Consider the following 71,643-nt stretch of genomic DNA (forward strand, 5'->3'; position numbering starts at 1 on the left):
GTGGCAATGAACTATGAGGCTTTTCTTTACAAGCAGACAGTAGGGCTGGTATGGTTTATTTTTTTCTTACTACACAGTGAGTTGAAGCTCATCATTACTAATGGGTTAAAAGACTCTGTGTATTTGGAGAACTTGAAGTATGTCATGACACTTCAGGTCTGTGTCCTTTCTGGTTATTCTAAATCTGTTCCACACAGTCAGGCTCCTCTCCCTGGGATTATCCTAGTTGGGGTTCACGGTTGATTGTATTGTGTAAGCACAGTGCACCAGATAAATCTCACCCAGAGGGAAAAAAACCCAAACCCACATGCAAGGTTCTAAAGTGTAGAATTTGCTATTGCTGTTCTGTCAGAAAGGGCACAAAGACAAGGTTTCTGGGGCAATGAGCTTGGTTTATCACCGGGACCCACTGCAACAGTGGCAGAGCAGTTTGCCCATTGTCTGATACTCCTCTTCTGAAGCAAAGCAAGTAAGACTTTTCTAGCTCATCCATAATTCTGAAAGGAGGGGCAGTCTCGAGGATGAAAGTGAGTAGAATTTTGCTTCCATGCTACACATTTTGCTGTGGATAAAGTCTATTTGCACGCATGTTCCTGCAAAACATACATGTCTTTCCATAGCAATTTTACATATATCTGGCAGTATGAAGATGATGAGTGCCTCAGGAAACAAACAAAAAGAAAAAAAGAAAAAAAAAAACTTAACACAAAAAACGAACAACATATGGATAAGTAATGTATTGCTAGAACACAGACCACCAGCTTTGAGACCATTTCATTATCAAAGCCACATTCTCCCAGTGAAGTTCCCACTGTGCAAAATTATTTTCAAGGAAAGCTCTGTGCAGCCTCAGCAAACTTTTATCATTTTAGAAATTACACTTGTGTCTGCTTTGCAAATGAAAGAAAGCAGGAACCAAAGTCTCAGACATTTTGCTTACCTGGTACTTTATGGCTAGTTTTGCCCTTTTTCCTGCATTTTCAGTTGGGCAATCAGTTTCTTGGGCAGTTTTGTGGCTTTTTCAAGATGTGATATCATGTGTTGCTATTTATAACTGCTCAGGGTTGTGAAAGCAGAGGATTTATCAGAGAACACAGAGGCTGATGTAAACTATTTGCAGATCACAGTGTTGGGTAGAAGGACAGGGGAAATGCTCTTTCTACTGCAATGTGTAGATTTTCAGACCTGCAGAGGACACAGAGCATTGTGAAAGGAGACAGTAAGAGCATGGAATGAAAAGAGCTACATGTGCAATGCAGGGTATGGATCACATCACCTATTCAAAGTCACGGCATCTATAAATAGATGAGAACTTGAAGCTGAGGTAAACAGCCACCGGCAGCTATTGTGTGGACATAGGTCAGATTTTAAGAACTAGGGAGAACTCAGATCTGTTTAGCTGTGGTTTAGTTGTTCACCTCTGCCCTGCAGCAGGGAGAGGCAATGGGTGATCTCCTGAGGTCCTTTCCTGCCCTTAATTCTGTGGTTCCAAAAACTACATGTAAATAGTTTGCATTGAACTCAAAAAGCCATCAGGAGAAAGGTAATGGCTGTGACAAGACCATTCATAGATCAAGTACTTGTTTTGATTAGCATAACTTCAGCAAAGCTAAAATAAAGTCAACAATGCAGAGCTCTATTTGAAAGAAAATCTCAGTCTCACAATTATTTCCTGTATTAGTGAATGATAACGGAATAAACATGGAAATGGATGCATAAAAGACAGAAAATAGATACTTAAGTGAAATACTGCGGTTTTATCAGCTTAGCTACTTGCCATACAAATATGAACATGGACTATAAAAGCAGCACTCCCAATTCCTACATTGCTTGGGTGCTCAGGCTCTACAACATGAGTGTGTTGTGGCGTAGTTATTACCTACTACTGCTTATGTATCTTTGCAGAAAACAGAAGCCTTGTTTGACTAACATGTGAGTAGAAGCACTGGCTACTGTAATGTCCATACAGGGAATGGTGTACGACATCACACGCATTTCTTCTGATTTGCTAACCTTTACAAGTCACTTAATAAACATTAAGATGACTTGCACCCAGTGCTATGCCCCACAGCATACCTTACAGCAAGTGGACAACACAGAAAATATATCTGCGAAATAAGGTGTCTTATGATATAAGGCAGACTTCCAATGGTGAAGAGGCCTTGACTGGACTAGTACCTGCATGGAAAATCCATTAAGGCTCCTGTATATAGGAATGTTTAACTAATCTGAATGACTCTCTGAAGTGCAGTGGTTGTACGGTATTTATCTTCCTGCATGGATACTCTTTCTCAGAATGGAAGTACGCTAATATAATTTATTCTCTTAGGTATAGATTCAAACAGGGATTTAAGAGTGTATAGCCTGAATTATCACAAGGCCTGTGTCCCAAGTGTAAGGAGCATTACCTGCTAGACAGGGATATCTTTCATTTGACACTTGGGACTGAAAAGATTTAGACTCCTTATAATTTGGACAAGTTGTTTTATGAGTACTTGCCCTGGCTAAGTTCCAAGTAGTAATAAGAATGGACTTAAGGAAGAGGGAAAGGCGACTTTGAAGACGTGAAGGATGTCCTCTTTTGAAGACTGTAGATATCCTGAATTTAATTGTCTGCTTAAATGTAGGTTTCCTTTGTCACCTTGACACATCAGAGTTTCTGTCTCCTTTCCTTGGAATTTAAAGAAAAGAGAAGGATTGGTGCCTGGGGGTTGGGGAATGAGTGTACTTTTCAGAGAGCAATCCTACAAAGGCATCTTCAAGATTGCAAGAGTGTTTAGAGGTTCTGTTGGGGGATACAAATAAGAACCTGAGGGAGCTGAGAGGCTGGGCTGTGTGAGACATGGCAGTGAAGAGATTATAGTGGAAGTGGAAAGAAAAAAATGACTAATGGAGCAGTGCTGTATTAGGGATGAAAAAGAAAAAGTCTGTGGAGAAGAGACTATGTAAGTCAACAGGTGACTGCTTGAGGTCCTAAATGATATTAGAGTTCTTCCAGTGGGTGTGCTGGATCTGTCTCTCCCTCTGCCTTTTGTAGTTCTGGAACTAATTTTATAGATTAAATAAAATACTTTGTCGACTCAGTGTGTCTGGCACTGAATTTGTAAACCCATCCTTTCTATTTCAGTCAGGCATGACTGGGTGAACAACCTCTATAAGTAAAAGAAATGACAAGAATAATTCTTCCTTGAAATAAGGTCAATGCTATCCTCATGTGACTTGAGCTGTGTGGAAGGAACAAAGACCTACATCAACCTGGTGCTATTAGCAACAGTGGGTGCAGATGTATTTTGCTATAAGTCTCAGCTAATAATCAAAGAGTCATTATGGTTATCTCAGTTTTTACAAGAACCACAGTATTCTTCACAGAAAAGTATTTCAGCATCAAATTCACCTTGGGGTGAAAGAAATTTCGTCATTACAAACCAACTTTTATGTAATACCCAAAGCTCTGCATTCATAGTGCACATTTACTAAAAAAGTTTCTGGTATTCATATTATGCTTGGTTGTTGTCATCATATAGCTTAAACATTTCTTGTCACGTTAGAATGCAGTGTATGGAATTTTTGTTTGTTTTTCTGTTCCTCTATGCACTTCTGACTTCCCATTTCATTATATAACATAACTGATTTAAACTACTATTGTCAGCTACCTTTGCTATACATGAGATATTTTAAATGTAAAGAAAATGGTAATGGTTGGTGCAGGCTGCTGCTGTTTTCAGATGGCATCAAAAAGGATTTTTTTTTTTAATATACAATCTTAATCTAGCTTAATTTAGTGTGGAAATCTTATTTTGTCCTTACCACAAAAAGAAATAGACAATTCTGTAGATTATTTTTTCTACAGACTGATAGAATAGCACCAGTGACCATAAAATAGCAAAATGTAGTATGTCATGCTAATAGAAAATGACAGTATCTTCAGCAAAATGAACTTGCATAGATTTTTCTTTGATTATGTTATACTTCAGTTTATCTGTCAATAGGGGTCTACGTTCTGCACCACGTCTACCCAAATCTACTTAGAGAAATGATAAGAGGTGTTTTTACAGTGGAAAATCGACGTTATTTTCTTCTCATCTGTAACCAGTGAGGGTGACAGAGCACTGGAACAGGCTGCCCGGGGAGGTTGTGGAGTCTCCTTCTCTGGAGGTATTCAAAGTCCGCCTGGACGCCTTCCTGTGTAACCTCATCTGGGTGTTCCTGCTCCGGCAGGGGGGATTGAACTAGATGATCTTTTGAGGTCCCTTCCAATCCCTAACATTCTGTGATTCTGTGAACCATTCTCAGCATAAATTAAATAGCACTGATAGGAAAACTTGTCTTTCTCATGTATACTGATTCTTCAGTTTTATGCAAAATATTAAATCCCTGCTATACAACTTCTAAAAACATACCAGCAGCTTAAAAAACAGGATTTTAAAAACAGCTTGTGGAAAGCTTATGATCTACTATCAAATCACCATGAAAATTCTGTCTGTGATACAGTCCTTTTTGTTTGGCATGGAGAAATGTTATGTAAGAGGTTTTTTATCAATTGATGTTTTGCTTCAACTGTTTCAAAATCTGCAGTTATGAATGGTACCTCTTAGCCCCATTCTTAGTCCTGGCTGAGTGCTCAGTGCAGGACTTTAGATACGGGAGCAAAATCCCTTCTTGGTTCACTGCCCAGTCCAGATGAGGTGTCGATCTGGATGCCAGCCCTGGGACCTACAGGGGCTGCCCTTGGCTGCAGGGGCTGTGGCAGGAGCCGAGGACAGCGATGGAGCAGGTGCACAAGGAGCATGCTCTCCATTGCCCAAAGCAATGTTGGGTGATTCGCAAAAGCCAAATCACAGATAACCCGTGGGAATTGCAAAGTCTGCCTAAATTTTCATATTACAAACCTTTTAGGACACACACCTTGGAAAGGGCTGTGAACAGCTTGCTGGTGGTTGTGCAGCAGCGGAGGCGGGTGCTGTGTGCACAGAACGCTGCACTGCAGCTACCTCCATCCACAGGATGCAGCTGCCCCCTCTCTTCTCCACTAAAGAGCTGGGGTAAAGCAAGAAGGGCAGATCTGCATTAGCCTCAGTGGCTTCAGTATCTAAGTGGTTCGGCTGACACTGTTGACTTGGTTTTTGTACCGAGGAGAGTATTGCCAGGTAGTAGACAGCAGGAGGGAAGAGGATACTATGGATAGCAATCTGTCTGGAGGTCAGAGGACACTGCTATTTTTGAAAGTGCTACCCTTTGCACCAGTGTTCATTAACATATTCAAAGGTTAAGCTAAGTACATAGAATCATAGAATTGTTTTGGTTGGAAAAGACATTTAAGATCTTCAGTCCAGCCGTTAACCTAACGTTGCTATGTCCATGTCTCTAAGAACCTCATCTAAGCGTCTTTTAAACACCTCCAGGGATGCTGACTCCACAACTTCCCTGGGCAGCCGGTTCGAACACCTGACAACCCTTTCCGTGAAGTTTTTACTAATGTCCAATCTAAACCTTCCCTGGCGCAACTTGAGGCCGTTTCTTGTCCTATTGCTTGTTACTTGGGAGAAGTCACCAACACCCTCCATGCTACAACCTCCTTTCACATAGCTGTAGACAGCGAGCAGGTCTCCTCTCAGCCTCCCTTCCTCCAGGCTAAACAGCCCCAGTTCCCTCAGCTACTACTCATAAGACTTGTGCTCCAGACCCTTCACCAGCTTTGTTGCCCTTCTTTGAAAATATAAGGCATCATGAGGCCTTGCAATAGAGATCAGAAAATAACATTCTATGCTCTAGGTTTAGCGAAACTTTTCAGATTACCCAAGGGAAGGCATCCAAAGTATCAGCTGGGCTGGCAAAGGTGTGGAGTAATTGGTTCTACTGTATTATGGGAACTACTTTCTATAACTCCCAGATTATCTTTACATCACCATATTTGGCTATCCTGGTGACTTTACCAAGGTTGGGTAAAACAAAGAGGTATGGGTTTATATCTTTTACTGATTTTACAATATTGATAAACTGTTTTCATTATTGGAATCTGGCACAGGTCATAGAAGGCTGTATTTAAGTAATCTTTTTTCTTTATTATTGATTTAACTGGTTTTGCCCTAGTTGCATAAATGCACCTAAAAATAATTATTTTAATCTTCTGTTTCCCAGTGGTGGCCAGCTATTTCCAGTGACAGTATTTTTTTTTTAAGTCTAGCAGATTACACAACTTTGGTTTTACTTCACAGTCTTTCTAGGCATAGCTGTAGCCATTAACAGCAGATTTCATCTCTTGTATTGTAAAGGCACAGAATTCTGGCCAAACTCATCAATCATTTTAGTGATGTGGGAATATGACCAAAAGGCAATTTCTTATCCATTGGAAATAAGTCAGAAGATTTAAAAGGATGGAACAAAGGCAGAGAGCCATTAATGTGGGTTGGAAAGTAAATTCTAGATATAACAATTTATAAAACTAAATCAAAGTGGGACATATTTGATTTTAGGCAACTACAGTGATCTAGATCTTTGCACCTTTTGATTTATAGAAGCCATTTTACATAAGCTGATTCCTTTCCTTTGAAGATGTGAGAATTAAATATACACGTAAGCTCTGTTTTTCTGAAGAACTCAGTGAACGTACTTTTCCTTAAATCTGGTGGTCTTTTTTAACACTGCTCCTTCTTCTGGTTACAGATAATATTTTAGTGATCAGAGAATTAGAAATGAAAAACTGAGTTAATGCCTTTTTCTTTCATACCCAAGCTACTGCTCTGCTAAACAAATTGTTCTGCAGTTTCCAGAGTCCAGCCTCCAGGGTCCAAAGCAGGGCAGTCAAAAATGGAACTTGCACACCCTAACTGTATTTAAACTATTTTTCCAGAAAAGAAACCAAGCCTGATCTCTGAATTTAACCTCACATCTAAACAATACAGCATACTGAAGCCATTAGCTCTTTAGCGCTAAACTTAGCGATGAGGAATTCCCTCGATGGTTTTTGCATTCCAGGGCTGCTACTGCACAAGATTCATGGGGAAGTGAGGAAGAATCAAGATGCTTAACAAACATATGTGTGTATATATATATATATAAAAATTACATTATTCCTCAAACCGCCTGGTGAACTGGCATTCTCTTCTAACATCACTAATTAGGTCTTGAAAAATTCTGTGCTGTCACAGATGTTACTGCAGAGGAAACCACACTGGTAAGCAAGGAGGAAATAGTAACAGAACATTTGTTAATTGAACAGAATATAAGGCTTAACCCTTTTGGTGTTAGAACAGGGTCTGATGTTCTATGTTAAACATTTCCATCCATTTCAAGGTGTTAGTACTTTTGCCCTGGAAAGAGGTTTGGCAGAGACTGGCTGGGCATTTTGTATAGGCTTCATTTAATTCCATCCCCAAGGCCAAATGCCACCATATCAAAAGGTGGATCTTTGATTAGAAGAAGAACACCAGATCACAGGTTCTTTGGAGTGATCTGACTTCAGACTCCTCTGATAAAACTCAGAGCAAAGTCTAGCTCCATAGACCAGAGTGCAAAAAAATCTACAATACAAGTAAAAAATAGTCATGCAATATAATTTTCAAAAATAAATGCAATCAAAGCTGGTTGCTGCCACAGGTTTGTTTTACTGTTTAATGACCCACTCAGTATTGTCTATTCACAGAATCACAGAATGGTCAAAGTTGGAAGGGACTGCTGGAGATCATCTAGTCCAACCCCCTGCTCAAGCAGGGACACCTAGAGCCGGTTGCCCAGGACCATGTCCAGACAGGACGCCACAACTTCTCTGGGCAACCTGTGCCAGTGCTCGGTCACCATCACAGTGAAAAAGTGTTTCCTGCTGTTCAGATGGAGCTTCCAGTGTTTCAGTTTGTGTCCATTGCCTCTGGTCCTGTCATTGGGCACCACTGAAAAGAGTCTGTCTCTGTCCTCTTTGTAGCTCCCCTTCAGCTATTTGGACACACTGGCAAGGTCCCGCTGAGCCTTATCTTCTTCAGTCTAAACAGCCCCAGCTCTCTCAACCTTTCCTTATAGGAAAGATGCTCCAGTCCCTTCATCATCTTGTGGCCCTTTGTTGGACTGTCTCCAGGATGTCCATGTCTCTCTTGTACTGGGGAGCCCAAAACTGGATGCACTCCAGATGTGGCCTCATCAGTGCTGAGTAAAGGGGAAGGATCGCCTCCCATTGCCTTTCTTTTCTGTTTTATTCCTTAAACTAGGAACAAGGACATTATATTTTCCAATATCTTTACTCTGATTTGATGAAAGATATTTACTCTTATTAAAAAACAAAACAAAACCATGTTTTCTTGTCAAACTCCTGGGGAGAAAAATGGCTTTATAGCTGTAGATTAAATCTGGAGCAGCCCATTGGAATTATCTTCTTTGCCCACAGGTGTAGCAGAATCCACTGAACTTTCACGGTGGCACTTTGTAGTTTAGTCCCTAGCTTGGTTCAAGACAGAGGACATCGGAAAGTTCTAACACTCATTTATGTACTTCAAATGGTGAAAAATTAGTTTCTGCTTTTGGTAAATTATTCTGTTTGCTGTGCCCCTTATTGACAATCTGAAATTGAAGCTTTGGCTTCTAGCCATTGGATTGTTTTGTATGTTTCTATACCAAATTAAAGACTTTTCTCCCTGTGAAGTAATGCAGTCTCCTCAGGCTCCCTGTAAAGCAAGTTTTCTGCCATTCCCATCATTCACTTTAGGAACCTTTCATTTTTATTCTTTTTTTTTAAATTTTCTTTTGAAATATGGACGCTGGGCTGTACTATTTGAGTCATGGTCTGTCTGCTGTTCTGTGTGGTGGCATCAGATATACCTGTATTAGCACAAGCCACATACTAATGTTTCCATCTTTCTGAATCTACACAGAAGTTAGGTGGTTGATTTTGCTAAAATGTTATTGGTGAGGTGGCTGACTCTGAGCACCCCTGTTGTGTCCCAGCTCTTCTCTCTGCATGGCAGTGTGGAAGAGCACCATACATGGATAATCAACCTCCTCCATCTTCCTTGCTGCAGCCGTGCCTCATTAGCACCTTCAGCACTGTGACCATGCTGTACATTGGGCTGCTGCAAGCAGCTTGGGCTTCCCCGGAGCAGACAGGGCAGGACCTCCCAGACAAAACCATGGCACTGGCCCCAGGCGCCAGCCAGGGTCCAGGGCAGGCTGGGGAGCACTGGGGACAGGGATATGGCCAGACTGAGATGTCAGCCCATGGATGGGGGCCAGGATCAAGCCCAGTGAGGGGAGCCAGGGTCAAATAGCCCTGAGATGGTCAAGCTCAGGTGAGAGGCAAATGGTAAAGGCTTGGCTCAAAGCAGCTCCCAGGAGAAGTGGGGTCAGCCCTTGTTGAGGCTCCCAGCAGCACAGCCTGGCAGCTTCTTCCCACAGCCACCAAAGAGACCCTGAACCCCACAGCCTGACTGGGAGCAGGAATGCTCTTGGGGCCCTGGCAGAATACCAGCTCTTATCATAATAGTAGGAGCTGGGGTTCAAATACTGACTTTTGCTTTGTTTAAGCTATTAATTTATTTGGCTGTCTCATTCCTGAGCCTATCATCGCCTGTATGGATGAGGACTTGAGTAATTAAGCCCTTTCCCCTTGTTAGGTCAGGATTTACCCTGCTGCAGTGAGAAGGATGCTGGAAGTGCCTGTGGCCAAGGGTAGAGAACATGGGTGAGAGGAAGAAAGTGTAACTGCTTGTGAGTGCTGTGTTTGCAGGGCAGATGTACAGTCTGGTGAATCTGGTTGTTATATTGGCCAGCAATGAAACTAAAACCTCAGGGTGTGTCATGTCCTTGGAGCTGTAAATTTTCAGTGAGAAAATGTACAGGGAGACTATAGTCCCCATATGTGCTCATTCCAAGTTCCTAATTGATCCTGGGTGTTATTTTTTGTCATCCTTACCCACCTGCTGGGGACATAACTGGGAGATAATAGCTCTCATGTTGTTGCAGGTCACTGGGAAAGCCTCAGTGCCATCAGCCTGGGCTGGAGAAGAGCATTAGGCAACTCAGGAAACAATTGACAAAGCTGTTAGTAAGGACATCTCCCTTTCCCAATCACGTAGTTGATAATCATGATGCAATCAAGCTGTCCCTGCCTGTCTTTTCTAGGCTGACGAAATGCGGTGCTCTCTTCCTGCTAAAGAAGGCAACAAGGGACATGTCATCACAGAGGGTGTGCAGTAAGTCTGCAGAAACCTGACAGGCAAGTGGAAGTGTCTCATAATGTGGCTTAAGCTCAACCAGAAAACTACACTAGGCTACCTCTCCTACTTAGTTTTTGGTACATAAAATCTGTGAAGTTCACTTTTAGCATGTGAGTGCACCACCATTTTGGTGGGGATGGGGAATGCAGTCCTAACCTTTTTTGAGAGCAGGGGATCGTGATGTAGTATTTCCTTGAGTGATTGTAAGGCTGCACCCCGCTGCTTATCTCTACTACTTCTATTGTTCATCTCCTGTCTATTGTTATGGTTATCACTTACAATAAAAGGACATTGATTTACAAAACACTTGAACTTTATTAACAAGGTATTGTTGTGAGATGATGAAGTCAATTGAGAGTTCCATAGGAGGAAGAGGTGACTTGATGGAGTGTGATATATGGGCCGGTGGCGATGGCTTGCATGCCTTCAGCTCCATCTCTCTGGGGCTATATTTCCTGTGATTGCCAGTGGACTCCTTACTATTGTTTCCAGTAGTTCTGTCTGGTGTTTCATTGTCTGGATTGCATCCAGCTGCATGTCTTTCAGTACTTCTTTGCCATTCCCACAAGGATGGCCATACTAGAGTGGAAGCAAAAGTCCAGTTACTTACCATCCGCTTTGTGGCAGCAGTAGATGTTTCAGAAAAGTGCGTAATGATAAGACACTTCTGGAGGGATGCTTTCCCAGGTTATGCCATCCCAACTTGCCACAGTCGACCCCGTAGGATCTCCTGCTTCTGTTGGTGTTTTGTTTGCTTCTGGACATAAGCTCACAAAATACACACTCACCACTCTTTTTTTTTTCCCTGTGGTTCAAACATCCACCAGAAATTTTGCAGAGGTGTAGAAAGATATTGCAGAATTTTGCTCCTTGAAGCCACAGGTGAACTAAGAAAACAAATAACAGGTAATTGTTCCTAATCCTTTTATTTCCCCACTTAAAACCATATATTTAAACCTTAATTAAAGTCTTAAAACAAATAGTCCATTTAAAGCCTTGGGTGCTGAGTATTTTTCTCCCTACTGTGCAAGATCAGCATCTTGTAAAATTTCTCCTGGGAATACTAAAGTAAAGGGATAGGGAAGGGTAAGCAGAGGAAGTATTTAATGAAGGATGTTAAACTATTCCAGACAGAATCCTTCAGGGAATATCTTTCAAGAGGAATACCTAGATGGCAGGAGACAAGCTGGGAAAATATGCAACCAATATATTTTACAGCCTTCTGAGAAGTGCTAGTGGAATTACACGAGTGTTTTCCTTTCTTGCCACATTTGGTTTCTTCCTCTGTGCTATGCTGGCAAAGTGTTAAGCATCCTGTCAAATACTGCCTTTAAATACATGAGTGCTACAGTTTGCTATGGCTATAAACTGTGGGACAGAGTGTGGCTACCTCCAGGGAGTTTTTACAGACCCCTGCCAAGCTCTGGCTCCCTCCCCTCCTCTGCCTCTCCAGAGCAGGCTCATCACCACTTCTCTGCACTGGGAGGTCAGAGGGGACCCTCAGTGGCCCTGGCAAACTCCCTCCTCACAGTGCAGTGTACGTGTTGCCGCTGCTTCCCATCCCCTAAACAAATCCTGCCATTATGCATCCTTCTTCTATCACACGGCAAGATAGGCAGAGCGTAACCTGAAATCTGCATGGCAAAATCCTCTACTCAAGCCCGTGTCTGATCAAAAACGGTGGGTTTCTGATACACACATAAGGCAAGTTTAAATAACTGTGGGTGAGTTTGTAGCAGAAAAACAAAACAAAACAAACCCTTGTTGTAGTTCAAACACATATACATTAGCTGGGAAATGTAATTTGACTTCTGTAAGCTATCTAGATGTCTTTTCCCTTAGTTCCTTATATGTGTGTATCACATTTTATACCACACATTCATTCATGTAACATAATCAATGAGTGTGTTTTGTGGGCACCTATCATATAATTTCCTCCTCTAATTTTCTATATGATGGTATTACAGTAAATTAGTTTTGTCATACAAATACTGCGTAATACACTTCATATGATTTAAATATGTTTCATTAATGGATTCAATCATGTACTTTAAAAAGTTCACTGAAGTGAAAATGCTGCCACCTCCAAGCACTGTCTTTTGCTCTTGCATTCAGCCTAAGCTTTTGGTAATAATAAAGGTGCCTTTTGGGCTTATGTGAGGATAGAGGTGGCCGCTCACTGGAAATTACTGAACTGTTTTAAAAGAGGATTTTCGTGAGTTTGAGGAACCTTATGATCATTTTTCTGGGAAACTGTTTTGGTGCTTTTTTTTAAAAAAAATTTTTTTTTTCGGTAGTGGGGAATCAGAAAAAAAAAGCCTTGTTAGAGAGCAAATGGAAGATAATTTGGAAGCATGTGAATGAGCTGGAGGAAAGACAAGATCCCCACATTTTCACTCATACCTGTCTTCATGGGCTGGGAAAGTAGTGGCCAGAGATGCTCATTCAAAATTTAAGTACAGTAAACATTGCTTTGAATTCAAGGTTATTGTTCATGAATTTGACAGAGATTAATGTGCATACCAAACATCTAGCTGAGTTTCCTTTCGTTTGGAGTAATAAAAGTTTGGGCATCTGAGTGGGATTTTGGACTCTATCTCTGTGTTAGGGTTGGACCTGGACCTATGCCGGGCTTTCAGACAATTCATTGTATTTGTTCTTCGCGTCTCCATCCAAGACCATCCATAGTTTCCTTTCTGCACCTTACTGTGCACATGGTTCATATTTATTGACAGAGAACAGAAGTGGGAGTGTAGCAGCTTGTAATACAAAAAAACCTGTTAATGTCATTGGGACTTTGAATTATGGGCAGCAGCATTCGAAAAGTTTACCAGACACTTGCCTGTTGAATGTGAGAAGACCCGCATTCAGCTGGCTGTAACAGTGCAAGTCACCATTTCCACTGCTCTGATGTAGCCACCAGGAAGAATTTGCCACATTAGAAAGGAGAATGACAAATTATCAGCAGGATGTGTCAGTGTCAGTTAGATATGGGCATGATGCATGCATGTCTCTACTAGAGCAAAGTAAATTCTCACAGTGTAATTCCTGCACTTAAACCAATGCTTCTGTCATAATTGCATCACTTTCTCAGCCACAATCCTGTAAAGCAAATTTATTTTCCCTGCCCTTTAAGGTCTTTTGAAAATCATTGTGGTACATGGATCCTAAAGCACAGAATAATACACAGTTTATTTGTTATACACCTAAATATACCTGGATACAGAGACCTGGATCTTATCTATGGTCTTTGATTCTTAGTGCATGAGTTTACTTTCATCTGCACTAAAATGTGTGTTGTTGATATGAGACAGGTTAATGGGATGATCCACTTTTCTCTGTAAAATCAGCCTGTGCTTATCATTGATGCTGTAACTACTCCTGGTCACATATTTAATAATACAAAGACATTCAGACAGCTTGTTACTGAAAAGGCAGCTTACTTATAACATGATCTTTAAAATGTCGATTTATCTTTTCTGTCTTTCATGGAAAAGGCTCAGGAGTTTTTAACAGAAAAATAAAGAAAAAAATCAACATGAATCAATCTCCTCTATGATCAATATATTGTAATCCGTTGAGATTCTGGCCTCTAGAAAAGAAATAACTCTGCCAGAAGAAATAGGCATATTTTTCATTGTTGAGACTTTACTGAGGTCACATGGAAAACTTCAATGGACTTTTCATCAGGCAGTTTGTTCTAACATTGAAAAGACAGAGTAGTTCCTGGGATATTACATGGCCTTAAGGATGGACTCCTGGGCCCCCAGGATAGACTTGTACATAAAGCAAGCAAAAAAAAATCAGCATAATCAGCCTCTCAAATTACAATGCATTGTGGCACAGATCTCTTCAGGTGATTCCTCACCCCAAGCCAGAAGGCATAATCATGTAATAATTCCTAGTTAGGTGAGGGTGCAGTGATTTGCTAAAATTTTTGCAAAACATTAACAAGTTTTTCTTCCTTAGGAAAGAGAGAAAAGGAACAATATTAAGGCTGGTTTTGGTGTGGTTTTGTTTGTTTGTTTGTTTGTGGTTTTGGGGGGGGTTGTTTTGGTTTTTTTCCTTATTCAGGTCATAATGTCAGACCATTCAGAGCACAGCTGTACAGATAAGAGCCCAGATGAAGTTTCCATTCACCACCACACAAGCGACAGACAAGCTCAGTCATGGGTGTTCTTGGAGTGTTTTCCTCTTCCTTCTACATGCCCAGAAAACCAAAACAAAACAGATACTCTTCTCTGGAAATTATTAAAGAATGAATCATGTAGAGGTTCACTTACCATAGTCATAAAGCCTTGAACATGTGCCTAGGTGTTCCATTCTCTGGATATGGCAATTACCTGGTATCTGCTCAAATTATCTTAACTCAAGGTAAGTCTTTTCTGAAGATATTAGCTGCTCCCATCTGGTTTGGGCAGCCACATCCCAAGGAGTGGTGTTGCTCTGTGATCTCCAGGCTTGACTCCCCTTGTGGTTGCTCTTGAACCTCCACTGGGTTTTTGGCAGTAGATAACTACTTAGTCTCTGATTTGTAGATCCCCAGAAAGGCAATGAAGGAACTGCAAAGTGGGATTGATATGTTTATTAAGTAAGAATTATATTTTGAACTGAGCCTAATTACTGGAATTTCTGTGCAGGAGAGGCAGCTCAAAACATCCCTCATGGAAAAAAAGTTTATGTTGTGGGACAAAAATGTCCCTCTTCAAAAGCAGGTTATGGTCACCACGTCTAGAGTTTTTATTTGGACATATCAGCATCCTGACATTTTTATAGTCAGACAGTGAAAGACAGAACGCAAATCCTCTATGAACACATGATGGGAAATATGAATGAAGGTAAATTAATCAGAACCTTGCTTTGGCCACAAGATGAGTTGTAGGAGCAAATCACAGAATCATAGAATCATGAATGCCTTAAAAGGATATGAATGAAATAATAAATAAAATCAGCATTTTAAATAAATTGTGACCTCCTTTGGTTATAATGTTTTGCATTCTTTTTGCTTTTATAACAAATTAGGAAAGACAGTCATTCCACAAGTTCTTTCTCCATTAAAAAGTCCTTATCTAGCAGTTAAATCACCATATTGTGCCTGCAACACACAGATTCCTTCTCAATTTTCCCATAGGCCATAGTAAACCACGATGAAAAAAACAATTTCAGCACTTATGAGAAAAGATACTAACAGTATATTTGTTTCCACAGTACTTCAAGATCCTCTTAAGAGTCCGCTTTTTCTACACACTACACAAAGTCTTGGACTTTCTTTTCTGCATTGCCTTCTGAAAGGTTCGCCAAGGAAAGATACTACAGGCTGGGTGGAAATAGCAAAGCATGTTTGGAAAAGCAGATTTTAATTACAAGTGGTGTTTTTTGCTGAGGAGCACGTGGCTTCTGAAAGGTGACACTGTTCGGTCAGCAAAGAGAGTGAGAACCCAAGTGAGAGATGGTAAAGCCATGTCTGTCCTATTCAGACACAAGGACAAGGACTTTGAGGTTTAAGAGGAATCGTGTAGCATTTGCCCAACATGACCTGAGAACTGTGCAAGTGTGATTGAGAGCTACTGTGGATTCTGCTGTTAATTTTTGATAAGCACCTAATAACGTTGATTTTTGTTGGTACTGTGTGGCCAGATACCTTGCTATCAGCTCTTCAGGTAGAAAAATATTAAAAGAATAAAAAAGTTGCTTATCAGAAAATCAAATGTGCGAACAAGAGTTAGTCACCACCAAGACTGAGTGTCAGGATCTTAATAAAACTTTATTTACAAAAGAAAGCAAGTAATATTTTTAATTGAGCAAAGCATGTGTCCTGCCATGAGGGTGTTTGGAACCGTGTACAGGACGAACTGACTGCAGTTTTGTTTTAAGCCTGGCACTGCAACTATTTATATGTGTTATTATTAATTTTATAGGTTGATATAAATATATATTTTACATTTTGTGCAGACAAAGTAATATTCAGGCAGTACTTGCTCAGAGCAACATCTGGCAGACATCTTACTAAATAAATGAATTCTATTAGAAACTTTAATGATTAGTTTAAGAGATGAAAACAAATATTTGATATAAGTTTTATTAGCAAGCCATTCAGAAGATAATTTAGGGAACAGTACTTTCATGCTTCTGCATTAGGAGGAAAAATTGCTTTAATTAGATGTGGTAAGTGATCAATTCTGCATGCGATGATTAAGAGGACAGCTCTAGCAGTTGTATATACAATAAGATGTCCAAGTTCATGAACAACTGTTCCTCATCATCAGACTCAGAGTATAGAAAAAGCTTACATTTCTATTCATTTTGTGTCACAGAAACCCTAATCCAAAATGTTTTATTGTGATCTTTATGCAAAAATGTCAACTCTATTTTTAATAAAATAATAAAAAATAGCAAAGTATATACCATATTCTCTTTAACAAAAGAAGTATTTAGCATAGACATAGGCGTTTAGGTAGGCAGAGGTACCGCATTATTTATGGCCTGGCTATACACAACATATATAATCAGTACTTGTTAGATAATTTTTGACAAAATAATTATATTGGTACAACTACTGGTGTGGATATAATTACAACAATATGAATGTGCCTTACAATTTATAGGATTTATTCTCTGATTTAAAAAAAAAAGTGTATATACTAGTATGAAGCACCTTTGTGGGTATACAAATGCACCAATACTTGTAGGATAGAAAAGAAAGGGCAGAAATACACTGCTTTAATTATCTTAAGTAATGTAGAGGAAGACATTTTGACTTGTCACTCAGGCAACTTAAAAAAATCCTGTTTTCTGTTTGTTTAACTTGGGTCATACTGTAATCTAACGACAAGGTGGAAGACCATAATTCTTGAGGGATGAGGCATATGAGTTAAAATGTGTACTCACTGAGCGCCTCAAAAATTTTCAAGTAGTAGGTAGAGACTTCCGAAATAAAAAGGCAAGGAGATGAAATAAGATTAAGCAATATCTCCACTCACTCATATTGAAGACAATATTTTTGTAGCCATACTGATCAGAAAGATTTAAGATGAACTATAATTTTAATTTTCTTCCCTTATAAGGTCTTTTACTGTTCTCCGTTCCAGCAACTTAAACAAACAAAACCAAAACCACCAAAAAAAACCCTAGAAAAAACACCCTCCAACAACAAAGCAACCCAGACAACTCTATTATCGTATTGGCATTTCAGCATGACAGTAACTGCTGAAAGCCAAGTGTAATTTTCACTGCCAGGTAGAGATTTCCAGAAATTAAATTTGCCTGTGTTGACAATTGCACAGTAGAGGCTTTAATTATAAATTCCAGATAATAAGCTATTGCTCATACATTGACTAATAGACTGGAAAAGTAGAAAATCTGATCTCTCAAATCGTCCAACCCAAAGATCCTTTTTCTTTTCTTTTTGTTTTTTTTTGAGAAAGAAGATTTTTGTTTACATCGTATTCTTATTTATTGTTTTCCTTGGAAGCTGCGGGAGAACTAGAAGTGTGAAAACTCAACAACTGGAAACCAGCAGGGAAGGTATTTTAAACATGCTGTTTCTGCCTTTCCTCTTCTTCATCCATATTGATGTTAAATGATCACTTAATGTCTTTGAGAAACAAAAGGCATAGGAAAGATTTAAAAGCCTGGTCTTTTCAGTAAAAATCTCTTTAATGATGAAAACGTTGATTTCTGATCTGTCAAAAATTACATTTCTGAGGGCTCTCTGACTTGAAAACCTTGGCAGTGTAGCTAACTCAGCTACAGCTCCAGTCTTCTGATTGGTGGATTATCGCTTTCCTGGGCAGATTCTCTATTTTGTTACAACACATCATTTTGGGCAGACTTAATTCTCTGTCATTGAGATTGATTGTTGAATCCCAGAAACACTGAGATACATTTGGTAGCAAAGGATATGGTTTCTGGAGGGGAGTATCTATTTTAAAAGGCAATCAGTTTTAAGGTAATCAGAATGTTATTTACGGTAATTTTCTGTTTCCTTTCAAATGTACGTACTTGCCCTAGATGTAGTTCTTAAATTATCACTTAAAATCAAAAACGTAAGACAAGCCTCCCTGAAAAATGGAAATATATATATATGGTAGTCTGTACAGACTCCTAAAACTGTGTTAGCAGTTTAAAAATCACTGAAGTTTTGTTTTGCAACAATACTATACTATCAAAGTTTACTGCTTAGATACAATTTCCCTTGTTTGTGCTATTCACTTACCACATTGAACTTCTCTGTTTATATAACAAAAGTCTCAATAGTTGCCTTTTTATCTTCATAGCCGTACTGACTTCCAAGTTCTTGATATTATGACCGTCGATATCCATAAAATTAATGGCCAACTGCTGCATTGTCAGACCCTGTGTTAATTGCATTTACTTTGACAGCTCCACTTGCCGTCTGCTCTCTTGCTAACTCCCTGCAGGACAGTTTTGAACACCCCACGGCTCCTCAGACATCTGAGAGCACACCACACACATCCATTCCTCCAGCAGAGATGCACAATGACCAGTAAAAGCTGCAAGCTTAAGGTTTGGCATACTTCACGGACTGCTGGAACAAGATAGGGGCACTTAATCCCATTGGGAAGCTGGGAATTTCGCTTCCCGAAGGACCATTTTTACACCTAGAAAGCTTTAGAAAGTAAGAAAACACTCACTTGTCACTGATGCTAGCTGAGCTCCCTTAGCGCTAACGACATTTATAGCATTGTTTTTTCCCAAGGTAGGATTTGGAAGTTACTTACTGGTGCATCAGTTAGGACGTGGTGTTCACAGCCTACTACAAACAAAGCAACCTTCAGCAGATGTTAAGCTGAGGCAAAGCCTACCCTGAAGTTTTATCACATGTTAACTGACTCTGAACCCTAGTGCAGGCCAGATGACTGTCGCAGTGAAGGAAAGATGCCAGTGAAGGTCGAGCTGTCAAATCCTTCACCCCTGCCCAAAGAGGTCAGGCCTGATGGTTCCTGTCCTTCTGGTGCATCTCATGGGACCTGACCTGAGACATTTCCACTCCCCGACCTGGCAGATGATAGCTCTTTCTTTATTGTTTTGCTCAGCATTGCTCTTCTGTCACCTTTGCAAATGGGATCGGCCGTGGAGGAGTCCAAAGTGTGACAAAGCAAGTACAGAAGGGAGTGTGGGGGGAAAAGGCACTCAACGAGCTGCTAGATCAGCTCAAGCTGTGACATGTCCCTTTGCCCTCATGCCTGCTTTCAGTAAGATTTAATATTAAGGGTGCTGACAAAGGAGCTCCAGCAAATCTCGCTGTTGGAGGCAGAGGAGACACCACACCAAAGCACGGTGGCTGGCGTTGCTGCCAGCACAGCAGGCAGAGGAATGGCGCTGGTGCCAGTGCTGCAGCTGTGAAAATAAGGCTCCAATGAAGGTGGGTTTTTACGGCTCTGGGCATTGCACTTTGGAAGCTGCTGAGGCAAAAACACATGTTGCCTTCTGTCAGCCCTGGGGAAGGGAGGTTGAAACCTCCAGCAGAGGGGTGGGAAGGGCAGGTTGGGTTAGTGACCTCCTAAGCAGTCATGGCAAGATTGGCTAGCACTGGTGTGTCATCCCCTACAAACACTGCCTGCTCCTCGGCGAAAGGGGTTGGTGTAACCATTCCAACATTGGCAGAAAAAAACCTTCCTTCTGTAGGCAGGGCTTCAGTTAGTGTCTAGCTAGAATGTGAGACATCAGCTCTACAAATCACGTTGTGAGGTATTAAAAACACTACTTTTCAGTTTCTCACTGAAAGAAAGAATACTCTTCCCCTCTTCCCTTTCTCTCTCTGGGGTCTTTGCAATTCAGCTCTTGCCACTGAAGTGGTCTGGCTTTCTGAAGGGACGAATATAAAAACAAGACTCAAAGTATTTAAAACTCTCTGCCCTAGAAAAGTGTGAAGCAGTTCATCTGTAAACTCTGCTGTCAAGAAAAAAAATGCATTAGTGTGTAACAAGGTATCCAGGGTTTACTGACGCCAGTTATTCTAATTCTGTAAAACAAATCTCCTTAAAGTCGTTCTACCAGCATGATAAAGTCCTGTTTTAGTCTACTGAATACTAATAATATGTACCATGGAGGTGGATGTAGGCAACAGATACGCAGGACTGAAAAGTTTTAAAAATGAGATTCTAGAACGGAAAATAAGAAAATATAGAATTAATTTTAGAAGGAAAAATAAAAGTTTCTACAGTGTAAGGATAAACAGAGCTTTACATTGCAGAGGGATAGCTCATATATAATTGAATGATGTAGGATTTTTAATTAAACTGTGGTGACGCCTTTCATACCTGTGCTACACAGTACTGTAAACAACCTTTGTGCATGTCCAAAGGTGCAGGTGATAACGTGAGTTGCCTTACTTCACACCTTCATGCCTTTATTTGTGACCTGTGCAACACTGTGAGATTGTATAATGTACCATAGCTTTGTTTGGGGAGTTCTAGAGTGGTCACAAGAAGTGCTTGGAAAAGTTCAATGTCTTGTCCTGCTCTGGCTCTGCAATTGCTCTAGGTGGTTCTTGTGCAGGACAGTATCTGTGGAGGACTGCCTTGCCTCTTGTGTTGGCAAGTTCATGGCTTAGCTTGGGAGCTACCGCGGTCACAGCTCAGCACCTCTCCATTCAGCTTTGGTACCCATAAGGGGAATGGGAGAGCTCTTGCAGAGTGCCCATGGGCAACTTGTCAAAGTGGCAGTATTATACTTGGTAAAAAGGCCAGATGTTCAGTCTACAAATACTTGATTCTGGCACCAGACAGTGCACACACATGTATGTATAAACAAGAATATCTCCCAAAAAATCAAATAAATTTGGCACATCACGGCTTTTACATGACAGAAGTCTGTGAACAGTACAACAACGCAGCAATGACATTTCCTAATGTAGCCAAATTTCATAACATTGACATTTTGCTGTCGAATTAATCTCGCATCCCTTGCTGATTATTGTAGCTGCTCTTAGTTTACCATGCTTGACTGACTTTTCAGATAAGCACTAAGGGATTAATAAGATTCAGAGTTGTATCATTAATTGTAACCTCACTTTAATGTGAAGTGCGTACCTAAATCAAATAAAGTCCTTTGACAATCCATATCTCGGTGCATATGAATTTATCTGATGTGAAAGTACCGCTTGGCTCTCGACAGAGCTGTCAGGGAGGAGACCCGTGCTTAGTGTCATGCACTGGGGGGTAGATACTGCTGGATTCAAGGAGAACAAACGTGGGATACGTGACCCGCTCCTGCATGTGTCAGGGCCTGGAGTCTGCAGCTCAAGCAGCATCAGCAGCACGGACCGCTCGTAATCCTGGCAGGATTCGCGACTTGAAGGGAAAGAAAATAACCAGCGCGGATTTTGCCATATTTGGGGGTGAAATGTACCGGGTTCCAGCCGAAACGTATGTAACCCCCGTGCCGTGACCTGCCGCAGCGCGGGACCCGCCGCACGGCCGGGCCGGGCTCCGCGGCTGCTGGCGTGGGGCTCCGCCGCTGCTGGCGTGGGGCTCCGCGGCTGCTGGCGTGGGGCTCCGCCGGTGCGGGAGGGCGTCCCGCGGGGCCCGTCCCCCGCGGACAGGCAGCCCCAGGCACCCGCCTCCTGACGGGATGCCGGGCGGCGGCGAGGGAGGTGACACGTACTGCGGGGCTGCGCGGGACGCGGTGGCACGGCGCGCGTGGGACGGGACAGGTGGTCGCCGTGCGGGAGGGACGCCCTCGTCAACACGGGCGGCTGCGGGGTGGCAAAATTAGAGGGGAAGGTGATGTCGGTAACTTCAGTGACACCGGGTTAGGCACGGACGCCTTGTCCCGCAAGGTTTCCAGCCCGGCGCGGCCGCAGGCGGCGTCTCTCCGTAACGTGTCTTTGCTTTAGTCTTGGTTTCTGTGGAGACTTCGTTAGTTTGTTTGTTTGTTTAGCAAATCCTGGGCACGTTGCGTGTTGTGCGCGGAGCGGGAGTAGTTATTTACTTTTTGCTTTTCATGAGGCATTCGCTTGTCATGAGGCATTGAATGCAGACTGTTCAGTCGGGGACAGACTGAAGAGCGGCAGCGGGATAGTGTTTCGTGGCCGGCCGGTGCAGGGTCAGCGTTACGGAAAATGGTGGCGCCGGGGAAAGGCGCGTTTTCGTTTGGAAGAGAGGAACAAAGTTTGTCACGGTTTGACTCGAGCTGTCTCGGCGTGACACGAAGCCGCCGACAGCCCGGGAGGTGTTTCCTGCCAGCAGAGCCAAGCAACCTGGCGGGCCCTTTGGGCTAAATAATTCAGGGAAACACTGTTTTATTATATAAACCATTTCTAAAGAGTGCATTCCTCGCACAGAAAAGCTGTACCTGCCGCCTAATGAAATACCGTCGCCTGGTGCTGAAACTGCCACAGCGGGAGGCGAATGTACGAGGCGGCAGGGGAACTCCGGGGAGGCGTTTGCAAACTTCACTTGGACCAGTCCAAGAGCCCCGGGCCGGCGGAGCAGGGCGAGGCGGGGTGCCGGTACCCCCGGGCCGGCGGGGCAGGGGGGCCGCGGCGCCGCGACATGCGAGGGGAGAATTCCTCAATGGCGCTGGCCACGCCCACTCCCCGAGCGGTGGGACTTGCGGGCGTGCAGGCCACACCCCCTGCGCGCACGTGTAGCAGCCCCCGCCGCTTGTTCCCCGAGGGCTGGCCACGCCCCGCTGCAGTGGATTGGCCGCTTGTGCTGTCGCGGGCGGGGAGTGGGCGGAGCGAGCGGCGCCGCGCCGTGCCGGGCGGGCTCCACCCACGTGCGGCGGCGCCGCGCGAGCGGGCGGCGGGGCGAGCACACATCCCGCACGTAGCCGGCGTATTAATCAGCGCGGGGCCATCTGCTGCCGCGGCCACGGAGCGGGCGGGGGCTGCCGGGCGCGGTTCGCTCACTGCCCGGGGTGTCCCGCACGCTGCTTGGGTGGCGGCGGCGGCGGCAGCAGCAGCAGCAGCGCGGGGCTCCGGCAGCACCGCCGCCCTGGGCCGCGGAGCGCAGCGCAGCCCGCCGCGGCGAAAGTTTTGCCTCGCCTCGCCTGGCCCCGCGCCGCGGCGGAGCCCCTGCCCGGCTCGGCCTGGAGCCGGCGGGCATCTCACCCCGACGCGGGCGCCGGCAGGGCAGCGGAGCGCCCGTCCCCGCCGCGCCATGCCGCTGGGGCACATCATGAGGCTCGACCTGGAGAGGATCGCCTTGGAGTACGTCGTGCCCTGCTTGCACGACATCGGCTTCTGCTACCTGGACAACTTCCTGGGGGAGGTGGTGGGGGACTGCGTGCTGGAGCGGGTGAAGCGGATGCACCGCGACGGGGAGCTGACCGACGGGCAGCTGGCGGGACCCAGCCGCGGCGTCGCCAAGCGGCACCTCCGCGGCGACCAGATCAAGTGGATCGGGGGCACGGAGGAGGGCTGCGAGGCCATCAACTTCCTCCTCACGCTGATAGACCGGCTGGTGATGTACTGCGGGAGCCGGCTCGGCAAGTACTACGTGAAGGAGCGATCCAAGGTAAGGGGGCTGCGGGGCACCGGCTCCCGGCCGGACCGACCCGCCTCGCAGCTGCCGGTGGGACCTGGCGGAAAGTTTCCACTGGCGCCTGCTCGTGTCGCGTCTTCGCAGCCCGCGGGTGTCAGTGGCTCGGGCGGCCCCGCCGGGCTGTGCCCGCAGCACCGCTCCGCCGTGCGCTGCCCAGGGGCCGCTCGCCAGCCCTTGCCGGCTCCGGGTGCGGAGGTCTTGCAAAACACGCGGCAGCGGGGCTGCCCGCTTCTCTCTCGCCCCGCCGGTGCCGGCAGCGCTCCGGGGCTCGGTGCCTCGGGCTGGGTCTTCGCCGGGCTCCTCGGTCGCCGGACCCTGGCAAGGCCCTTGCCTGTAGCCCCGTGTGCCACCGGGGATCACTTCGCAGCGGTCCCGGGGGCTGCAGGCGGCACCTCACTTCACGGCGGCGGGTCCGGAGCCCGGCTGCGCCCTGCGGCTGGCTGCCGCTCCCCCAGCTGCGGGGAGCGGGGCCCGCCAACGCCGGGCGTGCCCCGCCAAGAAAGTCTAACCGTGACCGTGACTTTCCTTTGGAGGATCGTTTCAAGTGGAGGGAAAAGCTCCCTTCCCCTCACTGCGCGCACACTCGGCTCGGATCCGATTATTTGATTGTTTGCGCCCATGTGATAGTGTTGTTCGAGGTAGTTTCGATGGTCCAACTCATGTCAGCGTCCCACAGCTGAAGAGGTTATGGTGACTGCATTGCATATGTGGCACAAAGTAAGGGATGCTCAGTTTGAACACAGAGAACTTTGATTTTTTTAAGAGTTGTTTTTTTCTAGGCTTTCTTGCTCAGAAATGGAGAAATCGTTCGTGTTGTAGGACGCTTGTAGGTTTCTTTCCCAATAAAGTTTATTTGCACTTGAGATGTCATTACTTCAGTTTGAGATAACTTGGCTTTTCTTTCCTTGTCTGTTTTGCTTGGAACTAGTTTGCTTCGTTGTCCTGAATGATGAAAAAGTCCCTATTTCTTTATTTCTGACTTGAATTCTGTAATATATAGCACATTTTCAAAACATACACTTCTTTTAGAGATATGCCAGAAACAGAAATGATGAAACTTTAAAAAAATTTTTAAAAGTGAGAAGTTAGGCATTTCTTTTGGTCCTAACTTGCACTGAACTAAGGGGATGTGAGTGGTACTGAGATTTTTTTTTTTCCACAGAAAATGAAGAAAACAGTATGGTGATGTTTGCCAGTTGGTTGGAAATACTTTAAAACCTGTGCATGGACCCCCCTGCACACTTCAACACAGTGCTAGAAATAATAAAAGGTTGAAACATTACTCCTGTGCTTAGCTTCACTGAGCTACTGATCCTCAGTTCAGTTAAAGCTTGGGTAGATTTGGTTTAAAATGTGAGTAGACTGGATTTCACTTATTCTTGGTGGGAGCCTGGTGTTAGGAGGTATATATAAATAACCATTCTGCTTTGGTATGCCTTTAAGGTCATCCTAGTTCTTTCTCTGGGTGACTTCTGTTTGCCTGATTACTACTGAAAGCGTATTGCTGGCCACCTGGAGGGAAAAAAACCACGGGGTCTTACATTAAAGTTGGACTGCAGTGAGGTTGTTAGGCATTTTTATAAGGTATTTGTAGAAAGAGTCAACTGGATGCCTGAAGGCTGTTGGCATTGGTTGGGGAGAAGAGTCTTTTGGGGAGTGACCTTGGGTTTTAGAGATGATTTTAAAATGGAGTTGTGGTGTTCTTGTAGCCATTGTTGTACAGACAGGACAGAACTTGTTTTATAAATAGATACCAATCTGCTCGCTATAAAGAGCGACTTTTGTCCCTTGTGCTTTTGTGTGGAAGGTGTCAGACTCCAAACAATGCAAGGGTCCAGGACTGAAAGGGACTCAACATTGTTTGTAAAACTAAATGTGGAGCAATTTCCATCAGAAATTAATAGCAACCAATCCCTTATTATAATAATAAGTACCATGGATATGTGAGGCCCTGGAATAGCAGCTGCCATCTGTAACTGAGATGTGGGATGCCTTCAGCAGGAAGATTATTTCTGTGACTAACCAACTGACTGCTACAGTGCGTGCAGGTTCCCACGTCTCCTATAGACGTTTCCTTTCCACTATTAAACCTGCCTATTTTGCTTATTTTCTGAAGTCTTGTGAATGCATACACAATCTCAGATTTAAATTCAGTGTATTTTTATTTTGTCTGCTAGATTACACACATAAATGGATGCCCAGAAAACTTCCATGGCTTAACATATGGAGCAATGTGGGGTGTTTCTGAGCAGCTGGATTAGAACTTCTTAGCTGGACATGTATTGTTATAATTTATTGTTTTGGGATATAGGTATTATATGGGGTGAAGAGTCCAGAGCAATTTGTTTAAGGTGTAAGCCTTTGGCTACGTGGTAACTCCACTTGTCATGGAAATGAATTGCATGTAATATCAGCCTCATCATTCCCTAGATGTTTATGCTTTTAAAACAATAGGGTGACTTTAATCTTCAGCCCAAGTGTTGGAAGAGGGGGAGAGGTTTGCTTAGTAAATGAACGTCTGTCAGCTTACTGTCTGCTTAGTGTGATGTACTTCATGGTTGTTTTTGTAGCTACACAAACATAAGAAAAGGATGATTTTTGTCCAATAAAGGAAGCTTTCCTTATAGCTACATGAGAGAATGAGTGAAATTAGGATTTTGCCATTTCCAAATGAATTTCAACAGCAGTATAAGAAGCTTAAGATTGCATCAAAGGGAGTGGACAGAAGTAAAATTTTACAAGGGTATGGGATACCCTTAAGAGCTATTGGTTGACATTTGGGGGCTGATAATGAAATGTAACCTTTCATCTTTGCAGACCAGTGATCCAAATCTATCTTTGGAATAACTTGTATTTAAAAATAATAGCTGACATGGTTAAATTATCAAAATAACCAGGTAACATTCTTCTGAAGGACTCTTCCGTTGACAGACCCAATGCACTGCTTGTTGGCTTCTGCATTCTCCTCAACAAGAGTTTCCACTTTCTAGTAAAATGTTGTGATTCCCCTTTTGTAGTAGGTAAATGGCTAAGAATCTCAGCAATGCATCGTTGACCCAGGTTGAGTCCTCTCCTTCGTGTGAGAAGATTTATGTCCCTGTGCAGAGGGATACTCTGGCCTGAGGACAGAGGTCAGTCTGGTTTTGAGAACCTGTCTTCATTCTTCTGGAGCTCTGATGCTTGGCGGAGAAAAGCTAGTGAGTGGTTTGGGCTGGGAAGAGAGGCCACAGCTTGGTCTCCACAGTCGGTCAGGTCAGGTGGTGTTCCGTGGACTGGGGCTGAAAGGGTGATGTGCTGCAGCTTCCGACTCCTTCAGTCCCAAAGTCCCTTCCTCAGGTTAACTGAGGTTTGTGGGGGCTTGAGGGGATGGTGAAGATGATGCTGTCTGTAAAAGGCTTGGACCCACTGGCAAATTAATATTGCTTAGGTGCAGATGTGGCACAGGGGCCTGGCATATATTGTAAAATTTTCCAGGGGTGCAATTATGATACAAAGTTTTGTAGGCAGTGAAATGTCTGTCCTGTAGAAAAACAATCCCTGTATTATGAATTAGTAAAGCAACAACATTAAAAAAACCTTCCCAAAACAAAGGCAGAAAAATACTTAAGAAGCCATTTGAGAAATTTCTTTGTCAAGACATAAAGGATTTTTTTTTTTAAGGTAGAAGCTGCAGATGTGCCAGATGCTGTGCAGTTTGGGATATCCATGCCTTTGGCAGCCTCAAATGCTGCAGAGGCTGGGGGAACCCTGGGCTCTGGAAGCCCCTCCTGCGGGGAGGCAGGGGGTGAAGTCTGGCAAGAATGAGGTCATCTGGCCGGCATGCAGAGATGTGAAACCTGCGGTCGTGCCGGGATGCCTGGGTAGCTCATCTGCTGCCGAGGGGCCGTGGCTATTCCCCCTTTCCTGTTTTGCCTTCTCTGGAGAAGAGCAGCTCTCCCTGTGGTCTGGCAGGGTCCCAGAGTGATGCCGTCACCACCTGCTGCCCTGGGCCACCTTGGCTGTGTCAGCACGTGATGTGCTGCCAGCAGCTGCGTTGGTCCTCATGGGTGAGGGGTGGAAGGTACGTTCAGCTGGCATGGGTGCACTCTGTGTGGACTCTGCACCCCGGTCCTGACAGCAGCGTGTCCTGCTGTGAGTCACTGGTACCTTCGAGCTTGTCTTGAGCTTGCTGGACACCAGTGAGCCCTGCTGCTTAGAAAATAAGAAGTCATAATCCTAAGAGCTGACCTGTGTTTTTAGCTCAGAACACAACTGCTTGCATTTAGTGTCAAGTGTTTGGCCTTAAGTTAAAAAAACCAGTGTTTTCAATATGATATTAGTTAGTTTATAAGTCCTTGTGGAATGTAAACTGTCTTGGAAAACTTACTTCAAAATCTCTGTGGTGACCTTCCACTTTTTTAATGGTGTGTTTTCTGCATCCTTTGCTTGTAGGCACAACACCTGCCTGCTCACCCCACCATGGTGAGCCCTCTGAGTGTTGCAGGAGAAGCTCTTTGGTGGCACTTCATGGTGGGTGTTTGCTGAAAACCAGGGCAGGTCGTTCTGCCTGCCACACGATGGGGTGTTCTTTTGTAGGTTTTGAAACATGGTCTGTCTAGCAGGTTGTTACCAAGATTTCTGTTCCTGAGGATTGAAGGAATGCATGAAATTTCACAAGCTTGTCTTGAATGGTTTTACCAAGTCCATCCTAGCTCAGATAAGGAGGTGAGATATTTTTGCGTTTTTTGCATTTGTATATGAAGAAAAGTTCTGTTCTATAGCATTCTTTTTGTTTGCAATTAAAACACGTGCCATGCCACATTTTCTGATTTGAGGTGTAGATGTAAGGAACAGGATAACAGAAAACTGGCTATAGAGCTGAAGAGCAATACTGCCTATAGAAATATACTGGTTTATTATATGTTACCAAGGATTTTTTATACTTATGTAGCAGCATGGCTTGCAATTCGTTTACAGTGGGAGGTCTGATGAATATCACCATCCAGAAGAAATATGCATAATTTCTCGTTCTTCTAATCAAATGCACATGTTCTGATATAATGGGTAAGTTCAAATCTGTTCTTCTGGCTGGCTGCCGGCAGAGTCCAGAACCACTGGAACTGTAAATACAACAGGCAAGTTGTTTTATGATATCAGGCTGAGGAATTCAGCATTGGCACAGATCCTAGAGTGGTTGCTTTGGCTTCTTGTCAAAGATGATGTTTGTATCAGTGTTTGTTAAGCAAGATTAGTTAGCCTGGTTAATTATACACAGGAATATATAATTTTTACTTGACAATCAGGGCGTTAAATGAGTATAAACCTTGGCATATTAGCTCTTGTTTTAGTTCTCCATCAAATTATTCTCAATGACTTTTTGAAACTTTCAAATATACTTCTCGGAAAGAGGCACTCAGAAATCTTTCAGATTGCTTCTTCACTCAGCAGGGACAGGGTATTGGAGAAATGGGGTCAATATCTTACAGACAGCAATGTACACATCTGTTAGTGAGTTCAGAAGCGTGGGTAGCCTCTATGGAATGGTGTTTGAGCTCATACTTGGGTGTTGAAGTTACAAGCAGCTTGCATTCAGTAGCTGCTATGTATCATCACCCTTAAGAACTTGACTGTAGTATATGGGTAGACTTATTCCATGGTAGGCAGTGGGAAAAATGTGCTATATTCAATGTGTGTTACACCAGAGCCTTTGGCAGCCAGGTGGCTGCTGTTGGTCCTCCTTTCCCTCTCTTCTGGGAGAAGTCTGCAACAATACGGTGATCTTTCTTATGCTGTGTTAGGAGCCTCTCCGTGTGCTTCACAGTTGTAGTCACAGAGGAGGGTAGCAGGTGGCTCATCCTGTAAGAGAAGGGAAATAAGTCTGAGTTCTTGGGTGATATAAAGAGCAGAGTGGTCTGTTTATCCTGAGTTTGTGCATGTGTTTGTGGCATTAGGGCAGGTTACTTGACTTTTTTTACACTGTCTGTGGTCTTGTAGCCAGGTAGAGCTTAATGAGTCTTATTGGACTCTGGAGTTACAAGATGATGGCAAAACAGTGACATTTCCCACAGTCTGTCCCATGCTGATACTGCATTTTCCTCAGTACCTGCTTATCCACTGCCATGACTGCACTGGTACCAGGCCTTGCCAGCACCACTACGTCAGCTCTGAAAACCAGAGGCGCGCAGTGGTAGCCCAGCTGGTGTGCCTGCCTACCTCCCTGTCACCTGCAAGCCCTAAGTAAATATGTACCTCTCAGTTTGTTTTTGTATAAGGGCTCGTTGCTCATTAAATGTCAGTGTAAACCTTCCCCAGCTGTGTGGGGAGGGACACTGTAATACAGGTGGCATTTATACCTCTGGGGACGGGTGGTGTTTGTCCTTTGGACTGGTAGGGGTGCGTACAGCATCACATGGCCCAATATCCTTGGGAGAGCCAGTGGGGAAACGGCAAGATTCAGGGTTCAGTGCTTCCTCCCGCTGAGCTTGCATTTTGGGAGGGAGGAGAGCTGGTCCTTGCTGTTAATATTTGTTACACAGCCTTTTCCCAAGGTAATTATTAATGAATAATTCAGTTCATTACAGCTCACTGCTAATAACAGTATATGTTTAAATGGAGATGCACTGATGCTCATAACACTGATGCAGGACAGCATGTATACAGTAAAAGTGAACTTCTTTCTTTGCATTAAGGATTCCAGCTGCCTGTGTTAATCCTGGTGTCTTTATTTGATTTCAGAATAAACTCTTCTTTCTTTGACTTCCAAATTTATCTGGACAGTGGCTCAATGTAATACAGCCTCACCCTCTATGTTGCCTCCTGAGCAATTTGCTTGATTTAGTACTTGGAAGCTTCTCTCTCCTCTTTCTCCTGCGCTGCACAGATTTCCTCCCCCTGCCCCAGACCTCCCGCCTCCTGGGGCTGGTTGGGATATTCAACAGCGTCTGTACTCCCTCAGCAATTCTTTTCCATATGTGGAGGGGGTTGGATAGAGGGAGAAGATAAGATCACAGTGACCCAAACATGAGTACATTTTAAACCAGAGGAAATCTTTGTGTTTGCTGGACAGACCTGACACGCTTGCAAGAGATGAATATTTTTATCAAATGTTTCAAGATTACTCTTACAAAGTCAAAATACTGCTTTTTGTTTGTTTGGGGTGTGTGTAGGTATTAACTTTTTAAAAAGTTTTCCCTTGCTTCTGTTTCAAGTGTATTGCCTTCTCCTGTTGTGTAATAGGTCAGGGGCAAGTGGTCCTTTGGCACCAGCAGGCCACATAATGCTCATCCATCTTTCAGTGGATGGCTTGTGAGAATGAGAGGGTCAGGAAGGGAAGCCTGTGAGTAAGTGTTGCTGGTTTTAGATTTATGGAGAAGGAGGATGTGTGCATACCAACTCAAGGGAATTTGAAGCCTGAGGTTGGATTTATCATGACTGTAATCCTTCTGTCACAAAGCCGAAGACTGAAACAATGTTGTTAGAAAGCTGCCAGCAACACAAGATTCCCTAAGCTTCTGGGAAAAGGTTTTATTGGATTAGTAGAAGAGCTCTCAGGTAGAGGTGTTTTGGGAACTGCTGCTGGTACCTGTGCCTTGGGCAGCTGCTGGCCCCTGTGGTGGGCTCCTGGATGAGTAACTGATGCATTGGCACAGAATGCGGCTTGACAAAACATTTTGATTCATGACAATTTGTTTTAGACCTTTTATTGCTTTGAAAAAAAAAAAGAGGACAGGGAGTTGGTTAGAAAAGCAGGACGGTCTCTCTAGCTGTTTAGGCAGTGAGGTGGAGGAACAAAACAGATGAAGGGGGCTCATGCCAAGTGGACTATCTCCTACTGTGTAAACTATTCACAGGCATGTCATCCCATCAGCACACCACTCCTGACCATTCCTGTGAGTGATTTGGAGAGAGCTGTAAGCCCCATTTCCCCTCCATCACTCACTCAACATATGCATCTACTATCTCTCAGTGACAGAAAGGAGCTTTTCCCTATGGTCATTTTTCTCTTGTCACTGTGTTTTGATAAGATTAGTAGACAAAGAAACTTAGTGCCACCATGCAAAGCACTTCATAGAAAGCCATTGATTAAGCAAGCCATTTGTTGCTCTGATTTTTCACAAATAAATTAATGCAAGACATTTTGCTGACCATAAAGGTTCCATGGAGGCTTACTAAATGTTCATGCTACCAGCCTAAATGTTCATGCTACCAGCCACGCAGTTTAAAATGAATGGTATAAATGGCAGGAGTACAGCATAGCACTGCCTGGAAATGGTGCGTTCAAAGCTTTGTCAGCTGGAAATGGCAGAGTTGGCATGGCTTTTGCCAGACGCCAGAGAATTGCATCCTACTTTGTAGCAAAAAAAGTTAACCAACCATTTTGAGTGTGGTACGGATCTAGTTTTTATGAATCCTTTGGTCACAACACTCTTTTCTGTGCTTTCTTTTTGGATTTGAAAATACAAACAAGAAATACATTTGCATTTTTCTTGTCTGTAAGTCATAATAATAATAATTAATCATTGCTTAAGTTTTCTTGCACTATGATTTTTTTTTTAATAGAAATTGATAAGGCAAATGTTTTTAAAGTTTTGGACCCAGTTCAGCAATTCACTTAAGTACTTCGGCTCTTTCAAATCAATGGGACTGAAGCACATCCTTTCTTGCTTGGCTTAGACTATGCTAAAATATGTTTAGAAAACATCAGGAAAAGTTGCAGTGATTTCTTGTGCTGTCCCCAGTCTTTGTCTACATTTTGTCATAGATTTGAAATATGGGCCATCTTTTGTGTGGTGTCTTGGGAGGGAGCAAGGAGCCTTACTTGATGGAAGTTACAGATAGCGATTATGATTTTTATCTGACCTTTGTGATTGACTGTCTTGCAGCAAGCCTGTCTTATACCATTAACAGCAGTTGTTCCAGTAATGCATGGAGGGGGGTAGGTGCTGGTCAGTGCAGGCTGGGGAACACCACCCTGAAGGGGAATAGCCTGGGGTGCCAGGCTCTGTTGGATAGCAGGTTCCAAGGTGGTGGATCCTGGAATGGAGCCTCCTGACTGCCCCGAGGCTCCAGGGAGTAAGTCTCTTGTACACAGCTCCTCGCAGACTCAGAGAAATTTAGAAGAGGAGCTATTTAAAAAAAAAAAAAAAAAAAAAAAAAAAAGATGGGGAGGGGGCAGATATCAATTAGTCTTCAGCTTGCCTGTTCCTAGTTTGTTAATAGTCCTTGAGTGTTGTACTTGCTGCTGAAGACTGTATGCGTAACTGCACCTTCCCTTTCTGATTTCCCATAGGGAATCTGGTAGAAGTGGTTTGAGAAGTGGAAAAAGAAGCAGCTTCACTGTAAATGCTGTAACATGTCCTGCGTTAAGGCATATAAACCATGGTATGTGACTAGATGTGCACAAAGAGAGCAGGGTCCCCCAGGATGTATTGATAACTCTGTTCCTTACAGTGTTCACCAAAGTTTCTGCTTCCCTAATTGAACTTGTCCTCTGTCTTCCGATGTCTGTGGAGCCTGTGCCTGGTGTCTCTGAAGCAGGCCAACAGGAAGGGTCACTGCCTGGTTAACAGTTTTACAGACTTCCTCTTCACGGAGGAGCAATAAGAGGATTTGCAAATGACAGTCCTCCTTGCCAAGTTTACTGTAATTCAACATCTGATGGTGGCCAAAGGCTGAAGTGTCAAGGTTGTGCATTTTACCATTATGTTTCTCGGTGCATAACTTGACATCTGGTGACCTTAGGGCTCAGTGCCAATCTGACACTCAAAGTGAAAATTTCTTGGCAAGGATGAAGATTTAGTTGACTTGCTCTTTGTTTCTTTATACTTATCTAAGATGTCTGCAGCTGAAACAAATACTTTTTTTTTTCTTTCTTAGTTTACTTTTGTCTTTTGCTGGCACTTGATTAAAAACCTGTTTCGCTGCTTACATAGAAGCTATTGCTGCTAATTATAAGCTGTATTAGTACAATATGTTGGCTACTGTTAAGAAAAGCACCAATTGTCCCAGTGGTGACCATAGCTATGGGCAGGCATAGGACCTGCTTCACCCCCACCTCTAAATACGCATATATATCCCTGTAGCTCTGACTTGCCACCACATATTTGTACTGCCTTCTCCCGCCGCATTTCCTGCGCAGAGGAGCACTTGAACCCCACACCTCAGGTTTCTTACCCCCACCCACAGCCTGTCATGGCTGGGCAGCCACCATCTGTCATGTCCACCCCAGGGAACAGGAGGGACAAGGACAAGTGCTGCTTCCTTTGCCTGCCCAACCATCCATCAACCTGGGAGAGCAGCCCCCATCCAACCTCCAGCTTGGCTCACCTCTGGCCACCCCGGTGGTGGCTCTGAGTACATGCTGCTCTTGTCAGATTGGCTGCCAGAGAGGAAAGGTTTTGGAGAGGAAGAGGAAAAAGGAGGGAGCAGAGCCAGAAAGACCACTCCAGGCCTTCTGCATCCTCAGGAAACATCCTGAACCCACACCAGAGAGACCACCTCCCTGCTCAACAGTTGCTGTGCTTCCTGCAGAAACTACCTTAAATGCTGAAGAACATTTTAAGACCCAGTCCTGAACTGGGTCTTGAGGAACCTCCCGAGGGCCGCAGTTTCAGCGAGGTGCAGTGGGAATGTCTGGGTAAGGTTCCAGAGGGGACTGCAGTGGCGCAGGGCGGCAGATGCGAGTGGGGCTGGAGGGGCAGTTGGAGTCCAGGACATCCTTCGGGCATGGTGGTGGCCCTGTGCATGGCCACTGCCCTGGCCGGTGGGCTGAAGCTGGTGGCAGTGGCCGAGATGCAGCCAGGCTGTAGGGTTGGTCTCTTCTGTCAGGTGGTGGCAGCATAAATCCGTGGGAGAGTCTTGACCAGTGGGGGGAAAAAAAAAAAAAAAGGAAGTGGGAATCGAGCAGCCAGTGCTCAAATCCGGCATCTGATATTTCCTTGCAGCTGGGTTTAGGACCAGGCTTCCTCGTCTGAGCTGAGAGCTTTTGTGAATAGCTTTAAGATGTGCAAATGTAAGGCTGGAGTTCAATTCATTGTGTGCGTGCATGTCTGTGTTTATGCATGCTTTCTTTGTTCGGAGTTGCCTAGTTTCTGTCTACACACATCTTACTGGTGTAAGTACCGACTGTGTAGATGGTGGGGAGGGCAGGCACTACAACACTTGGAAGGATTTTTTTTTTTTTTTACTATTATTCTATTGCCTGACCTTAGAACAGGTATATAGTTACATTATTACAAAATTGCTTTAAATTTGAGTAGCTTGTTTCCCCTCCTGCATGGAAGGATGCTGTGTCCCTGTAAACTCATTTGTCTGCTTTAATTGCACTACACTAGAGAGATTGTACACGTGTAGTCAGAGCAGTACAACTTTATGTGCATGCAAAGCCTTAGAGGTAAAGACTACACATGCTGTTTAAGCATAGCAGAATTTATTTCCTATGGGAATTTATTATAGGTAATTTTAATGAGTTTTACCCATAAACATTAATTTACACAAAATCCTATGCAGGCATGAATGCGCTGTTAGCTAGGCAACGTCCTCTGAAAAGGCGATGGGGGAGTAAAAAGACAATGGGTGAGTAAAAAGATGGGTGGGGGGCAAGTGAGATGGCTTTCTTCCTAAGTTAACATAGGAGATAACTGGTCTCATCAATTAGCCTTAATTTGGTGCTACTGCTGTGATAACTAACACTTGAGAGCCCTCTCTCTGTTTATATAGCGCAGTAATGCACTATATAATGCACAGCCTTAGAAGCCCAGACAGCTCAGACGGTTTTGGGAGGACCCTGGAGGCGTATTTGGGGTACCCGCCAAGTGTGACAGTGCTAGTGAAAACCCTGCTTTCCTCTCTGGCAGCAGAGAGAGACTTACACTGAGCCAAAGGGGACAATGAAAAACATCTCCCCGGTGTGGTGCTGCCTCTGCCGCGGTGGGAGCGTGTGAGGACATGAGAGGTGTCCTGCGCGGTGGTGGTGGCCCCAAGGAGGGACCTTGCTGCATCTGCTCGAGGTGGTGGCTTGGCATCTCCTGCCTGCAGGCGCCCCCCCGCCAGCGTCCAAAGTGAAATGCTGATGGGCAGCATGAGGGGTGCTGTGGACCATGTGTGAGCTGATAAAAGTCTTGTGGGCAGCGCTGCTCAGTCACTCTGGGCCCACAGGCTAAAGATAAGAGTAACAGTAAAAAAAGGATGTTGGCCAGCTCAGGCAACTCAGACACCAGCAAAACAGTTTGTCTCTGCTGTGGCCGTCTTTCCTGACCTTTATTAATGCACCCATAAGACCATCAAAATACATAGAGTTCTTTAAATGTTGCAGAAAAAAAAAAGTGGTGTAATCCTCTGGATGATTAGTAGCAGAATTGAAAAGGTCTTAAGTACTGACAAAGAATGAAAGGCTGGAATATTTAAGGAACTATAAAGTTACCTTTCTGCCACGCAGATGAGGATATTCTGCAGAGGATGTCTGTGCTGGTTACCATGCCTTTATTTCCTGCTGAGAACGTGAACATACAGGGACGGTCCTTACAGATTTCCTTAATGAGCCTGCACTTACTTACAAATTTGCTTTTCTGTGGGGGTGGCACTTGTCACTGTGTCCCCTGGGACTCATTACAGGGAATGCCTTCTCTATTTGCATCAATTGCTTGCAATGCTTTCTCCTTAGTGCCGCTCCTCCAGGCTGGGTCCTTGGGGCAGAGGAGGGGACTGAAAGAGTTTTCTGGGTGATCAAAGATGGCTTCAAGAACAGGCAGAAATAATCCTAAAATTGAATTAAACGGAGTATTTTTTTTTTTTTTAAGTGTGGGAAATAAGCATGAGTGCAGCAGGAGGGGGAGAGAAACCAGTAAGAACCAGAACAGAGAAGCGCCTTGAGCATGTGTGTGCGGCAAGCGTGGGTTTCCCCCTCTTTCCTCCACAGTCTCTCTGTGAAGTGTACTCTGGAGTAAAGTTTGCGTTTGATCGCAGATCGCCTCACGCTCCGCACGTAGCACTGTCGTTCAGCCATCATCTCGCTGGCCGGGAGCCAGGGCTCCGCGGCGCAGGGGCGGGCGGTCCTTCTAAACTGACACAGCCTTTATTGATATATTGATGCACTGTGCATGTTTACAGCTGCTAATTGGAGACTTAATCTGAATATCCTTGACTGAACTAATTCACTGGCAAAAGCCTTTTAAATTTCAGGTCCTGCCGTGATGGCATGCCTGCTCTTCACAGCACGCTAATCTCTTCTGAAACTGTGTTGTCTTTGTGTGCGTGCAAGGCACAACAACCGAGTAATGTTGCAGCCTAAAACGTAGTTTTGGGTCAGAGGAGGATGTAAAATAAAACTCTTACCTGATTTTACTGTTGTAGAAGACGAGAGAAGCACCAGGGAGCTGGAGAAAAGCATTAATTGACATACATGCAGAAATACATAGATTAATTAAGCGTACAAGGAAGGGGATTAATTAAGCGTACAAGGAAGGGGATTAATTCTTCTTATTATTAGAAGAGCCAAAAATGCTCACTGCAAGGACAGTTGTGATCCTATGGCAACTTTAGATTTGGTTCCTTAAATTTCAGTATTCTCTTTTCTCCTGGCCATGCCCAGAGGCTGAACACAGAATTTGGGTGGTGGTCTGAAAGCAGCAGCTATTATTTTACTTGGCTTTTAAAAAAAAAAAAAAAAAATAAAAAAAAAAAATTGCAGGGTAGACAGCATACAGAGGAAAATGAATGCCTGGGACTCTCTTTTTCCTACTAGTTGGGTCTCTCTCTTGAGAAAGGTGAAGAATTTCTCCCTCAGTCAGGTGCTTTCGCAGTTTCCTGAAGTGCCCCTTCACTTTAGGATCCCAGGGAGTATCCAGCAACAGGGGACAGCTCAACAAAACTCGTCACTGCCTCCAAAGCCTGGTTCGCAAATGCTCCCTATTCCCTTGGCAGTCGCGGGCGGCCACGGCTGACGCGAGGCACGGCTGTTCCATGCCGTCCCACTTCACAGCAGCGCTGCCCTGGCAGCCAGCTGCAACTTGAAGGGCATCCAGATTTTTCTCTAAGTGGGTGTTCTGCTAAGAAAAGAAATATGAAATAGTCTCAAGCTGAAGCTGTCCTTCACATTAGTAGGACTCTTCAGGCCATGAAGAACTAAATTTTATTGCCAACCACTAGAAAAGCTTCCTAAGCCCCATCACAGATTCATTTCATAGGGAGCTCATTTTTTAAAGCAGCATCAGTCTGTGATCTAGCTTCCTTACACACGGATTCCATAAGGTTTTCAAATCTTGTTAGGGGTTCCTCAAGCTACCACTGGATAACGTGCCAGTCATCAACAGCTGTGTGGCGTGGAGATAATCGATGAACAGGGCTTTCATGGGTAGTTATTTGTTTCTACCCTTAGTTCTAGAAGAAATAAGCAGGAACAGCTTTCCATCTTACGGTAATTAGAGAAATATCAGGTAGCAATAGCCTTTTGGTTGGCAAGCAAAGATAAAGCAGTATCTTTGCATCTTTTTCTGGCAGATGAGAGCTGTTCTATTTCCCACAACCCACTCAGGCTGTTCCTCAAAAAATTCTCCAAAATGTGCCTCTGTGCACCTAGAAACAGTAGTCAAGTTACAAAGGTGCATACGAAAACCCAAATAGAATAAAAAGGGAGAGATGAGGTTTCCAGTTCTTGGAAGATCTGAGCCTGATGATCAAGGTTGCATACATGCAGGGAGAAGCAAGTACCAGACCACCTAGCTAAAATGCTATCCACGGAAACAGGATTTTTGTACAGTTATAAGTACTTTCCCAGCAGGAAGGTTTTTTTGTATGGCATTTTTTGCTTGTTTTTTAAATAAAACATGTGGTGATGGGCATTGTGAAAGCAGGATTGTGCTCCTGAGATGAGAAATTTCAAGAATTAATGTATTTTCAGTTGTGCAGCTGAATCTCTGGCCATGGAAATTTCTTCTCCTTTCCTCTCAAATGTTCAAGGGTGCTGATATAATACAAGAACAAGGAGTAAAAGTAGCTGTAATCGTGTCAAGCTGTTCAAGATGTAGTTCTTCAGAGGCGAATCACCTACTAGTACAGAGTTCTATCAGTCTTTCATATCTTGTTTGCCGTGGCTCATTTGGACCTTCAGTAGATGCTTGTCACTTGCACCCAAGGAACATTTGTTGTCTAGGACTACTTCTGCAAGCTCATGAAGGAAGAATTCAGCCAACTCTGCTTATAGCTGAGTTTGTGGCATTGGATCTGCTTTGTGTTTTGTGAGAGAAGGTAACTCCCCTAGGGTTTTTACTATTATTTCTGTTGTGTTTTTTTTGCTTTTTAGTTGTCTTCCATTTGGCTTCTGTTTAGGCCTCTGTATGAAGATGAAAGTTGAGGCGAAAAGGTACAGGTGTCTTGCGCTGCTGGATTCCAGCCCTTTCATCAGTGTTTCTTAATTTCTAGAAATAGGCTCGTTCCTCGCACAACCTTTCCCCTCTCTTGCCTCCACCTCTAAGCAAGAAGCTTATCAAAGAGGAGATTGCTAGGTTTAGCTCCATAAATCCAACAGCTGTTTGACTGAAGACTGATGATCAAGTTATGGGTGAGGAAATGAGTTACTGGTTTCTCATGCAATACTGCCACTGAAGCCCATTTCATGTTTTGCATGACTGAAGCAAGCACAGTTTCACTCCCCCTTGGAACTGGTGATTCCCTTTCCAACAGGCACAAAGCTCATGTCTCTGATTTTTTTTTTTTTTGGCATTTTAACATAAATGTTCTTCCCTCTGTTCCCTCACATCTCTGCAGAGTATTAAATTAGACCAGTTTTCCTAGTTCATGCTTTCGTATAGCAGTTGAATGTTTTAACTTTCACATATTCAAACAAACTAATATTTAATAATGTTCATGAATATTTTATATTTAACCATTATAAGCTACATGGTAGAAAACACTTGGGCACAATTGGGTGCAACAAGAAAGTACTTAAGAAACACCCCGTTGTGCCTGTGTGTCAGACAAGCCTCAACCGAGAATCTCTTGTCTTTGATCATGAAATGTCAGACTACTCATGTTCTTTTAATGTAGAGCATGCTGTGTGCCTTTCCCTTTCTGGCTGTACAGACTGTGCACATCTACAAACTAAACTCAGGTTGAGTAGAATATGCACTCAGACCTAAGTCGATCAAGTGAAGCCTGGTAGTCCTAATTTCCTAAAGTCTGGTCAAGTGACTTTTGTTTATGCTCACTTCAGAACTGAGAACCACACATTGGACTGAAATTTGGGAAACTTGGAAGTGTGTAGGCAAATAAAAATGCATACGAAAGTTGCAGTTGCTACAGTGCCGTTAATTCTTATTAATACCTTGGGTGACAACCATCATAGTGATGTTGTAGATCAGAATTGCTTTGTTTCTATATGGTACCTTTCATCTAACAGACTTTACAAGTAATTTCTGAATTTAACTATTTGACATACACAGACATGATCTACACCAGAGAACAAAAGTAGCAGCTGTTCAACAATATAGAGGACAAATCTGGTGCAGAAAATGGAAAAGCACATTGTGGAGTCTTTAGCTTAATCTGCAAGGGTGGTTGCTGTTGGCACGATAGAGTTACGCAGGTCAGAATTTTCCCTGCTGGTTGCAAAGGTCATTCTAGTTCTGAGAGGAAAATACGATGCCGGTATAGGGTTACAATACCACCTATACAGTCTGCACGAGGAGCACACTGGGGCCCTGGCTTAGTGCTGGCAGCCATGGAGAGCATCTCCTCCTGACCTGCCGTCATCTCGGCTTCCTATTGAGCAGCACTCATTTCCACTTACCAGTATGTCCTAGCTGAGGTATTCTCTGCAGCATTTTGTTCCAAGTATCGGTCCACTCCAGCACTGCTTATTTGATGAAATGTAGCAGAATGATGCCTCACAGCATGGTCCTGGCTATCAGCTAAGAGAATTTGTTTTTCTCTTTGCTAGAAGCACTGAGAGGCAGAGAGAAAAATCCTCTTTATGGAACTGTTGATTTTTTTTTTTTTTTTTTTTTTTTTTTTTTTTAAATCTGCGTCCAAAATTTGCTAGTGTCTTGCATTTTGACTTGCAGATTTCTCTGGCTGACTTGAGTGTAATACTTAAACTGAATGATGAATAACTTATTTTTGCAAGCTTCTGTGCAATGCGGAGTTTACTGATGATTCCTGTCTCCTTACTAAAGCTGGTAATTACTGCTTGTTTGATGGTTGATGGTTTGGTGGTTGATTTGCACCCTCTTGGGAAACCTAACATCTCTGAAAATGACAGTGCAGAAACTGCAGTCTTGACGATTTGCTTTTCATTTTCCAAGTTTTGTAGGTTCAATTTATGACTGACTAGACCACCAGAGCATTGGTCTTCAGACTATGCAGTGTGTGACTGCAAAGGCATGCATCTGTATATCAGTTTTTAACCATTCAGCTGTTATTTAAGACAAATTCATCTATTTTAACTTAAAATAAGGGGGTAGTTTTGCTGGAATTTGCTCTGAGTTCTTACAGTGGGAAGGTAAGCCAGATCAGAGTCATTGTAATGTATTTTATTGCAAAAAAAAAAATAGTTAAATACATTCCTGCTCATTACTGCCTGCTATAGTTAGTCTAGGTTTGGAGTTGGTTAATGAAGTGAGTTCTTCTGGGCAGAATAGCCAAAAATGTATAGGAAACATTTTTTACTGACACTCCACTTGCTCACCTGGTAAATGGTTTGATTACTGTGATCCAGCCTCCAGCTTTTGTCACTGGCCTGTGCAGTAAGCTGGCAAATACCAGTGTTCACCAATTACTTAAATTAAGTCTGGGTCATGTATCTCATCTCCTGTTTCTTGTTTGCTTCGAATGAATCCAAAAGTGGTGCTAACAGCTGGAATCCCTGCTGAGGCCAGCCTGATCTGCTCTGGAGCTGCTCCAGCCAGTGCTCTGATAAAGCTTGATATCATTTCAACAGGCTCTAGGAGGACCAGAATGATTTCCCTTCATTGTTTAAGGTTTCGTTCAAACATTTGACATACCAGGAAAAAAGATATTTCACTTCTGCTTTTCTTCCTTCACTGCTGCTACTAGAAAACTTTTTTTTTTCCTCTTTTCTTAAAGGTAGGCTGGAATGTGGTCAGTGCTTTTGGATTCTGTGGGAATTGTTCTACTTCTTCATCCCTAGAGACTCTGTGCATTGCAAAAGGTGCAGGCTGTAAATAAATAAATAACACATCAATGTCTTGGAGTAAAAGCACATGTTCTGCTAAGAGAACATATTATGGTGGGGGGAGGAGGCTGGGGAAAACTCTAGCCTTCTGCCCAGATTTTAGTAGTAAGTAAAGCACCCAAATCCTTTTAAGGATCAGGCTTGCAGTCTACTATTCTTCAGCAGCTTTTTGATTGTGGCATTAAAAATAGTAGTAATATTGGATTGATATCTTTGTTTTTTAGGCAGTTCGGTAGACTTGGAGTAATGTCTGCTGTCCAGAGAGATCTCTGCTGGCTGCAGAGATGAGCCCCCCGTGCAGCCTCCCTCCCTGTCCATCTGCTGGCACCGCTGACCCCTCTCCTGCTCTCCCAGCTCCCGGGGCGGCTTTCCTCAACATACCAGGAGGAGGTTTAGCAAAGAAGGGTTACTATTTTATTTGGTCAACCTAATCCAGCTTGCTGTGCATGGGATGAGTGAAGGGTGTACCTGCATGAGCTGCTGTGCTAGCATCTGGGATGTGGGGATGCACAAGGGTGGTTTTCCTCCCCAGTGAGCGTACAGCTCCCTTGGACCGTTCCTACATTGCAGTTAGAGCTAGCTTGTGGTTTCCACCAGGCTTGTGCCCCTAAGCCAGGCTTGTTTCCAGTGCTAGGCTGTAGACTGGCCCTTACTGCTGTTATCAGGTTGATAGTGAAATGTAACTTCAGCTGTGGAGCAGAATGACAACAGAGCAGACGGGACCTACGGGAAGGCATTGAGTCAACCGCGAGGCATGATGGAAGAGGGGTTATTACTGGGAGCTAAAGGTACTCACTCTTGTTCAGCATAGTCTCCTGCCCTTGGTGGGTCACCAGCACTGAAGCAGCTGTGGCCTGAGGTGTCGGGGTGAGGAGTGGGCTCTGGTGACTCACTGCTGCCTGCAGGTGCCATTTGTTGGTGCTTGTAGGGAGGAAGGAAAGTCAATTCATAACTGATGAGATGCAGAGCAGTATTTTCGCAGCTGTATGTGTGCACCCATCCAGACTGGCCAACTCCTGTGAATAGACTTTCATTCTTGGTAGCAGAGGGTCCAAGGGATCCACTGCTCTGGCTGGTGGTAATTTCTGTACCGCTGTTTGGCACAGTAAAATTACCTTTGTGATTAAAGCAGCATGTGCTATATATACTGTCTGGTCATGTGTTCCATGAGGACAGGATGGCTTTAGCATGTGCTAGGAAACGGAAAACAAGACCCCTGGGGTTCCTAGATCAGAATTTCAATTGCTCTTGGTAAAAACTGTATTGTCAATCTTAAATGCTATCATCTGTGCTTGACAGATTATTAGGTGCAGGTCACGCAAATGGTGCACAATCGCATCCTCGTTCTGTGGAATAGGCACGTACAATACTCTTCTATCCAGAGTTTGGACCTTATGGTTTAGATGGATAGAAAACTAGAGGGTAAAAATCTGGTTCAATGGTTGGGCTTAGAGGGTGATGGTTGTATTATACCTAGAGGCTGGTAACAGCAAAATGAGCACCACAAGGGTCTGTCATGGGACCTGACTTGTTAACCACCTTTTTCAGTAACCTGAAGCAGATGTCAGAGTACACCCTCATCAAGTGTGGAGATGACACCAAATTGAGGGGGAACAGCTAATGCACTCAAGGCCAGGGCTGCCACCTAAAGGGACCTAGATGGGCGGGAGAAACAGGCCAGTGGCAACATTTATGGAATTAAACATGGACAAATGCGAAGTCCTGCCCCTGGGAAGGAAGAGCCTCTTGCAGCGGCACAGCCCGGGGGCTGCCAGGCTGGGGAGCAGCTCTGCTCCACAGGAGAGCCTGGGGACCCTGGTGGTCTTGGTGGGCAGTGAGCTGGACATGAGCCTGCAGTGTGTCCCTGCATGACAAGATCCAGGGCCACAGTCACGGGAGCAGCCAGTAGATTGAGGGGAGTGACTATCGCCCTCACCTCAGCCCTGAGGAGACCACATCTGGACACTGTGTCCAGTTTTCCAACCAAACTTAGCCCATCATCTCCCGTCACTCTTGCTGTTAATACTGGCAAGCAATGAAAGATGTCGGAGGAGTGGGAAGAAGACTTCAGTTACCACAGCTTTAGGGGAGTAAACTCAGTGGAAGGTGACTAGTATTGCTACCAAATAGTTCCAATAGTGAAGAAGTGACTCTGAGAAAGAGATCTCATACCCTACCAGCAGTCTCACCTGCTCTTCCCTGCATCCTGCTTAGGCTGCTAATGGTGTCAACTCAAGTTTAATATGTTTTTGCTGTAAAAACCCTTTTAAGACCTGTTGACTGTCAAGTGGTTTGGAGTAATTCGTCTTAGGCTTATCTCATCTTTCAAGGTAAAATCTAAACAAACCATGAATTAAGTGATTGTGTCAGCAAGTGGAGATGATCAAAGAGAGAAGTATGCTTCTGAAAACTGTTTGGTTAGTTCTCTGGCTCAGTCTGTGAAGGCAAACATGCACTGCCCTCTGCAAACACAGCACAAAGGCATTGCAGGTTTTTGCAGACTTTACTCTATGGACTTCTACCCATACTTCCCGGGTATCCTCATTTTGTGTTGGATTATAGGGATGTATATGACAGGGACTGGATGATATGAATAGAGGAAGACAGTGGTAGTAAGGCATGACATCCTGGGATCACTTTCTACTTTCATTATGACTGGCAGATCACTTTTGCAATGACTGTTCAGCTTTAGAAACACTAGCAAACTTTAGCTGAAACAGCCTCAAAGTCACGCAGCTTGTAGAGAACAATAAGCTTGTACCATACATACCAGTGTTCTAGTTTGTTTTTGTGGGTTGTGGTTTTTTTGTTGGTGTGTGTGTTTTGTTTTTTTCTTTAGTGTATATACTGTGAAATATGAAGGGTATTTATTTCCAGTTTGGAATTTCACACTGACTCACTCAGTGAGAGAAGCTGTGCAAAGATACCTTCTGGTGGTGTCGTCTGTAGGTTTTGGATTGCTCATTTGAAAAGCGCTAAGCCAAACTGGTGGTGGGAGGATGCTTAGCACAGAAAAACTGTAGGTGGGCATCTTGCAGAATTTGTTTTTTAACAATCTTTATCTTTCATTCAGGCTATGGTCGCTTGCTATCCTGGAAATGGAACTGGGTATGTTCGGCATGTGGACAATCCAAATGGTGATGGGCGCTGCATCACCTGTATTTATTACCTGAATAAGAACTGGGACTCCAAGGTGAGTAAGCCACAGAGTTGAGACAGAACACAAATGAAAAACTACTTCAGAAACAGAGCTCTGGAGCTGTCAGTTGCTTCTGTGAACTCTGGTGAACTTTTGAACAGCTGGTCCATTCTTCATCTCTACATTTATTTTCTTGGTGTTTATAGCAACCCTTTGGAAGTAAGAATCTGAACTGTTTCCTCATCATTCTCTCTCCCATCCCACACACATACTGTTTTGTTGCTACGGAATGAAGCTTCTAAGTGCTGGACTGCTGGCTCTTAGGCTTTGTTTAGAAGAAAGAACAATGAAGCACTAGAAAGAAAAACATAATCCACTAAGGAATAAGTGGTTTCTGGGAGGAGAATAAAATCATAGCCCAAATTTGGGACTTAATGTTCTTGATGCTGTTCCTTCAGGCTAACCTGCAGAAGATCTTCAGGCAGTTGCCTTAGTAGTTTTCTTACTTAGGAAGTTATGAGGCTTAGTAAGAGGAGTGAGCACATGACTTGGTTTGTCCTCTCCATCTTTTGACTCCAACAGTGAGTCTCTTGACAGGACAATGCTCCTGTTTCTGCCTGCATTACTGTAGGGCGATTAAGTCAGCCTTGAATTTACTGTACCTTTAAGTTAGAAACAAAATAAGGGTTTGTAAAATTGCAGGATGTCTCTTTACATTTCTGTTGTCATAATGTGGCACAAACCATTCAAATGGATTATCTATTGAAAATTGCCCAATATATTTGGTCTCTCTAACCTGTGTTGGCCACTTCAGGTGGATGCTGTTTAAGCAGTTGTAAATACTATGAACCCCCACAAGTAAGTTCAGATTTAGAGGCAATGCCACTGAAAAATGCACGTTGAGAAAAAACACATTCCTTTACCGAGAGTATGACAGTGAAACATCTCAATGTAACAAAATGGAGGAGATGTAGGAGAAATGCAAGTACCCAGTTTATTTTGTGCACAGAACTCTTATTCCATTAGTGAGAAAGCACCCAAGTGGACACTGAGAAACCAAACAGAAATCCAGGACACTGGTGGAGAGTATTGTGTGGGAGTGACAGTAATTTTATGCAAATGTATGCTGGAGGAGATGCAATATAACCACGCTGGCCTTTGAAAGCAACCACGTTGCTTTAAACCTGACCTAGTAGTTTCTTACTGAGGCTTGCGTGCCACGTGGAGTTGCTAAGTCAGGTCAGTGCTGGGTTGACAGCATTTTCCCTGCACTCTGTGGTGCAGCTGCAGCATAAAAGCCTCTGAAGAGCCCTTGAACAGCAGCGGGGAGGAGGCAGAGTTCATCTGCAGCTTTTGAAGTTTCTACAGTGCGTGCTGATCACCGGACTTTTTCCCTGAAACTCGTGGCACGTGGAAAGAGAGAAATGATGTGGTAGAGAAACCAGGGTATGTTATAAGTAGGGAAAAGACTGGCAGGGAAATATGATGCATTTATGAGAAGTTTATTACAAATCCAACAATAGAACAGCCTTCACTCTTCCCAGGGTGTAAAAGTTAAGTCCTGTGTGATCAGATGCAGGCTCTGACATGCCATAAGCAGTATCTGGCAATTGCTGAGAGGAGAATCTGTTCTCCGACTGGTCAGGTGGAGCACCCTGACCTGCCTTATGGTATTCCCTGGTTCTAGAGATATGACTGGGAGCTCAGAAGTTTCCCAGTGTTTGTTACAGGGCCAGCGTTGTCTTTATCTTGGTTCATTTACTTTAGCCAGATGTTTATGTTGAAACACTACAAACTGGGAAAATCAAGGTGGCCAAGAGATCTGGTGTATGGTTTTCCAGTGTTGCCATGTAGCTGTCTTGGTTATCATTAGATGTTTATTTATTCCCCATTTGCTGGGTGCTGAGGAGGGAGAAATGTCATTGTTCGCATGAATGTGTGGGTGCTCTTATGTGTAAAAAGCAACCTTTCCTTTTCTTTCAGCTGCATGGTGGAATCCTTCGAATATTCCCAGAAGGAAAGTCCTATGTAGCAGATGTTGAGCCGATTTTTGACCGGTTACTTTTTTTCTGGTCAGATCGAAGGAACCCACATGAAGTCCAGCCGTCTTATGCAACCAGGTAAGTAGCATATTTGGTACTGACATTTTGCTAGGAAAAAGCAAAGTGTCTCTTCTGCCAATATTTGTATCTAAAATTATGCCCATCGACTACACATGTGCATAAAAAAATAGCTAGATTTTGAGTGGATTTTACGTTTTTTGAATCACTGGGAGTTCTGTCATCAAATGAGGAAGAACAAGCTTGAACGATAAGATTCCTTGTGTGATGGGGATAAAAGCCCTTTTTACCATTGACAGGATAAGTCTTCCAAGCCAGGCATAGCTGTTTAGCTGGGAGATGCTGGGTTATCCTTTTGTCCTTGTAACACTATAGGATTCTTGGGGCTACCCCCTGTCAACAGGCTATGAAAAGCTGATGTGATTCAGGACAAACCCCAAGCTGCCTACAGGTGCCCCAAAACAGAAAAACATGCGAAGGTCTGCAAGCTACTTTTGTCCTCTGTTGCCAGGGGCTATGCACTCTTGTGCCTCCAAGCAGAAATTCTCACCTATATTTCTATCTTACTAGCATTTAAAAGTGCTTTCTATATTTGTCTATAAAGATGCGCCACTTGCATCCTGTTTTTTGTATCTACTAATGCAGTTTTAGTTTTTTGCTTTCTCCATGAGCATAAAACTCCTGGGCTCTATTTTAATAGCAAACGTTGAAACAAACACAAGATTTTATTTTTTTTATAGATATGCCATGACTGTGTGGTACTTTGATGCTGAAGAAAGAGCAGAAGCCAAAAAAAAGTTCAGGAACTTAACTGGTATGATTCTTTTGTAAGTCTTTACCAGAAAGAAATAAATGCATTTTGATATTTGCAAAATCGGAGACAGTCTGGGAGTAACTCTGTAGCTAGATGGGTATGACATTGATTTTCAGAAAGTTTTTTCATCTCTAATCATTAGTCAGTTATTTTATATGAAGTGGAGAAGCTGTGACAGGAGAAGATTCAGGCCTGGCCTTGGTATCACTGATGAGCATGATGGGGAACATGGGAGCAGCGGTTTCTGATTTCTCTCCCAAATGGCTGCTGAGATTTTGTCCTACCCCAGGTGGCTGCTCTAGTCACTGGGAGTCTCTGAGATCTTCTTTTGTTATTAGTGAAATATATTTTGTCTCCTCCAAACTTTGTTTAGCACAAAGTTGTGAGGATTACACAAACAGTTTCCTAATCATGTTCTGGCCAAACAGGACCTGTCTTCTATATTGATGAAGGGCAATTGGGACCTGCAGTAATGCAAAAGGGATTTGTATTTAATTTACAAGTAATTTCTGACTGGGGATATTCATAATGAACTTGGAATATATAGATTGTGAGCTGGAAGAAACTTAAGTTTATAAATATATATATAAGTGAATCTTTTGGCATGCAGTTGCTAGAGTAGCTGTGACCGTGGTGCACTTCAAGTGCTACCTGCATTCAACCGGGTCTCACAGTTTGCTTAAAGTCAGCCCAGAGGCACTTCTGCAGAAGCCTGAGAAGAGGTGACGTGACCCCAGCTTTCCTAATGGCAGCTGCACTGCCTGCTACTGTAGTGATGGCACATGAGTAATGGACTGAGCCATCCTGATGTGCTTTAACACCATACTTGGGGCCACGCTCAAAGGTTTGCTGTTTGGAGCAGTTTAAGATCTGATCTTCAGGGACTGCCTCAGGCAGCTCCTCAAAATACAGTGTGGAGAGCATTCATCTTTTTTAAAATGTGTGGTATGCAGCTTGGGACCAGCAGTATTGTAATTAGTCAAATGCTTTTTAGAACACGCTGTCATCTGTGTAGCTGGTATGCAACGCAAATACTGACTTTGCCCATGAGCAAGGAGCCAAGAGTGAAGGGGAAAAGTATCATCGATCTGGAGTCTGAAAGTTTTTTGGGCTACTTAAATACTGCATGAATCATCTTTGGTTTCAATAAGGCAAATGTACAAAATCTTGCTATATCTTCTTAACATGCTGTGGATTCATACAGCATTTCAGTCCATGTAGTGAATTCATATCATGAGTCTGAAATGGAAGGTGCTGTCCATTGAAAACAAACCAACTTGAGCTGTTTCTGAGTTTTCAGAAGAATGCTGTCAGAACCCTCTGGCTTAACTGAGTCTCCTTTTTTCGTCTTTTCAATGCAGATGCGAGGAAGAGAGAAGCACCTCTTAATGAAGACTAATGAACTGTTCCTGAACTATTTGTGAAGAAATAAGATCCCAAAGATGACTTCCATTTCCAGTGAACAAGGGCAAATTCTTGTTATGCACAAGAATGCACTGTTTGTGTCTAGCATGTGCATTTTATGTTGATGGTACTCAAGGCAGCCTCCTGTCATGCCTGCATTTGGCAGAAGGAACGCTTGTTTTCTATTTGCCTTTTGCTGGAAAAAGTAACCAGGGTTAAAAAAAAACATAGTATCACTAAGGCTAGTGGTAGTGGCTCAGCCAACTGGCTTTTGATCATTCTCGTAATCAAGATAATGATCATTGGAACTAGTAAAGACTTGAGTCTTATTTGCACTTTATGAGAAAAAAAAATCCTAGCTCAATGGGAAGGAGCTTTACAAGCTGAAAATCTGTGGCAGACTGCTAATGGGCAAGGACAAATATTGGAAATGTGAAATTAAACTGGAGTGTCATCTTATGGTCTGTCCTGCACAGGCCTGTTGATGTACTGTTCATCACTTTGCTGTGCAGAACACTGGCTCAGCTCTTCCATAGCACGACTTTCCGAACAGATTCTTGTCTACGCAGTCATCACATTTCCTGGATTTTGTTTCCTTTTCAAGAGTGAAGTTCTCGCTGTGTGGTGTGCTGCCCTTTCTGTCTCAGGACCGAGGGGGAAGAAGTTATGCATCTGTCCACAACTTTGTAAAACCATTTCCTTTCTGTTCTGAGCAGGATCGGTTGTGTGTCTTCTATTTTCATGGCTCAGCAAAGCAGCAGTTTTCTCTGAAAAATCTGGTAAACGTGGAAGGCTGATGGCACACAATGCATTGGCACTAAAGGCAAACGATACGTAGAGTTGTGTTATTTTCATGACTTCTCCATCGACTATGTTTTGTATGACACAAATATGAATCTGAAAGGAAAATATGTTTGGCAGTCTGACAAATGTATGACAAATAATGGGTAACTTTAGACTTGATTTCTATGCTGCTTATCCTTAGTTAACACACTTGTTTAACTTTGCATGCATATGCAATTTGAATGAAACAGTTCAGTTTCAATTGGCCTGTTACACTGGGTAACTACTGCTGTGCCCAAGTGGTGAGATCAGAGTTATTCAATTGGCATAGCATGTTTGGTTTCTTTTCTCCATTTTTTTTTTTTTAACTACTTAGACTCAATGAGTAACTGGTGAGCTATCTGATCTTCCTAAGCTGCTACAGCCAGCACTTACTATGCAGTTCAGAGTAGATCTTCATGAAGCTGGGAGCTGGTGGTGGATGTATTCATCACTCACACTAATTATTCTCAACCTAATACACTCACTTGTATTCATTTTCATCTCATGTTGTCAGTGTGTATGTCAGACCCTACTAAATGTTCTGAATAGGTGCCCTGTTCGGTGTCCCGTATGTTCCCGTGCCACCTGCCTGCAGAGGTGCAGATGGTCTGTCTGCACCATTGGCCACTGCACCAGTTCACCACACTGTGCTGGGTTGTCACGCTAAGGATGGGTCTGTGGGCCAGCTCTGTTACCCTTGAGCTAGGGAGTGAAAGGCAGTGTGCAATGGCAACTATTAAACATCACTGACAGAAGGGTAATGGCTGCATAGGACAGTAAAGAAATAACTTTTGTAATATAAAAAATGGTAATAGAAATGGAGTATATTTCTAAGCAGTTATGTCACTAAAAAAAAAAGAAAAAGCTGGGCATCCTTCAGCCCGTCCCTGAATTCTGAATATAAACACAGTTGTGCGAAGAAACCCCTTGTTCTCTCTGGCTTCTCCCAGAGATACAGCTATGGTCTTATGGGCTGGACTTTGTTCGGCCTGACCACTGTGCACCTTAAGAGAGGAACACGAGGGAACAGTGACACAAATACTTATCACTCAAAAGACTAGAAAGACAATCTGATAAATGTCCTTTAATGTTAGGAAAAACATTATTCCACTACAGTTGCTTTTAAGTAGCACGACATAGACTTGAAGGAAATTTAATGATAACTTGAAGTTCTCATTCTGCAGTGTTCATGTGGGAGGAGAAAGAGTTAGGGCTCTTTGCTGAGAGTGAGAGGTAATGTACTGAAAGATGGGAGGCCTTGAAAAAGGGGAGCCACGGGATTATTATTCAAAAAGGAGGGGGCAAGAGGGAGCCCAACCTGTTGCATTGCAAAGTTGATAATGGCACATAAATTTGAAACTCCTACATGATTTTAAAGGGGGCAAAGACAGCTAAAACAGAGCAGAGCAAGTCTTGCTTTGCTTTTAGAAACTGTAACCTTTAAAAAAAAAAAAAAAGCACTAGAAAGAGATGTTAGTACACATCTCACTGGAGCCTAGAACAGTGGAAAAATGATGGGGTGGGAAGGGAAAGGCTTTGTATAAAGGTTGAAAAAGAAAGGTACTTCAGTTACCACTATTGCTAACACCTGGCTTCAACAGTGGTCAGCAAAACGTGGTGGATGGAACATGGAGCAGTATAGGTTCATTTATTGTAAATAAAGTACATATTTACATTTTTAGCCAGTATCTTCATGATCTAGATAGAGGAGAGAGCAGTTCTTCAGTGGCAGAGAGCACTGTCTTTTTCTTTATTAACATATATAATTAAGTACAAAAAAGTTGAGGGCACAAGATTTTCAAACTAATTCTTCTGTTCCAGATATTACTCCATTTCCAGATCAGTGGGATGACCTCCTTGAAGATGATGTAGCTTAACTGGGTGGATGAGTGAGGTGTTGGTCATGTAGGAATGCACAGGCTTGATATTTTTGACATGAATTTCTCTTGCCTGTCTCTGGAATTGTTGCAAACTGCTCTGCAAGAATGAAATTGTCTGAAGAACTGTGGGGGAAGCAGGCTGCTGCAGTAGGGAGGGCATTTCAAGGAGACTCCCTTACTTGTGTTTTGTTTTCATGGTAAACTGAAACATCTACAGCTGAACAGCACTTGTCACCTGGTTGTGAGAAAGTGTTTTCTCTAAGGCATTTAATTTTTAGTCCACCAAAAGTTTTGTTGGGTTTTCTGCAACCTTTAGGTAATGTGCCTTCATCATTCATACCTGTGAAGATGTTACATGCCACATGTGTGTGTCATGCAAGATTTTCATTGCTTTTTAAGAAATATGGTTGCCTTTCCAAATGCAATTGCATTGGAAAAATATGCAGAGCCACCAAGCCACAGTTTCTGACAGGTGGTTTTTGTTGTGCAGGGAGGAAAAAGGCCAGGAGACAGTACTGAAAATCAAGAGACTATTTTTATTCTTAAACCTGTAACTACTGGCCTTTTGAGTAAAGTAGCCTTTAATAAATACTGTTTTCTCTAGATTACTTCTGGTTCTATGAGGAATGGCATCTGCAAAGTAATGTCTAGAAAGATCCACTCTTTCTTCCTTCTCTCTTTAAACAGTTTTAGTTCTTTCCTATTGTGTTTTTAAAAATGTTGGAATATATTATATGTATTTGTTGTTGTTGCAAAATAGCTGGCTCTAACACCACTTGCATCTAGAAGAGAATATATCTATTTGCAGGCAAATAACTAGTTCTACTTTGTGCTGTACTCCCAGCAGATATCTGAGAGTGAGTTATGATTACATCTTCTCTTGTCAGGTTGTATGCTGGTCAACAATGCTGGCACTTTGCATCAGATTGATATAAAAACACCAAGTAGTATTTTACCATACACCACACCTTGTGTTCCTGTTACTATTTAAAAAAAATAAAAATGTGGCAGGAGTGAATAAAAACTGGGTCATATTAAATGTTGTCCTGTGCAAATCTTTTCGATGTTGTGTTTTACCATGGCTGGGGTTGTGGCAGGTGGGTGCAGTGCGACACAGCTGGTGAAGGGTGGTGGCACTGCACAAAGGTGACACTGTAATCTGTGGCCACTGCTGTTCTCCATGGTCAGGGAGACCATGACGTTTGTTGCCATCAGCTTGGCATGTTTCCTTGGACACTTCCTGCTATTTTGAAGTTATTTACCTTGCTAGTGGCCCTCTTCTTGAAATGCCTATTTGTTTTCACACTCCTGTTGAACCAGATAACATTCTCATGATTCAATTGTTGTCTGATAAGTTTTATTTTTAACAGCATTCACATCCTCCCCCTGCTATGTTTGTAGCCCAAGTCCCACAGTTTTCTCCTGCAACCACAGGGGAGGCTTCTCCCCACTCCCACTAACATTGCAGTTGAATGAAATCCAGGACATTTTCACTTGTTTATTAAAGTGCTGTGAACTTTTCTGATTCTTTTGCAGCATTGTGAATAGTGGGAATTCCCATCTTCCCCCACCTGCCCCCCAATGTAAAAGACACTTTCTGTTGTGGAGGGCTTGGATTGTCTTTTTTTTTTTTTTTTTTAATTATTGAAGAGGGAAGAGAATTCTAGATCATTTGCTACTTAGTTAAGCATTTAATTCACACAGAGGAGTACTTATTGCATGTGAAGACCTAAGGAAAGCAGATGGTAAGGGTCAAGAAGAAGCTGGCTATTGGCCATCCAGCTGCCAAGGACTTTGTCATTTCTCTGAACTCTGACTAAACTTTCTCTAAGTAAATATGTTGTAGTAATTGTTATCTTACAGCTGTTTAGGGGTCTCTTTCCTCCTCCACCTACCCAAAGGGATACAGCTAAACATACTTGCACTGACAATTCCCATGACTCTTGAGAATGTGTCTGATACCAGAGGTTGTACTGAAAATTACAAAGCAGCATGACAGTGTAAGAGAGGTTAGTAAAAACTGATTTGCCTTTTCCCACATAATTTTGTCTCTGTGGAGTACTTCCACTTCAGAGTTACTCGAACTCGCATCCTCTTTCACGCAGTATAGTTTGGTTTTGGTTTTTTTTTTAATCTCTCATGTGGGAAGAGGGAATAACTTAATCTGCGCATGTGCTTATTTTAAACCATGCTGGAGATGATCAATAAGCTACACTAGGTCAACCACAGTCAACAGCAATTCTCATGTGGTGGCAAACCCAGCGAGTGCCAGTGTGCAGCTCTCGTATGCTGGACACCCACACAGGTAAATCTTCTTGCTGCAGCTGAGAGAGGGGGCAGTTTGTGGTCCCTGGTCTTAGCCAGCTCCCTGGAGACTGATTTAGCAGGAGAGGAGTCAGAGTGTGGCTGTCTAGTCCCAAGGTTTTGGGAAAGTGTTAATCTGGCTTGTTCTTTTAAAAGTCTCCTGTATGGGTGGCTGGTGAGAAGCATGGAAAGACTCTGTAGCCCAAGCTAACAGAGCTCTGAAGATCACTTGTGATTACATGCAGCTCTTCTTAGTTCTTTTAATTTTGATGTTTTCTCAGTTTGTACTTGTTGAGTGTCGTATGCTAAAACACCTCAGAGTAGCAAAATCAGAATGGAGATTTAAACTAGAGCACTTAGACGGGGAGAGACATCTCCCAACAGTAGAACCAGTGCATTTAAACAGAAGGATTTTTGTGCCCGAATGCGCCCCCTTTTTTCCCGGCTGTGTCAGTCTGATTAATAAAAAAAGATACTATGTCGCCTTATAAGCCTTGCCTCTCTCATACAGCTGTTATGATTTAGTAACTTCCAGAACTGTGGACTTAGAGCATTTCCCTGGTCCCTGATGCCCCATGAAGCATTGCTGCTGCATGATCTTTCAAACACCATGATGCTGTGTGCAGCACAGAAGATGTCTCAACTGAGTAATCATTACCCAATTTAGCAAAGAAGCAGCAGAAGGGATGGCACTACTCAGAAGCCCTTTTTGCCCTATGGAGCTGATGGTGGTGCTGTGGCAAGCTGGTTTTGTTATGCTTATTTAACAACAGGGTGTATGCTAGCAATAGGTAAGAGCAGATCTGGGCTAGCACAAGAATCAACCACGTGGCAGTGGTGAGGGCTCCAGTGTACGATGGGCAAGTTTTCCCAGCACCCTGGGGACAGCAGCTGCTGGCACTGGGCTGCTCTCTGCCAGTGTGTGCTGTGACCGGGCACATCGTCCTGCTGCTGTGGGAGAGCTCGGGGATCAGCTGGGACGTCTGATGCAGAAAGCTGAGAGTGGGAGCCCAAGCACTTATGCATTTAGGAGTTACAATGTGGAGCCATGACCACCACCTGCAGGCCATGCCTTTGCTCCTGGCAGATGGGAATGAATTCACAGCTCCTGTTGGGACACTGGGCAGAAGGTAGCAGAGCCATCATCCAGGCTTCTCTTTCAGATCAGAGCATTACACAGGTAGGGATGGGAGCTGCTTGGGAGCCAGCAGCACAGCAGTAAAAACCCTGCCCTGGGAATGAAGCTCAGTTTTGGAGCAGCACCTGTCTGAGATTTGCATATTGGGCTGGAATTCTGAAAAAAATTATGCCTATCTCTTAAGTGTGGATGTTTAGGGAAGAAACTGTTCCGGGAACTGAAAGTGTGACCTGTGGGCACTGCAGCACTGGGTACTGTAATGTGAGAATGTAAAGATTTAAATCTCTTCAGTGCATGGAAGCAGTAGAAAAGATATGAGATGGTGGTGCATATGGAGACTGGCAGGGGCCATATCCCCCTCCCGCTGCAGCCTTTGCAGCTGGAGCTGGGACAAGCAGGATCTTGTTGCCCCTCACACACGGCAGTTGGTCACCGATCTCCTGAGTGTCCCAGCAGCTCAGCTGTGGCCACAGGCACACCCCGGACCTGGCTGCATGGGATGGTGATGGCATCGCTGGTGCTGGTGAGCTTTATGGAAGACAGGGTGAGCCAACTCCTTGGAGTATCCACTGGTGTAGACAGACCTCACAGGGTGAACCACACAACCACTGGCCACCCCATCTGTAGCTCATGTCCCACCTTCCTAGGACAAATATCTGGTTTTGCCTCAATTCTATGTTCGCTGCCCCCACAGCTCTGCTGATGCCACCATGGCTGCTGCCCTCCTGGGTCAGTTGTAGTGACAAACTCTATTTTCACGGCAGAGAAAAGCTGCTTTTGAAGCTAAGGCCAGTTACCCCTGAGAAGAGCTCCCAGCTCTGGGCACACACGCCAGCAGGGGAGCCTGCCCGGAGGCCGCCCGTCCCCACGCTCCAGACTGGGTCGGCCCTTCCCTGGCAGAGGACATTGAGCTATTAAAGTTTATGAAAGATGACACATTACTGTCACCGTTCCCTCTCACTGGCTCTGTTACTGGTACAAGAAACCAGCTACATCTTTGCAGTGCTGTAGCAGAGACTGCAGCCACTGCCTGTGGAGAGTGGGGAGATATAAGCATCAGAGGGTCTGTGTGTGTGTACATATGTGTGTCTGTGTCTGTCTGCATGTGTGTGTTTTTCCCTGTGCAGCCAGATGGGAGCCTGGACTGAAAGTCACTCCTCTGCTACCAACTAAGGTGGGTAAAAAAAAAATAAGTTCTTTTTACTAAAAGGACTGCAGAACAAAACCACGTAGCGCATCTTTTGAAAACAGAATGATTTAGACAGCAGTAATTTTACCATCAAGCCTTTGTTATGGCTCAGCTAACCTCGCAGGCTCTTTCACGAGCTACTGTTACTGGAGAAAAGATATGCTGTGTTTTCCAGTGTACAGAAGGGACTCATTCCCTTTGCCAGGACTGGCATAGGGAGGTATCTATAGTTAAAATATTTACCGTTCCTGAGAGGTGCATCTTTGAAGTTGTTTTGGGCTTTTTTTTTCCTTAAGTAAACTGAAGGAGAGGAAAACATAGAAGTATAGCATCCATTCATGATGTAACTAGTACTTACTAGCGCTGTTCTTACAAGGGAGCAGGATTAGGCTGGTCTGCAGCACTACAGTAAACCAGAGCAGACCCCAGCTCTCCTGCCCAGTCCTCTGCCAGCTGTTCTGCAATGTCACATTACTGTGTATCAGTCAGGAGCATGCAAAGTGGGAAATAAAATCAGTGCTATCGCTGGTGTCGCACTGATGCTGTCTCTGGCTTTGTTTAACTCAGCTGCATCTCATCTCTCATCAAATGCCTCTGTGGGGCAGAGCTCAGCCCTGGGCTGTTTTACACAGGCTGCCTGTGATGGACCTGATAGCTCTGAAAAATAAGTCTCCAAAGTCCTATTCCTAAAGAGCTTAATGCTCTCATCTGAGACTCAAGGCCTTTGCCACCTACCTGCCCCTGCCAGACCCTCACTACTGGCTGCCAAGTTGTTGGATATGAGCTGCCGTGCAATGTCCCAACAAGGTGAATGGCCCAGGATGAGCTTCAGCAGCCTCACGCAGTGTCTTGCATGGCCACAAGCACATATCCCAGCTGGTCTGAGCCCTCAGGGTCTGGAGGGGCCTTCTGAGCCTACCGCCAAGCTGTTGGCCAGTCCTAATGGCAGAAGTGATAAGGATCATCAGTGTGCAAACCTGAAAACAAACATAAAAACCTTTGAAAGCCAGGAAAACTGCATAACACTTCCACATTTAATCTGAAGGAAAGGGAAAATAAAAAGGAAAACAAACAAAAAAAAAAGAGACAGACACTTCACATCTGGCCAAAAACTCAGGCTTGATCAGCCTGCCAATCATGGTATTTCTAACCACATGCAAAGCACCCAAATAGGCTTGGAAGGCTTGGCATTTCCCTGTAGCAGCACTGCAAAGTCTCCTGATCAGCCATGGGAAACACTTGCCTTCATCTTCAGTGACTGCTGGTACCCCAATAAAGTGAATAAAGGCTGTTCGTTATTTTTTTTTTCCCCAAAGACAGAGAAAATAATCACATCTTATCTTGGAAATATCTTTGTTTTTCAATATATGTTGTATTCATGTGAAATAAAAGAGAAACTAATCAAGGTTTGGTTTTCTTCTTGAACTTGAGTTGAAAACACTACGAGAACAGTGCAGAAAAAGGAGGATTCAATGGCATTTTTCAAACAGGGAGAGAAACTGGATCTTTAAAGCAAGAAGAGAATTAGTGCTCCCATGCTGCATTTAAGCAGTCTGTCTTGGTGGCTAGTCCATACAGAGAGCAGAAAGTTACAGTACAAAATGATTATATCCAGTATAGAAATGGGATAAAGCAGCAATGTCATTGCTGTTCTCTGGCAGATCCATTCCCTTCCCAACCCACCCCAAAAGCAACAGAAACGTGGGGGCTGATGGACCACTATGGTCATGCACACGTCCCTTGGTTGACAGACAGGGACTTTGACCAATGAGATGCTTCAGTTGAGAGAAGTTTCTGGAAAACTGCCATAAATGACCACAGCTCAGATTCAACTAGGGTATATACAGAGCCTGCTGGAGACACCCTTGAGTTGGTCTTCATTGGAGGAGAGGGTGAGGGGTCAAGGGCTCTCCTCCTTAGACTTGCCATCCAAGGCACGTTCATCAAGGACTGAGACACCTTGCTGACCTGGTAGGCGATCTTCTGGGTACCCTTGAGAGTCCTCACTTTGTAAGAGTGGGGAGATGCACATCTTGAATCATTACCCAAGGGGGATCTGATCCTTTGAGTTTGCATCAGCTGTGTAGTAATTGAACTTGTAACTGGTATCTGAACCTGTCGTTTACAGTGTTGTCCAAGTGCTGAACAATTTTGGATAAGCCTTGTTTGTAGTTAGTTTTCTGCTAAACAGTTCTGGTTAGAATGAAGTCTGTTTGGAGCTTGTTGCCTGCCTAAATTGCCTTTTGGGATGCCTCCGTGACGTGTTCCAAACGCAGTGCAGCGGCTGCCACTGCCTTTGGTAGGACCCGTGAGCGCAAGGCTGGGGCTGCGGTGCAGGTGCTGGCGGGTTGCAGGTGGGTGGTTTGTCTCCTTCCAAGGGAGAACCACCTAGGCAGTAGAGCCCAAATGATCTCAGGGACTCAGTCCGACACCAGCTGCTGGTCCCTGCCAAGACGCAGGCAGCAGAGGAACTGGGAGAAACGTAGATCCGATACCTGAAGTAAGTATTTAGAAAGTAAGGGTTCTCATGATGCTAGGCTAGGGAACAATTGGCAGAGGGATTTCAGGATCTCCTTGTGGATTTACATATTTTAACTGCCGCCATGCTCTGGCACATACAGTGGAGCACAGGGGATACAGCCAAGTTTACCAGCTGCTCAGCAGGTAGGTCGGAAAAGTACGAGTAGCTGCAAATGGACTGCAAAACATTCAGGTTCTCTGTTCACATAAACGAAGTTTTCATAGATAAAAGATATCCCAGAAATGAAAAAGAGGTCATAGGCAGGGAAACTTAGATGAAAGTTGCCTCACGCATAATCAAGAAGTTGGTCAGCTTCTTAAAAGGGACTGGGCATCCTCTGCAGCACCCGGAGGTTGTCTCTGTCAGGGGCATGGTGCCGAGCTAGGTGGGTCAGGCGAGGTGGCTGTGCCTGGCAAAGGCCACAAGGGTTGGTCAGAATGTAACCTTGGAGTGATGTAGCATGCAGCAACAGCAGGTTGCCTTTTATTTACTAAACACTGTACTTTTTGCCCGCTTTGACACCTGTCCCACCTTTACAGGCATTCAGTCGATGTCCCATGTTCATCACCGTGATGTGTCACACCGCACTTCATAATCCAAGAAAGCAAAAAAATGCCTGTTGTTAAGAGGTACCAGTGACTTCTCTCATAAGAAGAAAAAAAAGGAAGAAAAAAAAAAAAGACAACAGACATTTAGTAGGTGAAGGAAGAGGCTTAACAGACTTAAGCTCAGCTGTCTTCGGAGAGTTTTCAAAAGCTCACTGCAAACACTTCTGTTTCAAAGCTTATGCTTCTTTATCTATGAGAAGCTAAACACTGGCTAATTCTTTAATTAGTTCCCAACAAGATGTTTTTCTCTGTAGCCAAGGCTTGCAGCAGGATAATTATGTCTTTGGTTTAAAAACAAGTGTCAATACAGAAAGTTGTTTTGATTTCTCTTTCTTCAAAGGCTTTGTTTCCCCTTGCACTTAGCTCCCACTCTGTTGGCCCTCACCTGCAATATCTTTCCGTGATTCGGGAAAGGCCGATTATTTTTACCTGCCTGTGCTGTGTACTCAGTGCATGGACATGACAGAGCTGGATCCAAGCCAAAGCTGTGAGCTGTAGTACAGTCATATGAATGCAGCACTAGGGATGTAAATCCCTTGCAGGGCCAGAGAGATGAAGGATTCTAAACCACCATCAGTTCAGCGGTTCGGCTCATTAAACTGTAACAGCTAATTGGCACACATCTGGCTGTGGGTGCCCAAGTGCCATACTCAATGCCAGAGAGCTAGATTTGGAGCTTCTCAGCCTCCTGCCTGCCAGCACCGTCATCTACGTTTATTTTAGCAAAGTTCCCAGAGCACCAGCAGACGTCCTTCTAGTTGGTCAAGAGCTGCCTCAGTCTTGGCAGTGCTGAGCAGACATGATTCTTCTGGGCCTGGGTCCCACGTGGACCATGACAAGAGGGGGAAGGGAGCTGCCCCTATGCCATTCTCTGGCACGGAGGCAGGATGCCCAAAGCTGACACCAGGCTTATCCAAGGAGATTCAAACTGGCTTCATTCACCCACTCAGAGAAGATCCTGAGTACTAGGCTACACAGCGTGTGTCCTTGTGGTGAGGGAATGTGATCTTTCTGATTAACCCACTGAGGCTGTTCCATTTTCAAGAGAATAAATACATTTTCATACATGCAAGAGGAAATTTATCTCAGCTGGAATATTGTGGCTCAACTGCCTTCAAGAAAGATGGGAAAAAAAAGTCCTATCAGTCTACTGGGAAAAATGAGTATGATCAGAGACCTAGAAAATATGACAAGCTAAAAGAAGTGGGATTGTTTCTTCCAGGGATATGGAGAATGGGGAGAGGGGTGAAGAAGAAATTAAAAGCACAGTAAGTGTCTTAAAATGCAGGAAAGTTTACTGCAAAGAATAAGGAAGCAGTTTTGTTCTCTATACCTGTGATGGACGACACACAAATAATGGGATAAAACTGCAGCAAGGAAGTTGCTAGTTATCTATTGGGAATATTTTTTTTATGGCTGGGAGACTGAGTTACTGGAGTGCTTGAAGAGGTTGTGAAGGTGCTGTTACCAGAAATGTCATTGGAGAAATAGCTGCCAGAAATGATGTAGGTAAAAGTGATGGTTTTCCTTGGAGCGGTGACCCGACTAGATGACATACCCCGCGTCATGGTAATGTAAGTGTGATTTTGGAGTCTAAGTGGCCAAGGTACTCCATGGAAGGGAAGGGGTTGGGGTTGTCCTATACGAGTGAATGGTTACAGGAACGGCTGACACTCATTGGTGTGGCTCTAGGCCAGGGCTGCACTTCCCGAGGAGTGAAACTCAGCCCGACACCGCTGTGAGCAGTTGTCCTTCCCTGCCCATTTCTTTCTGGCCCAACACACTTGCGGGTGCCCATGCTGCATGCACCATGCAGCAGGTTGGGCATGGTGAGCACATACACTAGGAGGACCCTGCAGCCTGGCACTGCTCTGTGCTGAGCAACACCTCTCATCTTTCCATGCAGTGAAGATCTGAACCTATGTTTTCCACAGCAATGAGGCAGCAGTATCTCTTTCTGTACCCGCTCACTGTCAGATGGTTCATGCCAGTTACACTTATCCTATTATTCGATACCCAAACCTTTTGATCTAGTGCCTAAGGCTGTGGATTCTCATCCTCTCTTTTTATGTCTCAAATTTGGAATTACAATTCTGAGCCTGATGCCCTTTTGGATCTAGCCCCAAGGTAGTGTTGAGAACAGATTTAGAGGTGGAAGCACATCGTGCTTTCCCTCCTTCTCAGAGCAGCTGTGCAACTGGTTGGGCTCTCTCTGTTTTCTAAGAAATGTTGAGTTATAGGTCATCTTCAATCATCCGTTACAGACTGAAATTATACTGGGAGGAAAAAAAAATGGAATGATGAAAAATATATAGCAGGGTATTGGAAGTTATCCTTTGGCAGCATACAAGGTTTTGAAGGCAGGAACCTCTGCTCCCTCCCCCCAGTTCATGTCCTGATTAAAGAGAATGTGCGTACGTCCATCTGAGAGTCAACATTTTCTCCCTCCGTTGAACATTTTCTCCCCTTTGCAAAGCTGTGTCGATTTCCAAGTATATTTTAAGTAAGTTCTCAGTTGCGTCATTAATTCTTTCAACACATCTGAAAGAACTTGAGCTAACTAACATGACTGTAAATTCAAGCACTTGGAATATCAGTACTTGAGCCTAGATGTGTTTATTATGAATTAAATACCATGGGTAGTTCTTGCAAACTTTTCTTCCACTTTTAAAACTGGCAGTCCATCAAAATTTTATATAAGGTTGGGACCTATAGTATTCTTGCTGCTATAAATACATTAATATCATAAGCCAAACATTTCCCCCTGTATTGTTAGTGTATTTCCTTTGCTTAGTCTCTGCGAATGTGCCCAGGGAGGACATGAAAATTGTTGGAGTCTCAGCTTCCTTTTGTTCCCCTTGTCAGCAAATCATGGCCAGAGATGTAGACGAGGACATTTTGGAGGAGGTGGGGGCTTGCCCAGCCTCTGCAGGTGGCACGTCCTCTCCAGTCTGGCTCAGCACCTTGGAGGGGACGGATCTCACTGCTGTCCCCTCTGGATACAGCACCCGTGCCAGCACCCTGACCTGTGCAGCACGCACAAAGGGCAATCTTAAGACTCAAACAATGGCCTCATTTGCTGTGGCAGAAGCTGACCTCAAGGACTTTGCACGATTTGTGCCCTGTCTCCTGAGAGGTGAAGTATAGGTAAGTGCAGGTGCCTTTTGCATCATCTCCATGCTGCCTGGGGCTACGGTACTCTGGGCTGGAGGGCACTGCTGCAGGCTGTTGAAGCACATGAACCTCACCCACGTTGTCTGTGGACTGCTTTGCTACCCAGAATCTGCCTGTGGCCATGGACAGAGACCCAGGAGCATCCCCATTGTCAGTACCGCCCCTGGGCTGCTGCGTGACTTTGGGCTGCTTTTGCCGGGGCTATCCTGCCTGCCCCTTAATAGCCTTGGGGTGGCATGTTACTGCAGGGACATGTGGCAGAACAGGACACCACAGACTGCATGTATGGGCCCAATACCAGTGAGTTTGCACATCCTGCAGTTCGGGAAGTTTTTTAGCCGGGTACCCAGAGTTGAGCAAATGGGGCACTGAGTGATCTCTGCTTAAAGAATGAGTCTTGCAGATTAAACTTAAACTGTAAGAGCCATGGCATGGCTGTTGTTTGGATACCATGCAAGACTGCACCTTGAATGCCGTTTGGATGTGTGCCTGTGGTTTTAAACCACACTTGCAATGGAGAACCTTGTGCAGTTGTAGCCATCTACCCTGTCTTTCGAGAGCACCTAATGTTCTGCAAGCTGGTCAGCACTTTCTTCCATGGTTCTGGCTGCACATTGGAAGAAGCTGTTTTCTGCCAGTATTTGAGATGATTGCTGTCAAGGTTGTGCCATGATGTCTCTGTGACATGTGAAAGTTTCCTATTAGAAAAGTCTCAGGACCTAAAGCAACATGCTCTTGTAAACAATTTAGTATGACTCCTGGAGAGAAAGTAATAGTAAATTCATTCAAAACTTTACTTTTTATTCTCTGCAGTAATTAGTTACACAAATCAGGGCCTACACTTGTCCTTTCAAGTATTAGAAGAAAGATTATGAGAAAGGTTCAATAAATCAAACATGGAAGTGTTGCCACCAAGTGGTACAAGCTGTGTTAGGCAATAGCTCATAATTTATAGATCACAGTGATGAATCTGAGATGCCTTAATGTATTTATATTTTTTTTTTTTGCTTTGTTTGGCTGTCTTTCTCTTTTTGTGATATATGTTACTTCCCATGGTGTTAAATGATCCTACTAGCACCCATCTCCGTGCACTCACGGGGTGTAGTACATGCCTCTTTCAGCTGCTTCTGGAGCTGCAGGCAGTGGAGATGCAAATGCAAAGGGTCTTCAGGGTGTATGGGGCTGTTCAGAGTGTCTCCGACACAGTCCCCTCTCTTGTCAGGATGCGACGTCTACCTCCCCCCACAACCTCACAGGAGCAGAGCAAATGGTCCCGCAGGCAAACGTGTCCCCCAGGTCCCAACCACCAGCTGAGGGACACCCCAGCCCACCCTGTCATTTCCAGCACAGCCCCTCGCTAATGACTTTGACACCTTTGAAATTATCTGCAAATTTATATGTTTTTTAATGGCACTTATGTGTATGCTGTGGTGTTTTGGTTTTCAGCCAAAGTACTAAGTACACTGTACTTTAGCCACGTGTTTTTCTTTGCAGCAGCTGAATAATGCCCTTTGCTTCCCTGTTGTTTAAAAAGTCTAGATTTAAAAAAAAAAAAAAAAAATTTTTATGGAGACAAGACTGAGGCACATCTTTATTATTTATATTGTGATGCACACAACTTTACCCTTGAGACGTGCCTCTCCCCTGGGGACAGGGCTCCCCAGAGCTGCGTGGGGCATGAGGCAGCAGCAGGGAAAGTGAGAAGAACACAGAGGTGAAAGGGATAGAGACCCGTGCACAGGCACACACACACGCGTGCACGTTTAAATGCCAGCATGTGCTGGGGGTGCAGAGGGTCTGCAGGTCTCTGCCGCCCATGCAGTGGGTATGTACCGCCAGTACCAGCAAAGCCACCAGCTGAGGGGCCCATCGCCTTTGGTTGATGGGAAGGTGTGGGTGGTGCAGGAGCTGGGAGAACTGAACATGGCAGTGGCTGTGCAGTGCGGGGTTGGCCACGCCTGGAATAGGAGCCCAGCGGGGAAGATTTAGGTCAAAAGAAGCTTTTTCAAAACTGACATATTTTCTCAGCGGACATGACTTCTTAGCTTTCTTTCAACAACCTCTCCCTTTGTCTTTGGATAATTGCCTTTTGTTTCTTAGAGTGAAAGCCTGAAGTACTACTCCTCTTTCTTTTTTTTCTTTTTTTTTTTTTTCTTTTAAACATTGTCCATGTTGCCATCATTATCATCAGACCAAGCAAATGATGGCAAAAGGCAGAAGCAGTGACCAAGCTCCTTTTATCTCAGGTTTAGTCTCTGTTAACTACAAGTCACAGCACAGGAGTTAAATTAATGCAGCTGATCTTCTGAAAGGAAGCACTAGAAGGGAATTGGCAAATATGTCTGTCAGTGAAACCTGATGGGAGAAAAGGTCTCCAAAAATCTTGCCGCATAACTTCCAAAGCTCTTACAAGTGTGAGTGTGCATACATTTCAATTTTATTTTTTCACATTATAAAGAGAAAGAAAATAATTGTAAAGGGGGGCATTAACCTGAATAACACCTAGCATTGTTACCCAGAGGGAAAAGATTATAATTAGGTTATCAGATCTATTTAAAATATGTCCTATCAGGAGCAGGGGAACTTGCCTGAAATGGCTTGTGTTTTACTCTGTTGTATAGAGTAAGTTGAACTTGACCATTTATGAATAGCTAGTTCTTTTCTGATATGATGACTGCTCTTTAGAAACCATGTTTGTTTCTTCCACTTCTCATTTTTACTACTCCTCCTTTAAAAAATAATTAACACTGATAAATCAAGCAGGCATTTGATGTAATAAATTCACTAGCAGACGAAGTAATTATTTTAGAAATTATTATAGCAAAATTAGGTTTTCTTTATTTTCCAGTGAGGTTTTGCAGATAGAAGATGGCAGATCTTTCTGACGTAGTTGTTTGTATAGGATTATGTCTGTTGTATATCTGTCACACCTACATTTGTAAGTATAATATATACTTCTTTTCCCTCTCTATTAAATTCTTTCTCTTACTGAAGAGATAGAAACATAAACAGAAAATGTCATAAAACCATGTTAAAATGAAACATAAAGGAGTCACTGGACAACTCTCTATGACTTCACCTAAAACTCTGTCCATTGACAAAGAACAGTTTTAAGCAAGGTATTTGACAACTGCTTAGAACCATCTTATTTTTATTGACACTTTACAAGGGCCAGAAAGCTTTCTAGTTGCTTCTACTTTTGCTTATGGGCTTAACAGTGCCTGAAATGAAGGTGTTAAATCTCTAGTGAATATTGTGCTGTATCTCTTTGACAAAACCAGAAACAAAACAAAAGAAAAACCAAAGAACTCAGGTATGTTTGGTTGAGTAGCGTGTGTACATTTTGGTAAGCAAAATGGTAGACCAAATATTATTGGGCTATAGTGGGGTGAGAACAAATTTGAAGGCAATTGACCCAAATCTTAATGTCCTTTAGCAATAGGCAACCCACTTGCAGCAAAGACACATCATGGTTATTTTTGATGGGGTAGGTGACAGATGTGGCAGGCAGTGTGCCACATGCCAGGATTGTCATCTTCAGAGACTCATCCTGGCCCTGCTGGACACTGGAAGCAGATGCATGCGATCCATTTGGAACATGGGATGGAGGATTGGGTTTGCCACCTCTGACTTTACATGGTGACTGAGTTAGGTAAATAGTCTCCCAGGCAAGCCTCCAGAACCCAACCCATGTCTTACCTGGCTTGGCTCACTCCCAGCGAGGCCATGCGGTCACGTAACGCGAGTGCCCACCTCCATCAGACAGAGCAGCCCTGCGCTAACACACAGCCCCGAGCCTTGTTCTGCCACTGCCCATGGTTTGGTTGTTTTACAGAACTGCAAGTAAGGATTAAAGCTTTGTAATGACCTCTGAGGAGAGGCAAAGAAAAAGAGTTTCTGGCCCTGCACATTTTACTTTATCCATTGTTTGGTTTGCAGCCATTTTTGAAGGAAAGGGAAGAGTTATCGTGGGGCATTAAAGCTGAAATACCTAAACTCCCTTCTTTTTTTGGTGTGTTAGAAAAGGCTTAAGCATTTACATAATTGAGCTATATGGCTAATCTACTCTCAGCCCTGAACTTTAAGTTAAAGATACATTAAAGGATTGTAAAATAATTGTCATATTAGAATTACAGGGAATGAACATCAGCACGAAGAGACATTTTGGCACACTACTTGTGCACACTCAGTGAACAGGTGTGCATTGGGGAACCCCCTTTCTGCACACGTGATTTCACCCCCGCAGCACCTTCCCTTGCTGTGTCCCTGGGACAGCACATAGCGGGGTGGGACGCAGTTGCACAGAGCTGCCGCTAGTTTTCAAAGGTATCTCACGCACTTGTATTTGGAGGAAGAAATGACCAGCATTCATACATTCTTGAGCTTTCTAGTTTTTTGCTTCCTCTGAATTAAATGCTTTAGGAAATGTCCCAGCTTGGAGTCCCCTACCCAGCAATCTCTTTTCCTTACTCTCCATGTCGTGATCTAAGAAATGTCTTTGGGGTTTGCTACTAATTGTGGCAGTGGCCTGGTTAATGGTGTCACAGAGCTGCTTCTCCAGCAATAGCTACCAGCACGAGCTGACCTTGCGATTTTACAGAGGCAACGTTTCCTTGGTTTGTGCAGAAAAATCCCAGGAAATCAGAAGAGCACCCGCAAAGAACAAATAACTGCAATGTACTGTAGCCTTTCAGTGCAGAGCCCCCCAAACCTTCCTAGGCCACACATAATGCTCCAGTAGAAATCGAGGCCTTTCTGCTCACTGGTTGTCATTGCTGCCATCACTGTTTTTTGCCCTCCCCGTACACCTCCCTAGCACATGGTCCTGCTCATCCACGTCCAAGCCATGCATGGCTGGTGGGTGCGAGGGCTCCCTTTGAAGCAAATTTCAGCCACTGGTCTATCACAGAAAGGAGTGACCTTGTGATGGACTCCAGGTGTATCCAATGAAGTGGGCTCAGGCTTTGAAATGCTGTGATGTGGGGACTTGGTGTGCTCTTGATTTCAGTGGGATTGCTTCTGGGAATAACTGCTCTACAAGGAACAGAAGCATTTTGTCTTCCTCCAGGCCATTATGGGTCCAGTCTTTTCCTGAATAAAAAGGAAAGTCTGGGTGCAGACCCACTGTGGTGCAACTGAGGAATAAGGGATAAGGGTGCCACGGCATGACCAGGCAGCGCTTTTTCCTTCTTGCACCCCCGAAGGAGTCTCACAGTTGCACAAAATCTTGCTGGCTTCAACCAGGTTCTCTAGCCAAGGAGGCAGTGGAAGGATGGTGGTTGTGCAGTGAATGCACTGCTTCTCCCCAGCCTCCAGGGCAGTGGGGCCTGGGTGTCTGGTGTCTCATATGGTTCACATATATAACCTTTTGTTTCGGCTGTGAGAGCCTTTGATGGGTTGTAACCAGGACACGGCACCTCCCTATATGCAGGGACACCATGAACATCCCAGCCCAACAAGGGATGCAACGGGAGACCAGGTCTATGCAGCATGTGGGGCGACAAGGGGTACTGGATGAAGATAAATTAGATGTAGATAAAATTATGAAACATAGGTTAAAAGCAGACAAATTAGTATGTACAAAAATTAAGATAAATGGTTCCTCTGTTTAAATGACAAATGTGTTGCAAAGGTACCAGACTGGACAGTGGAACAGGGCCCATTTCTGTTGCCTACCTGTATGACTTTCTGTGTTTTTCCTCAGACACTAGAAAGGCTATACATAGAGCATCCAGAGCAGGAAAGTACAGGAAGGAAGAGGAAACTGCTATTAAATTATATATCTGGAAAGGATCTGAGTAGAGAGAGGAAAAATGTACCTCCAACAACAGGAAAGTTTAAAAAAGCTTGTACTGAATATTATAAATTCACACAAGAAAAAGGGATTTTACTTCTCTCGGTGTGGGAAGACACAAAGGTTTTGGTACTTTGTGCTTAAGTGGGGAAAAGGTTGAGACTGTTTTTGCTGTATTGTGATTAACAAATCATGCTGTTAAAATTGTGTTATATGGGACTCCTACTTTCTTGCAGGAGGTCACAGATTGCAGAGCGATTGCTTCTCATTCATTTTGTCCAAAGGCTTATCTACTGAGAACCTGGCACTTAACTAAACAAAAAGTATTATTGAAGTTACAACAAAATACAGCAGTCTCATCCCAAATGCCTACTTCTGTGGGTCATGGGCTAATCAGGGACACCAGGTCCAATTTTGTGTGGTTGAACTCAGTGGGTGTCTTTAGATACCAGCACAATTTGGCTTATGGTGAGATGTTGTGGCGATCCAGATTCCCCACGTGCGATGCCAGAGACAGCAAACATGCCCCAAGCGAGCAAAGTCTTTGGGCTGTCACTTGCTGGGGACTGTGGGGTGCCCTGCAGAGAGTTCCCCACTGGCCCACCCTGCCCAAACAGTCCTCCCCAGGCAGCTGCTATTGGAAACAGGCACTGGTGCTACCCAATGGCTTTGCACATGGGCTGTGAGGGAAAGCTGCTTCCCAGCGGTTTTGCTGGTGAATTGTGGAAAAAGGGACCTGAATTTGCATGGGAGGTGTGACAGCATGAAGATGAAATTGTGTTTTCCAGCCTCCAGCTCCGTGGTTCAAAACTCTCTTGCTTCCCTTTCTAGTAAACATGAAGAAAAAAGACATGCAATATAAATTCACATGCACACAGAGCAAAGGATCATGCAATTTTTACAGTCAAATTTGAAGATGAATTAGTCTTTGAGATACCGTCTGTTTAAGGATTATGTTGTTAATAACCTAAATTTGACACACATTTTTTTCGCTCTTCAGTCACTACCTGCAAAGCCTCTCTAAAAATTACCTCTTATGAAGCTGTGTCATTAATGGCTTCCTGCGAGGTTTCTTTTGGATGCCGCAGAAAGGTAAATAAAAATGAATTAATACAGTGTTTTGGGTTTGTAGGCAAAATATGCAAATATCTTACTGACAAAGCCTTAGTAACATTAAAGGCTTTCAGATCCTATCCTCAGAGGCTCTGCTTGTGAAATCAGAAGCCTTTAGGCAACTTTTAACTTAGTTTATGTGTAATATACACACACACACACACAGGTACACATGCTCTCTTTTTCTCCCCCTAACGTCCTCTTGGATCAATTCCCTCTGGTACAGTTTTCAGCTTCACAGTTCATGAATTTTATTTTCAATCAATAAATAAACCTATTATCAAGTTTCGTATTCTCATCATATATCGTCATTTCTCATAAACTGTTTCACTGTATGGGTCAGCTTCACTGAGCATGTGCCTCTTACCTTTATTTCTCAGCAGAGGGCTGTCAGGTATACAGATGGAATGTGCATGAAGATCTAATCAGATTTCAGTTCTAACTAATATTTATGAATAAGCCTGTTTAAAAATTCTATTATTATTGTTATTGTTGTTATTATTGTTATTAAACTGTATTGAGATAGTGATCAGCATTTGGTATTCTTTGAGCCGTAGTCTGTAACATCTTACAGTACAGAGCAGAGGATTGCCTTGTGGGCCCCAAAACCCCCCTATATCATCAAAGAAGATGTTATTTCTGACTTACCGCAGCATTTATCAGCCATTTTAGACAACTAAAGGAAAGCTTCTGGCATGCCTCTCACAAGGCTGCCAAGTTCCCACTGTAGCAAATTATAAGGGGAATAATTTTAAGAGCCAGTGACCCACCGTGATGAAGCCCTCCTAATTGCTCATGCAGATTTCTTTAGGCACTATTAGTGTGGGCATGGTATGAAAAGGCAGACCATCTTTGTGGTGATCAAGTCCTTGGACAGTTACTGATTTGTGCCTTGAATTTTATCTGTCAGCCCAGACAGAGTATTAAATGCTGGTGTCATATGCAGTTATCAAATGATAGTATTACAAGGTCAACAGACAAATAATATTCCAAAATGAAGCCTCCAAATTGCTCACTTTGCTAACCTCTGACAGTGTGTAATCTTGTACACAAATGAAAAAATGAGTCTATCAATGACCAGAAAGGGTAGAAGCAAGCACAGGGTCAAAGAAATTGGATGTAAATGTTCCTAGTTAAGAACACTTTCATAAGCACTGGAAAATCCAGGAGTACTCTGAGTTTATCTTGATAACAACTCATCTCCAGTACTATCTTTACTATGGTATTGTAGAGGTGATACTACTACTATCACTACTACAACAATACGGCACCACTACTACTGATACTAAGGCAACTACTTCTGCTAATAGCAGCAGTATCATTACTAAGTAGCGCTAGTAAGTACTATCTCTACACATTTCTAGTTTGTTAGTAGTGGCTGTTTTCTTAGATCCATTTACTTATCACTCTCTCTGTTTTTTCTTCTTTTGGACCTGGCCAAAATAGCAGGGGAGAAGATTTTAAGCTGAAGCAAGAATCTCTCAAAAGGAGGCACTTGGGATTTCCCACATTTAAGGGGGACATGTGGACTTCATTCCATCTGCAGCAGTGGCTGAGTTGCAGGAAGTCTCTATGAGGACAGAAGGTTTATGTTCATGGTCTAAGTAAGGTTCTAGGATATTGTAGTGACTTAATTTAGTTTGGAAAAAAACCTCTTGTCTGTATCAGAAGATGAATTTAAGTAGCGGGAATAAACGCATAGCTAGGTGACAAAGTCTGTGTCTTCATTGCAGCACCGTGAAGCCGAAGGGACACATATTTGAGGTAGTGCACAACACAGCACCATGCTGTTAAAGCAGTGGAA

At 43.8% G+C, this 71,643-nt stretch overlaps 2 protein-coding genes across 2 annotated transcripts; one reads left to right on the top strand and one right to left on the bottom strand.

The window, feature by feature from the left end:
• Positions 1 to 22,617: 22,617 nt before the first annotated feature.
• Positions 22,618 to 23,328, bottom strand: LOC135989807 (POLG alternative reading frame-like). Its single transcript, XM_065636869.1, has one exon. The coding sequence runs from the start codon at positions 23,326 to 23,328 to the stop codon at positions 22,618 to 22,620; it is 711 nt and encodes a 236-aa protein (XP_065492941.1).
• Positions 23,176 to 53,022, top strand: EGLN3 (egl-9 family hypoxia inducible factor 3). The gene is made up of 5 exons (XM_065636959.1): positions 23,176 to 23,683; positions 44,950 to 45,069; positions 46,999 to 47,135; positions 47,816 to 47,889; positions 49,251 to 53,022. Exons 1-5 carry the CDS (start codon positions 23,327 to 23,329, stop codon positions 49,286 to 49,288), a joined length of 726 nt encoding a protein of 241 aa, XP_065493031.1. The 5' UTR covers positions 23,176 to 23,326; the 3' UTR covers positions 49,289 to 53,022.
• Positions 53,023 to 71,643: the final 18,621 nt, after the last annotated feature.

Source organism: Caloenas nicobarica, chromosome 5, assembly GCF_036013445.1.
Source record: "Caloenas nicobarica isolate bCalNic1 chromosome 5, bCalNic1.hap1, whole genome shotgun sequence".
Lineage (NCBI taxonomy): Eukaryota > Metazoa > Chordata > Aves > Columbiformes > Columbidae > Caloenas > Caloenas nicobarica.

What these genes read in the sequence shown, in the direction of transcription:
- EGLN3 (XM_065636959.1), top strand. Translation starts at nt 23,327, where the DNA reads ATGCCGCTGGGGCACATCATGAGGCTCGACCTGGAGAGGATCGCCTTG. An exon ending in ACGTGAAGGAGCGATCCAAG is followed by an intron (nt 23,684 to 44,949) that starts GTAAGGGGGCTG and finishes TCTTTCATTCAG; the next exon opens with GCTATGGTCGCTTGCTATCC. An exon ending in ATAAGAACTGGGACTCCAAG is followed by an intron (nt 45,070 to 46,998) that starts GTGAGTAAGCCA and finishes CTTTTCTTTCAG; the next exon opens with CTGCATGGTGGAATCCTTCG.
- LOC135989807 (XM_065636869.1), bottom strand. Translation starts at nt 23,328, where the DNA reads ATGGCGCGGCGGGGACGGGCGCTCCGCTGCCCTGCCGGCGCCCGCGTC.